At 32.6% G+C, this 72,089-nt stretch overlaps 4 protein-coding genes and 1 long non-coding RNA gene across 12 annotated transcripts; all 5 read right to left on the bottom strand.

Moving 5' to 3' along the window:
* Positions 1-24,080: 24,080 nt before the first annotated feature.
* LOC107912821 (uncharacterized) lies at positions 24,081-33,924 on the bottom strand. Of its 3 annotated transcripts, none has more exons than XR_005921231.1 (6): positions 33,743-33,924; positions 33,279-33,646; positions 32,826-32,908; positions 32,614-32,720; positions 32,341-32,457; positions 24,081-24,301 (listed from the first exon to the last, which is right to left on the bottom strand). It is a non-coding gene; the product is annotated as an uncharacterized lncRNA (long non-coding RNA). The 3 variants fall into 3 exon arrangements; XR_005921232.1 differs by having other exon boundaries at positions 32,352-32,457; positions 33,743-33,906; XR_001688299.2 differs by having other exon boundaries at positions 32,352-32,457; positions 32,614-32,908; positions 33,743-33,906.
* A 5,501-nt stretch (positions 33,925-39,425) lies between these two features.
* On the bottom strand, positions 39,426-41,007 carry LOC107912820 (thaumatin-like protein 1). Its single transcript, XM_016841160.2, has 3 exons — positions 40,613-41,007; positions 39,826-40,495; positions 39,426-39,731 (listed from the first exon to the last, which is right to left on the bottom strand). Exons 1-3 carry the CDS (start codon positions 40,683-40,685, stop codon positions 39,545-39,547), a joined length of 930 nt encoding a protein of 309 aa, XP_016696649.2. The 5' UTR covers positions 40,686-41,007; the 3' UTR covers positions 39,426-39,544.
* Positions 41,008-53,753: 12,746 nt separating this feature from the next.
* Positions 53,754-55,881, bottom strand: LOC121223817 (kinesin-like protein KIN-12E). 6 transcript variants are annotated; one of them, XR_005921235.1, is made up of 4 exons: positions 55,418-55,878; positions 54,962-55,025; positions 54,523-54,584; positions 53,754-54,156 (listed from the first exon to the last, which is right to left on the bottom strand). XR_005921235.1 is itself a non-coding variant. In XM_041106459.1 (4 exons), exons 1-4 carry the CDS (start codon positions 55,504-55,506, stop codon positions 54,125-54,127), a joined length of 291 nt encoding a protein of 96 aa, XP_040962393.1. In that variant the 5' UTR covers positions 55,507-55,878; the 3' UTR covers positions 53,754-54,124. The 6 variants fall into 6 exon arrangements, 2 of the variants coding, with proteins under 2 accessions (XP_040962393.1, XP_040962392.1); XR_005921236.1 differs by having other exon boundaries at positions 53,754-54,196; positions 55,418-55,847; XM_041106459.1 differs by having other exon boundaries at positions 53,754-54,196; positions 54,523-54,588.
* Positions 55,882-62,697: 6,816 nt separating this feature from the next.
* LOC107912819 (pathogenesis-related thaumatin-like protein 3.5) lies at positions 62,698-64,530 on the bottom strand. The gene is made up of 3 exons (XM_016841159.2): positions 64,351-64,530; positions 63,567-64,251; positions 62,698-63,239 (listed from the first exon to the last, which is right to left on the bottom strand). Exons 1-3 carry the CDS (start codon positions 64,517-64,519, stop codon positions 63,110-63,112), a joined length of 984 nt encoding a protein of 327 aa, XP_016696648.1. The 5' UTR covers positions 64,520-64,530; the 3' UTR covers positions 62,698-63,109.
* A 6,320-nt stretch (positions 64,531-70,850) lies between these two features.
* On the bottom strand, positions 70,851-71,982 carry LOC107911037 (protein MAINTENANCE OF MERISTEMS-like). The gene is made up of 4 exons (XM_016838933.2): positions 71,718-71,982; positions 71,334-71,655; positions 71,167-71,248; positions 70,851-71,069 (listed from the first exon to the last, which is right to left on the bottom strand). Exons 1-4 carry the CDS (start codon positions 71,980-71,982, stop codon positions 70,851-70,853), a joined length of 888 nt encoding a protein of 295 aa, XP_016694422.2.
* Between the last annotated feature and the right edge of the window lie 107 nt (positions 71,983-72,089).

The raw sequence follows: 72,089 nt of genomic DNA on the forward strand, positions 1-72,089 counted from the left end.
TACATGGCTACCAAGTGAGTAGTTTTTTTTATTTCAAAATGTCACGGAAACAAAATTAACAGTACTAGCAATTGACCTAAATTTTGAAATTTAAAAAGTGGAGGAACTAAATTTTTAGAAATACAAGTATAAGAACTAAATTCCTAATTTTCGAAAAGTATAGGAACTATAGACACATTTTAACTTAAAATGAATCAAATAATGGCGAATTGAAATAGAATTAACATTTACTATTTAACAGAGTTAAAATTTCTACCGTTTTTATGGTTATGTAAATAAAATCTTTTGTTTGAAATTTAGCTCTAATTGAAAATTTTTAAGACATTTTTATATAATTAATGTTAGATTTATTATAATTTGGACTTATTTGAATATTTTTAAATAGAGAAAGATTAAATTGATTCACTAGATAAAATAATTTGAGTTACTTGATGTACACGTGTAAGATGTTGTACAATATTATCGGCTAAGCCGACGGCTTATTGGCTCCAAACTCGTAATTCCAGCTGTAGAAGTGTAAAACCGTGGTCTATAACTATATCCAGTTTCTTTAATTTACAAGCCATAATGAAGATATAACAAAAAAGTCAAAACTACAAGTAGCAATGGCCAATGTCCGTTTCAATTGAACTCCTCATCCGTCTTTTTCTACATTATTATGGGCAAGCCGGATAAGGGGCCTTGCAAAATACATTCACCATGTATTTATATCTTAAATAAAAGGGTAAAGTATATAAATGTCACTACACTATTAAGTTTATTTTATTTTAGTCATTTAAATATTAATTTTTTTAATTTAATCATCAAATTTCTTGAAATTAAAGTTGTTGTTAGATTTTTTTACAGAAAGTTGACATGAAAATTCGAAAACTTCCACATAATTTTCCTAATTTTCCACATGGGTAAGTCAATTTTTTGAGGTTTTTATAAAAATAATTAAATACAAAAATGGTATAAGAAACAAATTAATTACGAAAATGGGATGTTTTCTATCGTGAATGTCGATGTTGTCTGACTGATTAGCAACACCACCTTATCTGTAACACCTCTAACTAGAAATCGTCGTTGAAACAGGGTTATGGAGTATTACCGGAATAAACAAATTAAATACAGATATTTCATATTATTATTTAACATTCATGTTGGATATTATTCATGAAGTCCCTTATAAGAGCCCTCGAGGCTCAAATTACACTTTAGAATCAAATTGGGACTAAACCGAAAACTCAGATAATTTTTCGCGAAATTTCAAAATTTTCCAAGGTGCAGGGGACATATGCCCTTTCTGGTCAGGCCGTGTGGCTCACACGGCCAAGTGACACACCCGTGTCTTAGGCCGTGTGGTATTTGAAGTAGGGCACACGGCCAAGCCACACGCCCGTGTGCCAGGCCGTGTGATCAATTATGAGCATTCTATTTTAAAATTTTAAAATGCAGGGGACACACGGCCAGAACTCACGCCCATGTGCTAGGTCGTGTGTCACATACGGCTAAAACACACGCCTGTGTCTCTGCCCGTGTGGACAAAATAAGACCATTTCTAAGCCTTATTCTTCACCCAATTTCACCTTCCACCTATATAAACATTTAAACACATTCAAGAGCCAATTCAAGACATTTAAACCTAGCCAAATTCAAGTCTTATGCATGACATATTAATACATTTGATCAAAAGTCCAACTTACTAAGATAGCCTAATACTTATAAACATGTTTTACTAAATACACTATCATAAACTAATATCCAATATACTTAATATGATTTTCCTCATACACCCCTTTAAGCATACTCATCAAGCATATTAAGACTATTTACATATCAAAACATATCATTTAATAGCCATTTCAATGGCTAATTTCAACCAACATAAATTTCCATCAATGGTAACATTTAACCTATACATGTCATTATTACCAAAATTAGTTTACTATTTATATATATATTAAAAATTCTGAGGGATAGTATGATGTAGCTCCGACCAGCTTCCAACCTTTACGAGCCTCCGAGTACTATAAAACAGAGGAAATAAGACAGAGTAAGCACTTAATGCTTAGTAAGTTCGTATAACAAGAAATTAACTTACCATTCATTTACTTATATAATAAACATGCATAATACATCTAAAGCAATTTGGCAATTAGCCTAACACATGTAACCTCAACAAACATGTTAGTCATGTATTTCATGTGAATAACAAGAACAAGGATGAGCTCATTAGGTATCGAGTTTCCAAGTATTTCATGCATATACAGATAATAGTTTCATTTTGATTTCACATGTTCTCATGTCAGAATTTCACCCGTTGAATCATTTGAAATCTCGATGGATACTTAGTTAGTACACCTGAAGTGTACAATACTATAAATCCACTAATTTATATCTGGGAGTGCTTTTATGAGCACTTAAACAAAAAGCTCTCTCTCAAGCACTATAACAGGAAGCTCGTTGAGCCTTGTAACGAGAAGCTTATCCGAGAAATGCAACGGGAAGCTCACAAAGAGCCTATAACAGGTAGCTCCGAAGAGCAATTAACGGGAAGCACCGAATAATAATATAACGGGAAGTTCAAGCGAGCACTAACGAGAAGCTCACAAAGAGCCTTTAATCGAGAAGCTCACGAAGATCCATATAACGAGACGCTTATAAGAGTTGCAGTGTGCCCACAACACATATAGGGTCACAACTGATCGGGATGCTCCGAAGAGTATTTAATGGGAAGCTCGCAAGAACACTATAACGGGAAGCTTGAGAGGGCTTGTAACAGGATGCTCTTTCGAGCTACGATACGTCCGCAACATATGCAAGAACACTACCATTTTGGGAAACAGATGCCTGTATCCATCGAATCTTATTATCCAAATGAGACTTATTTATTTATCAAGGATTTTCAATTATGAGATCAATTACATACACATATATGACATTTACACAACTTACATATTCAACACTCAATATAAGCATATAAATATACACAATTAAGTTACATGAACTTACCTCGACAATTGTTCGTGACTTGTAAACTACTAATCCGATACTTTTTCTTTTCCACGATTTAACTCCGTTTTTGATCTATCCAGATCTATACGAGTAAATTTAACATCAATTTAATACAATTTACATAATTTAACATAAATTTAATACAATTTACATTCAATTCAATCCAAGTCACATCTTAGGCAAAATTATCGTTTTGCCCTTATAATTTTAATTAATGATGATTTTGTCCCTAGGCTCGAAAAATGAAATTCATGCAATTTAATCCTTATTCCAAGCCTAGCCAAATTTTACATGTATCAATAGCAGCCCATGTATTTCACAAAAATTAGAAATTTTCCATGAATTTTTACATTTTTACAATTTAGTTTCTAAATCACATTTTCATCAAAATTCCTTTAACAAAAGTTGTTTATCTATCAACAACCTTTCATTTTCTACCATTAAACTTCATAATTCAACTATATTCATCCATGGAAAAATCTTAAAACTTTGATAGCTTTGCAAATTAATCCCCAAAATAGCTTAATTATGCTATTACAATTTCGGAAACATAAAAATTACTAAAAATGAGACAATAATTCATACCTAATTAAGCCAAGAAATCTTGCTTGAGCTCTTTTCTCTTAGCTAAGGTTTCCATAAAAAAATTTGGGAAAGATGATGATAAATGATGATATTTTCTTTATTTAATCATTTATCATCTTTTAATATCTTTTATTTCCAATTTCATCCTTTTCTTTAATTAAATTTTCATGGATGAATCATCATCCTTATCTTCTAACTTCTCTTAATGGTCTATTTGTCATACAAGAACCTCAAACTTTGAATTCTATAGCTATTTGATACTTATAGTTACTAGAACCCAACTTTTGCATTTCATGCAATTTGGTCCTTTTATCAATTAGACATGTAATCGGTAAAATTTTCTTAACAAAAATTTCATATGATTTTCCTATTATAATTCAGACCATGAAATAATATTAAAATAATTTTCTTTTCGGATTCGAATTTGTGGTCCCGAAACCACTATTACAATTTCATTAAAAACGGGTTGTTACATTATCTTTTCCCCAATCTTCATGCAATCATACGGTTTTTTTAATAATTTTTTTTAGTGGTGTCGCCTGATACAGTGGTAGCAACGGTATGTATTCTTTAAAAATACTTGTATTTTTAGCTGTATACACAGTGGTTTAAAATACAAAAAAAAATTATTTCTTTTTATGGGCGTCACTTGACATATTAGCAACACTGGTTTAATTTAAAAAACTAATTAAAAAACTGTTTTGGGTTGTACCGAGGCATGATTGATTGGTTATGTCGGCAGTAGGCGTCAGATTGATGATCAAAAGCGCCATTATTATCGAGTTCTTCTTTACTATCTGCATCGATACCAATCATCAACGAATGTATCTGTAAACGAATACACGGATTAAGGTTGTTATACACAAACGGAGCATTTTGTGGATTGTTGTACCATCTCGATATCGTTCCATAATCGCACAGTTCTATCCATCCAACATTCAGATCAAAGTCAAACTCGTCTACAGAAGATCACCTATCGACAGACGCTCTCGGAACCTCTATATACAGGTTTTGAACTCTGTATTATTGATTTGATGGAGTGACATTTTGATCGGGCTCAACATTCACTAATTCAGTGAATAAATCAACTAATTCAATGTTCCCAAGCGAGCAATACAGTGCGATTGTAACACCCCTTACCTGATTCGGTCGCCAAACCCGAGTTATAGGATGTTACCGCAGTCAATGGAATAGTTACATGCAAAACTAAATTCTTAAATCTCAAATACAGATGCTATTATTATATATATCATGCATCACAAATAAAACTGAGTCTAAATCGAGCTTATGAAAGCTCTAAAATTAACCTGTGAACAAACATGGATCAAACATTTTCAAAATATAAAGGCACTCATGAAAAACATGAGTCACACAGTCGTGTGTCCAGGTCATGTAACTCTCTGAAGCCGTGTGGACCAAAATATCAAAATTTTTCCATAAGTCACACGACTGTGTGGCTAGGCCATGTGAAAACTAAATGACCAAATCTACAGTACTCACACAGGCGTGTGGCCAACCCGTGTAACAATCGGGAACCATGTGGTACAAATACTTTCAAATTTCTAGTGAGCGCACGGTCGTGTCACTAGCCGGTGTATGACACACGGTCGTATATCAGCCCATGTGGTGCAAAAATAAGCCATTAAATGCTTGTAACAAAACCAACTCTTAAAAGTGACCTAAAATACATTTTGTCCAATACAAACTTGTTCAAAACATATCAATACCATGCCAAAACATAACATACAACATTTCCCTAAACATCTAACCAATATGCCAAAATTGGCACCAAATCACAACAATGAAACATGGTTCCATACCAACCATTCCACCTATTTATAATATTACATAACAGTTATCCAATTTATATGTATATAACCTATGATATTTTTCACCCATATTTGCACACCCATACACAAAATATGAACATAAGCAATTCATCTCATCCATAATTCACCATAGGACCTCAAAATTCAACAATACCACAATATGCCACAAAACATATTTAACACTACAACCACTTGACAATCCAATGTACATGCCACATATAACCGGTTTAAAATGATCAAAAGTCAACTAAATCGAAAGATGGATGGTGTGAGTTTCTCGTAGATCTGACCGACACATTCCAAATGTCCAAAATTATAAGGAAAGTGGTAAGAACGGAGTAAGTATTACAAATACTTAGTAAGCTCATACAATGTAAACAATTAACTTACCTCAATTAATAATTATATGTTAAACTAATGTGCAAGCTAAGTTTACCTATAGTACCAAAAAAATTCCATAATGTGAGATTATATACTTTATCAAACATAAAAATACCTCAAGCATAAAGCTTGACATTTCATAATGTTTAACTAACATTTAACTACATTTCTTCCATCTATGTTTACTCAAAATTTTATTATTCAAATATTTCATTCCACCTTATTTGAACATTAAGCTTATTTTGTAACTTATCGATTCTACATTTCACATCTTTTGTATTACTCGATGAAACATCGTAAAGGAACTCATTACACAAGTGTAAATCAAGTCTGATGCTTGTCCAAGCTAATCATATACATTGGTTTCAAGTTACCCATTCGATCTAAACCTTTTATCGACACATCAAATAGCTTGGCCAAAGCTGTAAATATACACATGTCAGGTTACCTGTTCGGACTAAACCTTTAAAACGACATCAGGTTACTCGTCTAAGCTAAACCTGTGTCACATGTATCTTCGAGTCCGTAACAAATGATGAATCTCGATAATTAACCATATCTATTGCCATCTGAGTTGAACATATATTCGTTTCAGGTTACCCGTCCGAGCTAAACCTTTAAAACAACATCAAACTACTCATCCGAGCTAAACCTTTGTCACATATATCTTCGAGTCCGCAACAGATGTTGGATCTCAAAACCATCAAAAATCAACCTGTAACCATGTGTACAATACATTTATGAAGTTTCATCGAGATAATTTCATCATGTAAGTTCATGTTATTCCATTTCAATTTAATCATTTTTCACCCTTTTGTACTTAATTGTAAACAATCCAAATTTCACTAAAACGTATATTATATATATAACATTCACAATATAATATATATGAGGAATAAGAATATAAATACACCATATGAACTTACCTGGAAAAAATAACAACTGATAAGATGTCAGGGACTAATCCAAAATTTTCCTTTTTTTGCAATTATCCTTCGATTGGTTTAAATCTCAATCTATATAATAATTTAATTAAATTATCAATACCAAACATGATTTAATAGCCTACTATAGACATTTATCAATTAAATTTCATTTATCGAATATTTCTTCAAGTTTTAAATTTTATTCATTTTAGTCCCTAAAATCGAAATTGCAATATCCTTCACATTTGAGCCTCAATTTCAAAACCGATATCAATTACATCCTTTTACAGCCCTCTATTATCAATAATTACAGAATTTTAACATTAATTTTGAAATATTTACACTTTAGTTCCTATGCTCAAAACTAACAAGTTTCATTTTACAAATTAGTCCTAATTAACATTTAAGCTTAATTTTCAACCTAATTTAAAAATTTTATTTCAACATAATTTCACATATGGAAAAGTGTATGAGAATGTCAATGTAGAGCTTTTTCAGAAATCAGTGCAAGCTTTTCAAAAACATTCCTACCCATTTTCGTTACACACCAATAAAGAGTTTTCCAGAACTCGTCTATCTAATAACACTCCATGTTGTGGCCAAGCCACTGCATATTGCAATCAAGCTACACGTTATGGTCAAACCACTAAATAACATTGTGGCCAAGCCACTCAATATTACAGACAAGCTGCACGTTCTGGTCAAGCCACTCAATATTGTAGTAAAACTGCCAAAGTCTTCCTCCTTTCATAATCATCTCAACCTCATGCATGTGATATGACATATGAACAACATTTTCAGTGGGCATGCTTAACATACGAATCAGATTTATAGTCAATACATTCAATATGCTTAACATGCGAATCAGATTTGATTAGTACAATAAATATGCTTAACATGCAAATCATATATCAATTATCATAACAGTGGCGTGATTTATATATATCACGCATAACCAATGTTGTCATAAAATCACATATCATGAGAATTGATATGTACACAAAAATTCAAAAAATTTATTAAATCACATAAATTATAACATACATTCACAAAATGACTAGTTTGAAGTACTTAGTTGAGTATTCCCCTTTTTACAGATTTAGCATCTCTTTTTGAATACATAATGTATTCTTAATATTTCATATTATGGAGATCTTTATCAAGTTTTCAATCTTAAATAAATATGTATACATTATTTGACGATAATTCCATATGTAAAATTTCTAATAAGTTAAATCCACACCTTGTTTGGTAGATCCAACAACACCAATTTCGATTTCGATTCCAATTCTAAAGGAAGAAAGTTGAATTTGAATATTTTTTATTAATAAATCAATACCATGTTTTAAAATGCTAAAACGTTCTATATAAGTCTCATATCGAAGATCAACTGAGGAGACTTACTTATCAATCGTCTAAAATGATACACTTTTCTTAAAATGGGAATACGATTTCGAGCGGTTTGAAAGAACATTTCACGAGTGTGTAAAAACCAATGTTAGTTTTAGCCTTAAGAAATAAAAAGGAAATATTGATATTAGAACCTTAAATATCAATTACGATTATTCTAAGGAATAGGTGAGTCCTTGATCCCACAGTGGTTCAATTATGGAAGAAGATTATCTAAAGAGAATTATCATCCAAAAAATATAAAAGAATAGATTAGGATAATAAACAATCTATGAAAATAGGAAATGAGGATTAGTAATTCAGCGTTAACTAAAAAAATAAAGAAAAAATAAAAATCAATGAAAAATGGTGACTAACGACAATAGTGGTACGACGGTGTTACGACAGCAATACGATAATGGCGAGGTGTGGAGGAGGAGTGGAAGAGATGGGATGTCTTTTTTGGTGTTGTGATGGTGATTTGGTGAAAATATGATGGCCAACGGTGGTGGTATGGTGGCAAAATGTCAAAGGAATGATGGTTGAAGGAGGAGGAAAAGAGAGAAGTTGAAAATGAAAACAAAATAGGAACTTAAGGTGTCTAGGTGCATAGGACGACAAGGTCAATGGTAAGGGAGGAAAAATATAGAAATGAGTGTTTAAAGGGGAAGTAAGGAAAGTGAGGGAACATGAGGAGTAAAAGGTGGGATATTCATGGTAGGTTGACTAATTAAAAGGGAAAGAAATCTTTACATATAAGGCAATTGTGGTGGACAACACAAGGGGGTTTGACCCCGATTTTAATGTGGCAAATATTTTTAAAAAATATAGATATGGGGATTTGAACATGGGATTGTAGAGAGATTAATTAAACTCTTTACCACTAGACTAATTACTTACTTGTTCATAAATTGAAAAAATTAATAATAAAAATATAGGGTGTGACATTGGTTGTAGATAGCGTTCCGACTATCCCATTAGTACCTGTGCTTGTTTACACAAGGTCGTTACTAAATGTGGAAAGAGTAATTTGACTTTATTTTTCATGACACAAAGCAGCATGCTCCGATAGATCCATGTCCCAACACAAATTCTTTCTTTCCATAATATGGCATACAACATCGTAGCTTGGAAAGTATCTATGTTAGACATATCCGAGGCTAGGTAAACTCAAGTACTAAGACATTTTAGCCATATTCTTGCCTTCAGAGATAACTGTTCTTGTGGGAATGAGGTCGGGAAATTCGTTCTGAGATGTAGTTTCCACTCACCTCATCTATTCTTTAGGATATTGATTATGTCATCCATATTTTCTCTTGTACAATACAATAGACCCATTCGTTGCACAAAATCATGGACAAATATAGGAGCAACATAATACTTTGATATTTTCAAATGTGATATCAAAGCTTCTTTGTATCGAACAATTACCCGGTGCCATGGTATATCCAATTCTCAAGTCGTCTCTATCTCCCTTAAGGCAGCATAAAATTCTTGGACGACTAACATATAGGCTTGTCCCGTTGGGATAGCACATAACTTCTCTTATTTATGGAACTAAATTTATCTCTCTCAATTTACTTATGGAACTGAATTTACCTCTTTCCTAAAAAGGAAATTTTCGTTGAGTGGCTCAAAGATGAATTTCGAGCTCCCTTTCACGAAGTTCTTTAAAGTTATCAACTCCCGATTCAACATCTAAAAGGTTGCTCCTCATCGTTCTAGGACAATGGAATAAGTGAAAGGCAAAGAATTCACGGAATCTTAAAGAATAGAGCAGTGAAGGGTGTACGGTTGCTTGTGGAGGCTTGATGGGTGTTGTTTCTGATAAGGACAATATATAAAGGCCATCTAGGGCTTAACTTTCCGTGCAAACTTGGGGAATATGTCTAAATATTGCATTGAACCAAGATGGAAAGTAGCCGAAAGTGGCCTGCATATCGTGCCATAGAGAAGGTATGGCACGACGCGAAGTGAATTTTTGCTCTTATGTTTGCTTCAAAGTGTGTATGTTATGCCATAGAATGTGTTTAGCGTGACACGACAATAGATTCTTATATTTTCAGGTTCAAGATGGATGTGTCGCATCATGGGATTGTTATGTGATGACATGGCTTCGATTTGGCCTTTTCGAGACTTGTCAAAGGCTTTAGTTGTTCATACTTGCCCCCACTAACATCTAGCTCATCTATTTCTCCTAAAACCCTATTTTTTTCTAATTCTAACATCAATTAAAAATTAAACCCTAAAATCTAAATAACAATAAAAATGAAAAATAAAATTTAAAATTAAACAAAATTTAAAAGATAAGTCATTTTTCTAAGCCGAGACGATTTGTGTCATCCTTAAGGAAGAACTTCCAACTAGTCATTGACACTTTGATCCGTTGTTTGTTCCATTGTCAATAAATTTGAACCAGAACCTTCGATCGATTCTAATAATATCGTATTATCTTCGATCGATGCAATATCCACATCACGAGCCATCTAGTGCCAAATTTGAGCCAACCTCAAATAATTTTTTAGGGTATTATTTTCTTAAGCTTCCTCCCCTCCATGTCGTGAGAAGCTTTCGTTGTCCAAGCTTTATCTTCATCATCGAAAAAGAACAAGATAAACTCATGGATTTCTTCGACTGACACCTCTTTTTGCTATGGCCAGAAAGTGTATCGACTTGTTTACACTTTCATTCCGTATCATTTTTAGCTCAAATTTAGTTGTTAATTCAACCTCTACATTTACTGCTACATCTATATTAATTGGACTAGAAGCTTCTACGATAATATTCAATTTCTTCTTGTCTTCGGTTCCTAACTCTTGTTGAATTTCAAGATTTAATTTTGAACGATTGTCGATAATACATTGATCCTTTGAATCGAAATTGGCGACATCATTTACGACCTCTTCCAATAGAGTACTTGCTTGGGACTTTTTCCGAAAGAATTCTTCTAACTGTTCTAACTGTTGTTGGATTTTCTTTAATTTAGCTTGGAATTCTCGCTCACGACTTTCCTACTCTGACAGATAGTCATATATATCACAACGAGTTTCAATTAGATATTCGGATGTTTCTAAGGGTCACTCATGTAGCTCTTCTATTGTTTCATTTCTTCATTGAAGTATTTCTATCATAAGTGATCTTTCGTTCTCCATGATCTCCCATTGATTGTATACTCCCTCATCGTATACTTCGTCTTCATCCCATGGGTTCGTCAAATCTCTGTCCCTCTTGGATGTATACTTGTTCGGCTTAGGTAAGAACTTGTTCGAACAATCAGGTTGCTCGTCTTTGCAATCATGATTCCATTGGTTTGTCAAAACTTTGTGTAACAACCTGTTTTACAGTAGTGTCGGAAACAATAGTTTCAGGACCACCAAATTCGACGATTAAGTTTGTAAATATTATTATTTAAAATTTACGAGTAAAACATGGTTTTAAAAAAGTTTTTGATATAGTGATTTTTGTTATATAAGCGAGTTATTAAGTTCAAGTAGTTTGACCATAAGGTCAAGTGGTTTTAGAAAATGATGTATCGAGACCTCGTTTCTATAAAATGAGTCATAAATATTTTTATAAATATTTACAGAGTGCCATTAAGGTGGTATTAAAGTTTCGTTGAAAACTTTTAACTTTTCGATAGTTAATTAATTAAAAAGGACTAAATTGTAAAAGATACAAAATTTAATCGCTATTTGATTTGAGTGATTAAATGGTTAATTGAATAAAGGAAAAGGGACTTAAATGGTAATTATACCATTCAAGGTGTTAGTGGACAATAATGGAAACGAATTTGATGTTTTGTTTAATTATTAACTAAAGTTAATATGGTAATTTGATAATTATATTAAAATAAATAAAACAAAAGTTTTATATCTTTTCTAAAGCCTGCTAACAGATTGTAATGGGGGAGGAAGCAATTTTTTTTAGCTTGGAGGTTTCGGCAACTTCACAAGAAAAATTGGAATGTGACTTTAGACCCATTTGTTGTAATTTTTATGTTTTTGAGATCGTTGCAAGTAGGTCCAGCTAGCCTGTACCTTCGATTTTAAAACTGTTAAAGATTTTAAAAGTTTCCATTGATGAACCATTTGATTTTAGATGTTAAATGGTGAATCTAAAATGTTGGTTGATATTTAAAAGTATTTTATTAAGTGATTTTTGATGAATTTTCTTATTAGGGACTAAATTGTTAAATTAATAATAGTACAAGGATTTAATGTGAAATTTTTGCATAAATTTATTTTTTGGTTAATTTAGGGTAAAAATGGTTAATTTACATGTTTTAGGCTCAAGGAAAAAATTAAATAAAAGTACAACTTTAGGGGTAATTTGTTAAAATGTCAAAAATGAATAAATTGCATAAAATGAATTTTTTATTGTCTAAATTAATATATTGAATGAAATTCTTAATTTAGATCAGGATTGGGTGGAAAATCAAGGAAAATGAAAAATTACCAAAATACCCCTAAACTTTGGTATTTCTGCAATTTAGCCAGGTAAGTTCGTATGAACTGTATTTTGTATAATTTTGATTAAATTGAATGTTAATATGTTATTTTATTATAATTAAATCAATATATTAGTATGCAATTTACCGTGTTATGAAACAACGTAAATCTAATGACGTACGATGATTACCGAACCCCGTTTGAACCTTAGGAATTTGTAGGATACAAATGACTTGTCATTAGAGTTTACATGGTTCGGGTGCTCGTCCTGAACATCCTACTGATGGTTGAGGTCCGGCATGTGTTGCGGATACTCCACAAATTGTGTGATGAGCACCGTGTAGCTACGTTCCAACCCATAGCTCATGTGAATAGGCCCATTTTCATAGCTTGTATGAGCAGACCCATTTTCACAGCTCGTGTGAGCATTTTGATTAACAGCTCGTGTGAGCATTCTGATTTACAGCTCGTGTGAGCGTGCATGCACAGGAATTGACCGATTGCAGATATATGAGCTAGCACACAATGTGTAAGCTATCCCGAGTATCTAATGGTATTTTAAATGGTTCAACGAGCATGATTTGAAAGAGAATGGTAATAGTTCGATACGAACTAAGTCATGAACACATGTGAATTACATTGAATTGATGATATATAAAAATTATGTAAGTTGAGATGAATAATAAACTCAAGTGTTACATGTTGAGAATAAATGGTCATCAATGTTGAATTTATATGAAATATGTTCAAGTATGCTAACATGTGTTGTTGTTTGATGCTTAGGCAAGTGCCAAGCTACTGGTTGAATGGTATTGTGTTTATTTATAAGTTGCATTGAAATGGTAAGTGCTCAAATGGAAATATGCTTGTGTTCATGAAAGAGTGGTAAGGTTTAAATTATGCAATTTCTTATGAAATAGTTTATCATGTGATAAATTCGAAAAGAACTATGTTTAAATGCACTAGTTTGTGGTAATGGTTGAATGATATGCTTATGTTTTGTGTGTTATGCATATGAAGCGGGTGTAGAAAGGTAATGAAATAGTAAGTTTATACTTGTAAAATGATGAAAAAGGGAATGATGTGTTGAATTGATGTTGTTATTTAAGTTAAAGAAAGTAAATGCAATGAAAAGTAATGAAATGCAAGTGAAAATAAGAAAATTTGAAAGGGTTTAAGTTTTATAAAATCCTACTATTCAAGGGATGATATGTATATGTGATGCTGTAGATTTATTCACTTTGTGAGTTGTTGAATATGGTTTCATAAATCTTGCGGTATCAGTATAGGATTTTTCTTGATATGTATAAATTTCATATTTGAAATAGATTGATATGACTAAAATTTATACGAGCTTACTAAGCATTCATTGCTTACGTAGTTGTTTTTCCTTACTTTTCAAATTATCAGAAGCTCGATCGAGTTAGAAGTTCATCGGAGATCTATCGCACTATCCAGTAATTATACTGGTAGATTTTGATGTTTTGGTTAAGGTTATACTGCCATGTATAGGTGAACTTGTGGTTGATGATTATTTGAAGGTTAGTTGTTGTGTTTGGCATGTATATGTCATTTTGGGTGATTTAGCCTTGGTACATTTGGTGCCTTGTTGATATGTGTTAAATTGATAATGTGTCAGAGTATGCTTGAATGGCGAAAGTGATATATGATGAATTGACCTCAACATGGTCAAGATATGGTATGTTTTGGAAAGGTTTTGAACTAGATATGGCATGAATCTAATATGGTATGTTGGTTATATATAAATTATGTTATATTTTGGCACGGAAACAAGTTAAGTGATAATTGGTTAAACATGCACATTTATAGGTATTTTTGGTTGATGATGTAGCCATTGTTTTGGCTTGTGTTTATGGCACTTTCTTATGAATGAGTTGTTATTAAATTGGCATGTATATATTTGGGCTTTATAATGGTTGTTATGTTGATATATATATGTGACCTTATGATGGTTGATTTTATATATCTTATGATGCTTAGGTGATGGAAGTTGAACATGGTCATTTTGGTATAATACATGTAGTTGGCATATATAGTTTATGATGCTAATGTTAATTGGTATATTTGGTACTTTTTGGTATGAATTTAATAGGTAAACAAAATGGTATGTTTTGGCAATAACTTAGCTAAAGGTTAGTTGAACATTTGGCCAAACTGTGCACGTAATTGTACATGTATAATTGTTGCGATTGAGGTGTATTTTAGGCATATTGGTTGTATAGTTATATACCTTAATTGGGTAACTTGATAATGCATGGTATTAGTGCAATTTGAAGGCTTGTTTATATGTGGAAATTTGGTTGTAGGTATGTTATTGAATGGGTGAGAAAAATGGCTTGGAAATGACCTATTTTTTGTCCACACGGGCATGTGTCTCAGCCGTGTGTCACACACGGCTAGGAGACACTACCGTGTGTCCCCTGTAGCTTTCAAAGGGTTGCAAGTCAGGTTGTTACGTGGCCTAGCACACTGCTTGGCACACGGGTGTGTTGTAACAACCCGATTTTGGGTCTAGTTGGAACAGTGGTTTCGGGACAACAAATTCGACGAGGAAAATTATTTTAATATTACTTTTGCTATTTAAAGCATGTGATTATATATGTGTAGAAGTTACGTAAAGAAATTTTACTAATTGAATGCTTAATTTGGTAAAAAGGACTAAATTGCGTAAAACGTAAAAATTGAGTTCTAATAGCTAAAGGTATTAAATAGAAATAGAACTTTAAAGTAGAGGTCCTTATATGGCACTTAGACCATTTATATGTTAGTGGATGATAATAGCTTGGCATTTGTGAAAATTTTAATGTTTTTAAAGGTTAAATTAATAAATAGGTAAATAATGATAAATTAAGTAAAATAAAAGATGGTTGTCGACTTTTTCCCTCATCCACCGCTGAAATTAGACCTAGGAAACTCCATGAAAGGAGCTTGAACATTCGGCCATCTCTCTCCCTTGCATGTAAGTGCAATTTTGCTCGATTTTTAATATTTTCTATGTTTTTGTGATCGTTGCAACTAGTACTAGCTAGCTCATGTCTTCGATTTCAAAACTGTTAAAGATTTTGATAGTTACCATTGATGAGCTTATGTGTTTTTTGATGTTTAATGGTGAAATATGAATATTGGATGTTAGACTTTCATATTTTATAAAGTAATTTTTTTGATGAAAATGTCAAATAGGGATTAAATTGTGAAATATGCAAATTGAGTGGCTGAAATGTAAAATAATGAAATTTTTGGACTGCTAGGGGCACTATAGTAATTCGTCTAAGCTTGGGTTATATTTAATTGTGTGAATTTTGTGTATTTGTGAAATAGGGACTAAATTGAATAAATGTGAAACTTTAGGGGCTAAAGTGAAAAAATGTCCAAACAGGTATTTTTGGATGAAATTGAATGAATAGGCATGAGTTAAATTTGAATTCATATAGATCAAGAAAGAAAGAAATCAGATTTAGATCGGGGGAAATCGAAAGTTGACGAGTAGTTGATCTGATCCGTTCGTTTCCATACGAGGTAAGTTCATAAGTAAATAAATGTTTTTAAATTTAAATGTATATGTTTTATACATTGCTAAATTTGATTCGTATATGGATATATATTTTCGAATTGATTTGAGCATTGGATGACTGGTTTCGTGCATGAATTGATTTAAATACGAAGTCGAAAACTCTGAATGAACCTTTGTAAATGTATCGGATATTGATGTCGTGACATTAGGACTTCCGAGGTGAGATTTCATGTAAGACCATAGCTGGCTATTGGCATCGATTTGGTATTTTTTGTAAGACCATAGCTAGGCTATTGGCATCGATTTGAGATTTCGTGTAAGACCATAGCTGAGCTATTGGCATCGATTTGAGATTTCGTGTAAGACAATAGTTGGGCTATTGGAATCGATACGAGATTTCCTTGTAAGACCATGTCTAAGACATGACATTGGTATGATACATTATGCACGAGTTTTCACAAGAACCCTTAGTGTTCCAAGTGGTTCAACGGGTAAGCCAAAGATTATGTCAAAGAAAAGACAAGGTATGATCATGTTGAAAGGATACAGGTATGTATGAAAAATTCATGAGTAATGAACTCGATGTATATTGGACATTTTGGTAAGAATGTAAATGAGTAAATCATACTTATGAGAATGATCTTGTGATGACCTTGTGATTATAGGTCTATACTTATGAGGTATAAATATGTGGTAAATTTGATTGATGAATGTGTGAGGCTTTTAGGCCAAATTAAATTGAGACATGATATGTTTAAGTCTTTGTTATTGATGTATAGGTGAAATTGGCCAATGAATGGCATGTGAATATATGATAATGATTAGCTATTGGAATGGCTAGTTATGGATATGCTTTGGTGTTATGTGTGTCGAAATAAATGTTAATACAAAGAAATCATGAAAGAGTAAAATTTGCAATAAAACAGTTTTGGACAGTAGCAGTTGTATAAATTTGAAAAATCACCAAAAATTTTGAAAATCACATTAGAGGTTGAATAAGACATGAAATTAAAGCTTATTGAGTCTAGTTTCACATAGAAGAAATGGTGTAAGCAAAAGAATCTCATATTATGAGATATTTGAATTTTTGTGAGATAAGGTCAGAATGATTTCGAAATCCCCTGTTCTGACTTTGGAAAATCATTAAAAATTTTATAAAAAGAATTATGAGTTAGAATTTATATTATTACAATTCTTAACAAGTCTATTTTAAATAGAAACAAAAAAAAACATCATCTGAATTCTGTACTAAGAGATAATTAATTTTTAGAGAAGAAAGGTTAGAACTGTTAGATAGAAGAATAGGGACAACTTTGAAGAATTAACTGTAATTATTGGCTAAACCAAAAATTCTAAAAATTTTATGGTAATAAGATATGTGAGTCTAGTTTTGGTAAAATCAAGGGGATCTTAATTTGGAGTTCCGTAGCGTAAGATATAAATAATTTAGTGACTATGACTTGAGTAGAAAGCTTGATGTGAACATGAGTAAATAGTGGAACTATGTGCAATTATGATGGTATTATCTTGAGAACATATTGTGAGGATTGGTAAAATCATGTTAATAGATTGCTTATTATTTACATACTAACTTACTAAGCTATATAGCTTACCCCTTTTCTTTCCTGTTCCTATAGCGTCACAGATACTAGCTCCGGTTGGAGATGGTCGGAAATTCTATCACACTATCAAGCTATTGATCGATATCAACGTATTCAAGCATTTTAATTTTATGGCATGTATAAGGACTCAGTCATTTTGCGTATGAGTTATTATGTTTTGGCCAAATATTTTGACTTGTAATGGTTAAAGGTTTGATTTATGTGTAGCCACGTAACTTGGCTTATATTGGCTAATTGGTTGTAAGCCTATATATATATTAATTACATGTCAAAGTATTGTGATGTGAGTTGTGTTTGCATATACATGATGAGTTGTGGGACCCTTATTTGTTGATGAAGTCATAAGCAGAGAGTTTTACGGGCTAAGGACACAGGCGTGTCCCGAGCCACATGGGTGTGTGACCCTCTAAAACATAAAAATTTTCTTAGTGTTCCAAAGTTTACAGTTTAGTTTCGAACCACTTCCAACGTATGTTTAGGGTCTCGTAGGCCCTTATAAAGGACAGTATGCATGTGTATAAATAGTTTTAAATTGAATGAAATTTTATGGCCCGATTTTGTATAGTTGCTTGTGTTTAAGACTGGTAATACCTCGTATCCTGTCCCGATGTCGGACACGGGTAAAGGATGTTACACGTGTGAGGTCATTTCGAATGGTACATGGCCTGGTATACGGGCGTGCGACTTGACTGTGTGATCCAAGTCAGTAAGTTACACGGGCACAGATACGAGCTGGGACACGACCGTGTGTCCCTACTTCGAATGTCCACATGGCTTGAGACACGGGCATGTGTCTCAGCCGTGTGACCCTTGTAGTTTGAAATTTTTTATCTTTTTCCTAAAAATTTCATATGTTCCCAATTTAGTCCTGATTCATTTCTAATGTGTTTTCAGGGCCTAGAGGGCTCATATAAAGGACAATATGTATATTATTGATTGATTTTTCTATGATTGATGTTGTGAATTACATGGTTTAAATTTTGATAGTTTGAAATGTAAACTCTGGTAATGCTCCGTAACTCTATTTTAGCGACAGATACGGGTTAAGGGTGTTACATTTAGTGGTATTAGAGCTAAAGTTTAGTCGATTTTCGGACTAAATGTAACATGTGTGAATTCTAGTAATACATGTCATTATATAACCTGTGATAGTGTGATATCTCCCGACTCAAATGTGATTTATTTCATTTTAGACAGAGATGTTTTCCAACCGAGCTAATTCTGATAATGCTGAATGCGATACTTAAGTATCTGAGTAAAAATATTACTTATGATGAGTCGGAACTCATAAAGGTATGAACAAAAGTTCATAATATTATGTTAATGATAAATGTTATGTTATATGTGTGTATATATGATAGTCAAATTTAGAGGCTTTACGACATTTATCCCCTCATTTGTACAATCTTATACAACTGATTTCACAATATTTATATTGATTAAGCTCACAAGTGTGAAACTGAAAAGTTCAGTGGCTGAATGATTAATAATGTGGTCAGAGCCGAGAACGAGTTACTAAGTAAAGACAACTCTAAAAGAGATATCAGATTTTTCTGAAGATTATTCGGATTACTTAATGTCGCTATTAAAGAAGAAGTTAATATTGTGTAATCAACTTATTCAGGTATGGTATCTAAAGAACGGGTTAACCAAAATTTATTCTGAATTGATTTCTTTAGTGAAATGGGATAATGTGGGATTATTGATGATTGTAGTAGTCATTGAAATAATGTTTAAATTGAAAAGATATTTGAATGCAGTGGTTATAGTTGAGTATCTTATGATGGTATCTTCGGGGTATTCTATATGTTCTTTTATCTTCAGAAATATATGCAATTGTTCGTCTTCAGATGTGATTCTTATCATATGAGAACGCTAGCTAATCATAATGTTAGACGGAAGTATTGTTAAGCTGGTTGATTTCTGATCGGCATTACTCTATCTTTCTTTAGTATTCTATTCCATTATGTTTGGTCCAAAATTCGACAATAAAACTCATATGATGTTATTATTCTGTTTCTACTGATTGTTGCTCTACCTTATATATATGCAAATTATGTTGTCTCTGTCACAATTGATTCCAGTGCGTATGAGCGATGTTCTTCTTTTGGATTTTCTCTGAGGGATCATCGATCTCTTTATCATTCAATATAAATTGTATTCTTAGAAATTAAGCAGAGCTTCAAATTTTGAATTTCATTATCTCAATTTTCTTATCATTCTTATGGTCTAATTTTATCTATTAAACATGGTTCATCTATAAATGATATTCATTGGCCGGAGGTAATTACATTTATTACAGTTATAAATCCTAGTTCGATCATGAGAGCTCGGTGATATAGATCTCCGATTATAGAGGTTGTGTTATTACATTAGTTGTTATTGGGATTACCTTCAGTTTTCCTCTTCTATTTGAAAGTGCACTATTGATGTTGAGGTATTGTTCTATCTATACGATTGAAACGTCAGTCTTATTATAGCACTATAGTTTTAATCTATCTAATGTTTGTGGCTCTGATATGGTTCAAAGCTTCGATGTTAATAATTGAAATAACTTTATTATATTCCCTTTCTAGCTTTCGTGAAGGAGTAGGCATCGACAAAAGTATAGACGATGGAAGATTGAGCTCAAACTTGTTTATTGGTTTTTATTCCTCAAGTAATCTCGATTTATGTTAACGAGTTAAAACAGGATGTTATGTTTCATTTGAGTTAATACAATTTGTAGAAATCTTTGATTGGTATTCTAAGTGAAGTATTCTAGATTACATGTCTGGGTTGTCTTGACAATAAGAAGAAGGGGTTGTTCTGAAATATTATTATCCGATAGATAAGATCGACTTAGTTGTTTCAATCAGATTGGATTATTCATTTGAAAATTTAATTGAGTTATATGCATTTGAGTTTATCCTCAGGTTCGGAAATAAATTTTGTGCATTCACGGGTAAATTGATGAATAGTTAGAATGAGGGATTCATACTCTAGAAGACATGATACAAAAATATATCTATCAAATCAGTTCTAATAGGGAAATGTCATTATAGGTTCAAATCATTTCAATAGTTGAAGCTGTCGCGCTTAAGTTAAATGATATTTTTTTACGCTTTCCAAAAAAAAGGAACAAATATCAATTGAAAGATACAGATACAAATAGGTCAGAAACATCAGTCAGAATTTGATAATCCGGGCTTCTCGGTTATGTTTCAACAGAAAATCACTGTGAATTTCTCGGTAGATATACTACTAAAGATAAAGTGATGACAGGAGAACATCAAAGCTACTCAGTTAAGTTCAGATATAGTATCAAGTTTTAAAATGAGTTTTGATACGAGTTCTGAATTGAGATGCAAGTTCTGATGTGATGACTTTTAACAGGTGAGAAATTTTGAGGACAAAATTTTCGTAAGGGGGAGAGTTGTAACATCTCGTTTTATAGTGGTGTCGGAAATAGTGGTTTTGGGGCCACCAAATTCAACGAGTAAGTTCATAAATATTATTATTTAATATTTACGTGTCAAACATGGTTTTAAAAAGGTTTTTGATATAGTAATTTTGTTACATATGCGAGTTATTAAGTTTGACTGTTTGATCCTAAAGTCAAATGGTTTTAGAAAATAAGATATCGGGACCTCGTTTCTATAAATCCACAGCTCGTGTGAGCAGACCCATTTTCATAGCTTGTGTAAGCATTTTGATTTAAAGCTCGTGCAAGCATTCTGATTTACAGCTCGTGTGAGCATACATGCACAGAAATTGACAGATTACAGTTATATGAGCTAGCACACTATGTGTAAGCTATCCAGGGTATCCAACGGTATTCTAAATGGTTCAACGGGCATGATTTGAAAGAGAATGGTAAGAATTCGATACGAACTAAGTCATGAACACATGTGAATTACATTGAATTGATGATATATGGAAATTATGTAAGTTGAGATGAGTAATAAACTCAAGTGTTACATGTTGAGAATAAATGGTCATCAATGTTGAATTTATATGAAATATGTTCAAGTATGCTAACATGTGTTGTTGTTTGATGCTTAGGCATGTGCCAAGCTACTGGTTGAATGGTATTGTGTTTACTTATAAGTTGCATTGAAATGATAACTGCTCAAATGAAAATATGCTTGTGTTCATGAAGGAGTGGTAATGTTTAAATTATGCAATTTCTTATGAAATAGTTTATCATGTGATAAATTCGAAAAGAGATATGTTTAAATGCACTAGCTTGTGGCAATGGTTGAATGATATGCTTATGTTTTGTTGTTATGCATATGAAACGGGTGTGGAAAGATAATGAAATAGTAAGTTTATACTTGAAGTGTAAAATGATGAAAAAGGGAATGATGTGTTGAATTTGATGTTGTTATTTAAATTAAAGAAAGTAAATGCAATGAAAAGTAATGAGATGCAAATGAAAATAAGAAAATTTGAAAGGGTTTAAGTTTTATAAAATCCTACTATTCAAGGGATGATATGTATATGTGATGCTGTAGATTTATTCACTTTGTGAGTTGTTGAATATGGTTTCATAAATCTTGCGGTATCAGTATAGGATTTTTCTTGATATGTATAAATTTCATATTTGAAATAGATTGATATGACTAAAATTTATACGAGCTTACTAAGCATTCATTGCTTACGTAGTTGTTTTTCCTTACTTTTCAAATTATCAGAAGCTCGATCGAGTTGGAAGTTCATCGAAGATCTACCGCATTATCCAACAATTATACCGGTAGATTTTGATGTTTTGGTTAAGGTTATACTGCCATGTATAGGTGAAATTGTGGTTGATGATTATTTGAAAGTTAATTGTTGTGTTTGGCATGTATATGTCATTTTGGGTGATGTAGCCTTGGTACATTTTGTGCCTTGTTGATATGTGTTAAATTGATAATGTGTCAAAGCATGTTTGAATGGCCAAAGTTATATATGATGAATTGACCTCAACATGGTCAAGATATGGTATGTTTTGGAAATGTTTTGAACTAGATATGGCTTGAATCTAATATGGTATGTTGGTTATATATAAATTATGTTATATTTTTGCACGGAAATAAGTTAAGTAATAATTTGTTAAATATGCACATGTATAGGTATTTTTGGTTGATGATGTAGCCATTATTTTGGCTTGTGTTTATGGCACTTTCTTATGAATGAGTTGTTATTAAATTGGAATGTATATATTTGGGCTTTGTAATGGTTGTTATGCTGATATATATGTGACCTTATGATGGTTGATTTTATAGATCTTATGATGTTTAGGTGATGGAAGTTGAACATGATCATTTTAGTATGAAACATGTAGTTGGCATATATGGTTTATGATGCTAATTTTAATTGGTATATTTGGTACTTTTTTGTATGAATTTGATAGGTAAACAAAATGGTATGTTTTGGCAATAACTTAGCTAAAGGTTAGTTGAACATTTGGCCAAATTGTGCATATAATTGTACATGTTTAATTGTTGCTATTGAGGTGCCTTTTAGGTATATTACTTGTATGTTTATATACCTTAATTGGGTAACTTAATGATGTATGGTATTTGTAACACCCTTAACCCGTATCTGTTGCCTGAATAGGGTTACAAAGTATTACCGAAATTTATAGATCAAATACAGATATTTCATAACATTTAACATTCATATCAGAAATCATTCATAATGAATCATATTGTCCCTTAAATTAGCCCCCGCGGCCCAAAATGTGCATCAAGAACAAGTCGGGACTCAACCGGGTACTTAGAGAATTTTTCGTAAAATTTTAATTTTTTTCCTAGGTGCAGGGGACACATGCCCGTGTGGTCAGGCCATGTGGGGATTTCAAATTGGGCATACGATCGTGTTCTAGCCCGTGTCCATACCCGTGTAACTCACTGACTTAGGTCACACGGTCAAGTCACACACCCGTGTGCTAGGCCGTGTATAGGTGTAGGGGTCACACGGCCAAGCTACACGCCTGTGTGCTGGGCTGTGTGAAAAATATTGAGTATTCTATTTTTTATTTTAATGATGCAAGGGACACACGACCAAAAAACATGCCCATCTGTTTGGCCGTGTGTCACACACGGCTGAGACACACGCCTTTGTCTATGCCCGTGTGGATGAAATAAGGTCATTTCTAAGCTATATTTCTCACCCAAATTTTCCTTCCACCTACATAAACACTTAAACATATTCTCAAGCCAATACAAGACATTCAAATTTATTCAAAATCAAGTCTTATGCATGATATAACACCTCTTATAACCAAGTATAAAAACTTACCTAACTTAACAAATTCACATAAAAGCATATTTTACCAAATATGTTAACTTAATTTAATCATTAATATACCAATGTGATTCTATAAACTAACCATTTCAAACACATATCAAACATGATATAGCCTCTTATATTCACATCAAAACTTGTCCACCACAAGCCATTCCAATGGCTAATTACAACCAAAACATTTTTATATTAACATTGGCTAAGTTAACTTATACATGCCATTATAACCAAAGTTGATTTATTAAATATACCGAGATGAACCGATAGATAGTGTGATGATATCTCCGCCAAGCTTCCAACCCAACGAGCTTCTGAATTACTAAAGAATAGAGGAAATAAAACAGAAGAAGCATATTATGCTTAGTAAGTTCGTATAACGGGAAATTAACTTACCATCTATTTATATTTAAAGTAAGCATGCAAAATTCATCCAAAGGAATTTGGCAATTTGCCTAAACACATATATCCTTAAGAAACATGTTAGTCATGTACTTCATGTGAATATCAAGAAACAAGGATGAGCTCATCATGTAACAATTTTCATATACATATGTTTTTTACATCATATATTCATATAACATGTACATTTGCAAAATAATTTATCTCAAGTTCAGATTATTCCATGTCGAAATTTTACCCGTTAAATTTATTTGAAATGTCAATAGATACACAGGTAGTACACTTGAAGTGTACAAAACTGTAATCCGTCAATTCATATTCAGGAATGCTCATACGAGCACATAAATGGGAAGCTCTCCCTCGAGCCATATAACAAGAAGCTCATTTGAGCTGTATAACGGGAAACTTATCTGGGCTGTATAACGGGAAGATCATAAGAGCCATATTCAGGAAGCTTCGGATAGCCATATATCGAGAAGCTCAAGCGAGCCATATCGAGAAGCTCCGGAGAGCTATTAATCAGGAAGCTTAAAAAGAGTCTTTAATCGGGAAGCTCCGAAAAGCCATATAACGGGATGCTCAAAAGAGCTATGATGTGCCCACAACACATACAGGATCACGACCAATCGGGATGCTCCGAAGAGCTATTAACAGGAAGCTTGCAAGAACCATATAACGAGAAGCTCGAGAGGGCCATATATCAGGATGCTAATGAGAGCTAATAACGGGACGCTCTTTCAAGCTGTGGTGTGTCTGCAATAAATATAGGACCACAACCAATTCGGAAACCCTATATCTATCGAATTTTATTTATTCAAATGGGACTTAATACTTGTCGGGCATTATCAGATATGTGATCAATTTCATATATATGGCATTTATACAATTCACATATACAACATTCAATTCAAACATTTAAATGTACACAATTTAGTTACACGAACTTACCTTGACAAGTGTTCGTGAAGTGTAATCTACTAATCCAATATTTTTTTCTTTTCTTCGATCAAATTCCGTATTCGATTTTTATCAGTTTGTATTGGTTTGCTTATTACCCTGTTTAATAGGGGTGGTTGGATTGTTGGACCTACTGATTCCCAGTTCAATCGATCAATTTGGTTCCAACAACATTGCAATACATTATATGTTGAGGTAGTTATGAGAGTAAGTACAACTATACTTGATGTTCCTCAAGTTTCATGACTTGCATTATTTGGAATTGTTAATCTTTTGAAAAGAAAAAATTGAGCAATGACTTTATTGATTTTGTAGACTTGTGTTGGCTATTTTTCAAGATTGATAATTTGAAGCAACAAATTGTTACGTAGTTGATCAAATTGGATCAAGTAAATCGGATCTCTCGAATTAAAGAGAATAGGTCAATTGATTTGAAGACTTATGTTGGATATCTTCATATTGTCTTAGACTTTATTAATATATTCTAAATGTTGATTTAATTGTGGGGATTATGATTATATTTTGATTTACATGTTAGCAAGTCAAAAAAATTTCTTATATATGTTCATTAGAAATTGTTATTGAGAATGCCTTTGTGTAAATAAAACGATTGAGTAGTGAGAAAGAGATCTAGATGTTAGGAGTAAAGGTAAAGTTGTTACACTAATGAGTGCTAGAACTTAATTCATTATTTGGACAAGGTTAAAGATAAGAATTTGTCTCTTTAGAGTAAATATAGGTAAAAACCGAAATACGTAGCTAATTTTTTTTTTAATTGTTGTTCTTCACTACTTACGCCTATTAGTTATAATTGCTGCTTACAACTGCTCATATTGTTATTGCTAAAATTCACTGTTTTCTACACAATATATGTGTATTGTATACTAAAATTACATATAAATTACGTACATAAATATATATTTTATCTATCTATAATCTAATAATGTATAAAACACAAGTTTGAAGAATCTTTTGAATTTGTGAAAATATCCTTTATATTTTTTATCATAAACTAAATTCATATTTAAAAATAATTATAATATTTAATTTAGAATTATTAGATAAAAAAGTTGAAATAAAATAGAATTTTTTATAATTATACATTTAAAAATAATTATTATTTAATAGAAGTTATAATAACTACACATTTAGAATTTAAATTACAATTATTAGCTAATTTTAAAATATAGTTATTATTTAAATACAACTATAAACATAAAATATAAGAAAAGATTTAATTTTATTGATGTAAAATAAAATTATTATTTTAAAAGAATTCTAAGCATATGAATTATCACTTAATTAATATTAAATTTAATTAGTTATTATTTTAATGTTACTTTTTCTTAATTACATAAAATAAAACTATATTGTATGTTGAATATGTTAAAAATGCTTTAATTATCATTTGAAAATCTTCTATTATAATATTTGAATTGATAAATTAATCTATTCTTTAATTTTATTCAACAATTCAAATTAAAAATATTATTTTAAGTGCCGATTGAGTTTTAGCTCGATTGGCATGAACATTGTTACAAATGCAGGAGAATGTGGGTTCGGGATGTGCTGAAGCATGCTATCCTTCTATTTATGGGTTGGAGAAAGGCTATAGGTAGTTCTAGGTATTGTGTTAAAAACAACATATATAATCAGAACTTATAATGAGATTATTCAAAAAAATATACGTTATTTTATGCTAATTGTTGGAATTAAAAGAAAATTTAAAAAACTAATTAAATATTAAACGTCTAAAACCAAAGTTAGTATATATAAAAGCATAATTTTGAAAACAACAATATGCTTTATTATTAATTATATTACAAAATTGATATTTAAATAAAAATTTATTAGTGTTATTAGATGATAATAATAAAAGTAATATTAATTAATATGATATTATATTAATTAAAAATTAATTAATTTCGTCATATTTTTAAAAGTTTTACTTTAAAAAACATAATATATTATTAGTTAATAAAATTATAAATCAATAAAATCACTGAATATAATTAGATAAATTAAAAATAATAAAAATAAAAAATTTTAATTAAATAAATATAATTTTATATATAAATATGATTTCTTTAAATATGATAATATTTAATAATGTTAAAACCAATAATTTATAATTAATAAAAATTAAATGTGTTAGATTAACATTATATATAAAAAGATAATATTAATATATTAGTAATCAAATTTATAATGTATAAACTAATTAATTTATATTAATAATAGTTATTACCACTTAATTAGACTTTAAATCCATATTAAAATACACTTATTATTTTAGATTAATTCACACTTAATTAGTGTTACAATTATAGGCCAATTAAAACTAATATTTAGCCCTATAAATACATGTATTAGCAAAACATTTTCATTCAAAATAACATATACAGAGTTACACAAGAAAAACCATATTTTAACATCATTTAATAGATTTTGTTTCAATCACCAAAAAATGTATAATTTTCATTATTGCTTGAAATGTTGAATTATTATTTGATATTCGATAGTTGATTTCAATAATATTTAACATAATTGTGAATATTGTTTATCATTGGGTTGTGAAATGTTATGTCAAAGACAATAAAGTATTAACGTAATGGTTCTTTGTAGGTGAAATTTTGACTCATATTCCAATGACATTATTTTATCTAATTACTTCTAATGTTATTTTATTCTTTCAATCATTTTTCAAAATTAATAGACTTTTATTAAAAATTAGAACAATTATCATTTAATTAAAATAAACATTTTTAAAAATGTTATAAAATATATTATTTAATAAATTTAAAATAAACATGTAAAACCATATGTAACTCATGTGACATTAAAACTAATAATATATAAAAAGCACCTTTAGAGAAGTTTTTGAACTAATGAAAATACTTTTTATAATAAAAAAGTAATATTAATTAATATGATACCATATTAACGTGAAATTATTTGATAATATTTTTAGAAGTTTTACATAAAAATAACATAAAATATTATTAATTAATAAAATTATAAATCTATAAAATAATTGAATAAATTTAAAAATAATAAAAATCCAATTTTTTTAATCAAATAAATATCAAAAAATCATATATATAATTTTATTTTAAATATGATACTAATTGAAGAATTAAGAACATCACGTAGTAAATCAACAAAGCCCAAAGTTATGTCCCTTTCTCCTTCAAGTTTACCTACTACTGTACCAGCGTGAATATGATCTCCACCAGACATACGTAAAGCTTTAGCTAGTACACGAAAGTGCATTTTTTTTATTTTTCATTAGTTTTAGAACATTATTTTATTTTTAATTATTTTTCAAATTTAGTTTTACTTCATTTAATCATTATTTAAAATAACAAATAATAAGAAAGAAAGAAAGAGTGCTGAATAACACGTTTTCTCTGTTGGCTGAATTGCTGCAAAATTGGAAGGAAAATGGATAAGCATTAAAACGATGGATGAAGAACTAACAAATTTGAATATATCAGATGGTGAAGACACTATAGAAGGACAACAAATCGCAGAAGAAGAGGATGGGGAATACGAATTATGTTTGGTTGGGAAGGTATTAACAGAGAGTGTGGTACACTTTCAGTCCATGAGACGAAAGCTAGCAGAAATATGGCATCCAGTGGGCAGAATTTCTATTACAGACGTGGTTTTTCAATAGGCACCTAGTTTTGCTTCATCGATTGGAGAAAGCGGAGCATTCGTTGCAAGTTCCATTATTTTTCGCAGAATTTTGGGTACAAATACATAATTTATCGGGAGGTTTTATGTCTAAAGGAATGGCACGTCAACTTGGTGATTTTATTGGAAAATTCATGGGAGTATGATGCAGTTTCAGTAACTAGGGGAATTAAAAATTTTATGAAGGTGAGAGTTAAGTTGGAAGTTCATAAACCCTTAAAAAGAAAGAAGGGGATAACCATTGGTCAAAACGAAACAACTTATGCTAAGTTCCAATTAGAAAAGCTTTCCTTATTTTGGTATCTATGTGGCAAATTGGGGTATGGAGAAGGTTTCTATCTAGTTAGATTAACATTCATAAAAAAGTTGCTTTTGGATGGGATCTATCAATAAGAGTGCCAACAAGAATAAAACAAATGGAAGATTGCAAGTGGTTGAGAGAGGATAGATCGAGATCCAAGTCGGTTGTAGGGGGACAATTGGTTGATATGGGGAAAGATCAGTTGGAGTTAATCCAAACCCTATTTCACATCAAGGAAGGAGAGGAAAAGATACCATTCAGCAAGAAGGGTTGAATTATAGAGGAGAGGAAGCTAGGTATATGGTGCTTGGCTCAGACACGGAGGAAATTCCTATTGGAATAACTGATACTAAGAAAAGACAGGTTCTCAGCGAGTTCTATTGTTTCCCATACCCATATAGAGGATTCAAAGGATTTTAAAAATCCTCATTATATCGACAACTGCTGAAAAGTAGACCGACCAATCACAGTAAAAATACTAAGCTAAAATGTTCGTAGATTGGAGCACCTACGGGAACTAGAGCGTCTCAAAAACAAAGTGAAAGATATGCAGCCCCAGATTTGGCTTCTCATGGAAACCCTAGTATGCACAAAAAAAGATTGAGCGAATTCGAAGAAAGTGTGGCTTGCAGAATGGCATTGATGTGGATGCCTTAAGTTCTAAAGGAAGACTATCGTTGGTTTGGAAGTAAGTGTATAACATTCAATTACGAAGTTTTTCATCCTCACACATTGATGTTGAAATTACAAAAGAAGATATAAAAGTTTAGAGATTTACAGGGTTTTATGGATCACTGGAGGATAGTTAAATAACGCTAAAAATCTACCCTAGCTAGTAGTTGGAGACTTTAATGAAATTCTTCTCTTTTGAAAAGTAGGAAGAGCGTCAACGAGAAGAGAACCAAATGTTGACAGTCCGTCAAGCATTAGACGATTGTAATCTCACAGATATAGGGTTTTCAGGTCAGTGGTTTACATGGGAGACAGGCAGACTTCCGAATAATAACATACGTGAATGGATTCATAGATGAATGGCGAACCTAGAATGGTGGGCAATGTTTTCAAATTTTCGGGTAAGGCATCTTACGTATTCTAAATCCGAACACTGTCCAATTCTTGTAAATGCATTAAATAACAGTTCAAAGCAGAAGGGACAATGACAACCAAAATTCTGATTAAATGAAAATTGGGTAATTGAAGGTCTTGAAAGCAAAATTCAAAAGTGGTAGGAAGAACTACTAAACTTGAAGCAATAGGAAATAAATTGAACAATTGGGCTAAAGGCGAATCAGTTGGGAAGGCAATGTCAAACGACTTTCTAGAATATGAGATTAGAAGAGTTAAATGCGAATACTGCAAATGAAGAAAATTTAGTAGAATTAACATAGACTAAGCTTGCACTAAATTTAAAAGTAGACAATGAGCTATTTTGGGAACAACGTGCACGAGCTAATTGGTAACGTTTTGGAGATAAGAACACGCTGTATTTCCATAGCATTGCGTCAACTAAAAAGAAAAGAAATACAATTTGGGAGCTAAAGAACGATAGTGGAGAATGGGTTCGAGATGAAAAGATTATGGCAAACATCGACACTGACTATTTCAAAGAATTGTTTACGACTTCCTTTACAGGAGATAGCACTCGAACTCTAATGGGAATTCAACCAACAATAATGAAGTTAATAACATGGAGCTAACAATGGAGTTTAAGAATAAGGAGGTTGAAAAGGCAATTAAAAGCATGCCGCCAATTAAAGCTTCTAGAGAAGACGATTTCCCAACTTTATTTTTTAAAAAGTACTGGAGTATCGCAAGTAAGGAGACTACGAAATATTGCATTCAAGTACTTAACAGTAAGCAAGGATTGGAAAATATCAACCATACAAATATCGTGCTTATCCCAAAAAAATGATTCACCAACAAGTATGACTCAATTCAGAACAATAAGCCTTTGTAATATGTTACATAAAATACTTTCCAAGGTCATTGTTAACGAGTTTATAAATATTGGACAAGTATACTGATGAAGCCCAAGGAGCGTTTGTGCCCGGAAGACAAATAAAAGATAATATTCTTGTTGCTTATGAGATTTTACATTCGTTCAAGAGGAAACATGGACATCAAGGTTCTTTTACGTTAAAACTAGATATAAGCAAAGCCTACAATAGGGTGGAGTGGTGCTTTCTACAAAAAGTATTGACTAAAATGGATTTTTGTAATGAATGGATTAAATTAGTAATGACGTGTGGCTACAGTGACATATTCGGTTATCTTTAATGGTGAACAAGGTGAAATTTTCAATCCTTCAAGAGGGCTATGGCAGGGGGATCCGTTGAGTCTGTATTTATTTCTAATATGTGTTGAAGGCTTCTCAAGTCTACTTAGGGAATCTAAGCGATAGGACTTGATAAAAGGGGCAAGAGTTGGTAAGAGTGGTGTTGGGCTCACACATTTGCTTTTCGATGACGACAATATTCTTTTTTGGAGACGCTTCAATGGATGGAGCAAACAGAATGAAAGCTATAGTAAAAAAATATGAAAGTGTCTCGAGTCAATTGGTCAATTTCAACAAGCCCCTCATCTATTTCAGTGCTAATGTGATGGATGAACAGAAGGAACAAATAAGAGGAATTCTGGGAGTTCGAATATCTAATAACTCGAAAAAGTACCTTGGGTTGCCAACAATGTTGGGCAAAAAAAAGAAAAATGCATTCACTAACCTAAAGGAAAGTTTCGTTAAGCGAATAGAGGGCTGGAGCACGAGGCAATTGCCAATGGAAAGAAAAAAGATTCATAAAATCAATTTTATAGTCAATTTCTATTTATGCAATGCAATGTTTCTTATTACCAGGTTCTTTATGCCACGAGTTAAATAGCTTGATTGCTTAGCTTGCGAAGCAAGGGTGGAGATTATGTCAAAGCCAGATTGTTTGTTCGCAAAAATTATGAAAACAAAATACCATTCAAACACAAATTTTATGAATGCAAGTATAGGCTCTTACCCATCATATACCTGGCGTAGCATATGGGCATCTAGAAGGCGATTGGAACAGGGTTGTGGTTGGCATGTGGAAAATGGTGCAAGCATTAATATATGAATGGCAATTGGTTGTTAGAGCCTGGACAAGGAAGAATTCAAGGACACGAAATTAATACAAGATATACAAGATACAGAAGGGTCGTTGATTTAATTGAAGTAGATTCGGCTTTATGGAAAGAAGAAATTATTGAAAACCTTTTTGATGAGGAAACTACACGAAGGATACTAACCATACCTTTATCAAGCTGTGATTTGGTCTGGAGGGGCGACAATTTCGAAATCTACTCGATCAAGAGCGGGTAAAGATGGCTCGAAGCAGCAAATACAACCACCAATGATAATCTAGATGAGTTACAAAATCCCTCTTTACAAAAATATACAAAAATATAGAGCCTAAGTCTAGCAAGTAAAATAAAAATTACATGCTGGAAAATTATTAAAAATTACATGCTCATTTTATCGAATTTACAGCAAAGAAATATTGGAGTACAAAGCACATCTTCCGTGAGTGTCGTTTTACCGAACAAGTCCTGCAAAGTATGGGAGTAACATATTCAACCAATATTGAGAACCAGAATTGGATAAATTGGTTAGCTACGGAGTTACCAACAGGAGTTATTTTAGGCCCTATGGTACAATCGTAATATGGTCTATCACAATGGAACGGGACAAAACGTTTTTGTAGTAGTTTCTTTCAGAAATGCCTACATATCAGAAATTGATAGCATGGGTATTATATCGAAAGGCATGCAAGAAAAACAGGAGACTGTTTGGCAACCAGCGGAAGGAGATAGTGTCAAAGTAAATTTTGATGCATGTTTTAACAATTACATAAACAGCTCTGTTTCAGGGATTATTGTTAGAAATAGCGAAAGCATTATAATGGCAGCAAGCACTTACCCAAATTTGCATGTGAGAGATGCGACAATTGCATAAGCACGAACATGTCTATAACGAAGAACTAGGTTTTCGGAGAATAGTGGTTGAAGGGGACTCATTTAGCATTATCAAAAAAGTGGTGGATGCAATAGAAGATGAATCGGTTAGTGCTGCTTTGATAAAAGAAAGTAAAGCAAGGATTAAGAATTTTGATTATATAAAGTTTAGATTCGTACCTCGTATGGCGAATCGAGCAGCACACGAAATGGCACAAAAAGGAAAATGGTTCGACTCTTCGATGTTCTGGATCAAGGAAGCACCAGAAAGAGTGGAAAGAATACCAGCTCTGGACAGAGGGAGAATGGGCAGAGAAGAAGTTTCGAGAATATCTAAGTAAAATTGTGAAAAATGTGAGTCTTGATGAGATTAAAACACAGAGAATAAGGAGGGAAAGGCCAGAGCAAGATTACAGGAAACAATCTTACCAGAAATGAGATAGATCCACTCCTGCTACAAACACTGATGAAGAGACGAAAGGTAAAAAAGAAGGCGGCTGACCGTTTGGTTTACACACCGGATTTCTTTGGTTTTGTTTGATTCTTTTGTTTGGTTTTCTTTAGGGGAAACGGGCCTTAATGGCAATTTATTTTGACAGCTTACAGCAGGTGGGATGTAATGTAACCCTTTTTTTTCTTCCATTTAATGCATCAGTAGATCTTCGTAATATCATTTGATTAGCAAATATATATTTTTTAAAAATAAACATATAAAATTACATGTAACACGTGATGTAAATCTGGTAGTATTAAATTGAAAAGTTATTAATAAAAGAAGTGAGGTGGAGTGAGTAGAGTAGAATGTAACGATTATGGATATAACTAATTGTCCATTCAAATGTGGGGTAAAAATGGATAAGGCAATCCTTACTCTTGTATCGTAACATTAGGGTTGTATTATAATGGAAATTAACCTCATCAACTTCATGCTATAGAGGAACTACATCGTTATATGAAATTGGTTATTATCCATGATTTAATTTAATAATTTTAATATGGTATGACTATCTATAATCTTTTTCATTGACTATAAAATCAGAGTGGTTATATTTGTAAATGAAACAAAACTCATAAAAATATATAATTAATATTAAAATAATAAATTATGATAGCAAAATGTACATAATATAATATTTAAAAAACATGGTGATTTTGGAAGAAAAAAAATCAATTCGCAATGATGATTATATATTACGGATCATCTGCAACATTTGCAGCCGCAACACTCCGACAGTATTGAATAACTGGAAGGATAAATAACTGTGGCTGCTCCCCCATTTGCAGCACTAATAACAAAGAGAAGTGTCGTAAAGATAAAAAATAAAAAAAAAACTGAAATGATAAGTAATTGTGACTAGCTCTAGAGTGTTCATTCGGTTAACCGACCGGTTAACCGACTCGAAATTACTATAACCGAATTAATTGATCTTTCAAAAATTTTAACCGTTAACCGAACTGATTTTTTTTAAAAAAAATAACCGAACCGAAATTTTTTCGGTTAATAAGGTCGGTTAACCGAATTAACCGAAAATTATGTATTTTTTATTTTTGGTTAAAAATTACCTGAATTACCCGAATTACCCGAATTAACCGAATTATTGAAAAATACCCGAATTACCCGATTTTTTTTATTTTTATTTTTAAAATTTAAAAAATTTATAAATTATTAAAGTAAATTGGGTTTTAGACTTTAGTAAATTGGATTGTCTTTTAGTTTTAGTTTTATTGGATTGGGTAATTGGGTAAACTTTAGTTTTAGTTTTATTGGGTTGGGTAATTGGGTTGGGTAATTGAGTTTGGGCTGGGTTGGATAATTTTATTTATTAATTTTTTCGGTTAACCGAAAATTAACCGACCGGTTTCGAACCGAATTAACCATTAACCGAAAAATCATAAAAAAATTAACCAACCCTCGACCGAAAAAATTCGGTTAAACGACCGATTAACCGAATTCGGTCGGTTAACCGAATTTTTTCGGTTTTACCCGAATTATGCACACCCCTAACTAGCTCCCCATTTGGCCGTAGATTAACGCAACATTAATTCCCTCTTTTTTCCTTTTAGCATTATCTTTCTGGAATTCGCCGGTAGTTTTATTTTGATTCCTTCACGGTTCATCATCACTTTAAACAACTGTAACATTTTCAAAATATTTATAATGTTCTAATAGTTATAACTACAAGTGGTCCAAAAATAATGTCACTTGATAATTAAGCAATAGTTATCACTATTTATAATAATCAGTTATGTCTCTTGTCATTAAAAGTTATATTACTTAATTAATAAAAAAGGGCAATAATTATTCAAGTTGATACCTATTGAATAATTATGTTTGTGGTTAAAAATATGACTATCTGTTTGGGTAGTTATGTTCCTATGAAGAGACATGAGACCTCCTATAAATATGAGAGGAATTTCATTTGTTGGATACACCTAGAAACATAGAAAAAAAAGTTTCTTTTTGATCTCCCACCATCTTTTGTATTCTTAGATTGTTCTATAAAGAATTATTACAGAAATTCTTTATAGAAATTAATATCCTTGTTATGCTCCGCTTAGTGCTCAGTGGACTGTTTTCATTAGTGCAAAATGTAAACAGTCATTAGGCTTCATTGTATCCTCAAGATTTATTTTCCAGTAACTCTTTTGCACACTATATATAGCTGGGAGTGAATAGAACATTAAAGAAAGTGGCATTCTCATAAGTTTATTTTTATCCCCACTTGCCAACACCAAATACCTCTCATTTAATCAATAATTTTCTAAATTTAAAAAAATTTAATTCATTTAACTTAGATTAGTTTTGAAGGATGATTATATATTGCCCTCATCTTTATCATCGTAAACAATTGCAGTAGAGAAACCCCGTTTTGAGTTTTTGAATTTTTTTCTTGTAAGAACAATTGCCTTTGTTTATTAAAGCCACTCTTATCAAGTGAGTTTGGTTGGATCTGAATTCATTTTGAAGCGATAAATAGGCATTCAAATTCATATAAAGTTTGATGGAGTGTAAAATACTTCATGAGCAATTTTGTATCTAACATCAACTCAAGTCAAATCATTATCTTCAAGGGCATTTTTTTCAAATGTTAGGGTTATAGAAAAGGCAACTCGACACCAAACTAAAAAGGAGGCTCTTTTATCATCTTTCTGCCATCTCCTTTATTTCTTTCACCGATTTTAATTTTCTAAGTTTCCTTTCTTATCTTAGTAGTTAGTGACTGTTAGTTTCTTTTTCATTTTTATTGTAGCTTTAGTTTTCTTGAATGTGGATACAAAACTTTCTCTTGTTATTTTGAGTTCTCTTTAAAGTATTCAATAAATTTTATTCTTGTTAGCTTTCAAAAGTGCAAAAATATCATTTTTGGTTGTGGTTTCATCATCTTTCTTGTTGCTGTCATTTTCGACAAAGACTCCTTCAAGAGTCACCAAGAACCTATAAACCTTGTCTTTTTTATGGTTATTTGATGAATTATCTAAGCATGAAATTTACTGATATTTGTATGTTAATGATGAGTAGGCACTAAATCTTATGATAGTTGGTTGATTGAAATATTGCATGGTTAGTTTTTGGTTAGAGACTAAATTGTAAAAATTGGATTAAATTGAATAGACTTCAAAACCTAAAATTGATGGCTTTAGGTGAACATTTGGATAGGCGAGACCGAGAGGAGAACCTATCGTCTAATTAGGTAAAATGGTGACCGAAAGATAAAATTAGACCAATTAGGAGTTTGAGCAATTTAGATACCTAATGTAAGAATTAGTTAGCAACATGAATGTCAACTAACCACTTTATCTCATTGCATTGATATTTGTGTACTTTTGACTATTATTCAATCTAGTCCTTCTAGGTGTAATTTAGTGTAATTAACCTTGAATGATAACTTGTCGAAATATAGTATTTAGTGATTAGCTAGCTAGACTTCTTAAGTGCATGCTTATCATCATTCACCTTATCACCCAATCTCTCTTGTGTTCGATCATTGGAATGCTCTAAGTGTTCCATTATAACACTTAAAAAATATTACAACTAACCTATCACACTTGCCGTCAAATTGCTTTAATTCTTAATATTTTGTGCTAATTCTCTACTTTGTGTAATTAATACACCTTGGCATGATAAATTAATTTACCAGTTTAACTAGCATGATAAATTGATTTGCCAGTTTAACTAGAGTACAAACCTCATATATATATATAAACATGTTCTAGGAGTGGAAAATGTATTTAGGCTTTTCTTTTTGAGATGAAAACCTAAAGTGGAATGCCATAAATCTATGGCATCTTTCTGCATTTCTAGTAATGTTTACTTGCTGGTGTAAGACCTTGCAATAGCTCCCCACTAACATTAAGCTTCAAGTGTCAACTTTTGGCTCTTACACTTGGCTACTCCTTTTGAGTTTGACCTTGACAAACTTGTGATTCACTCACTGATTCTAATCATAGAATCATAAAACCATGGTCTAACAATATCCAATTGTTTAGTTTTATCAATTGCAATTAGCATACCATAATTAGTGTAAAGCAAAAACTGTAAGTAGCAATGACCAGTGCATCAGTTTTAGTAAAACTCGTTATTTGTCATTTTCTACATTATTATCAATTATGTGTCCTTTTTCTTCAACGTCCTCTTCTACAAAATGACTAGGATTAGTCATTGCTATTTGTGGAAATAATTACACATTGGCTCATTGCTCTGATACATTAAAATTGTTAACACCTCTCACTCAGTTGCAATTCAAAAATTCTTTTTACCGAGTTAAAAATTCTACGATTATAATTAACTAGTTTGTATACTCGCTCATCGTGATGCACATGCTAATTGTATGTATTAATTAAAATGTAATTAATTATTTTTATGAATCTATTTAAATTTTATAATGCTTCATTAATAATTTGATTACGAAATTAAACTATGTTGATGTGTCAGCATATAATAGATAACAAATGTCTTAGAATTGGTTTAGAACTAATTGTTACTAAAATTATTTCAAAACTCTATTTTATTATATATATGTGATATATATGATATGATATGTGTATGTATGCTATCACATATATAATACATGTATATATATAATAAACAAAAAAAAAGATTACTTCTTTTTTCCCATTTCTTGGCTGATGAATTTGATAAACAATAAATTTTATATTTATATTTAATTCCTAAATCAATTTAAATTGAACTATTATATAATGTGATTAAATTAAATTAAATTAAATTAAATTAAATTAAATTAAAATGTTATATAATGTAGTTAAATTAAGTTAATAGTGAGTCTTATAATTATCCTAAAACTCAATGTTTCCATATACATTCTCACGTACCTTCTTTTTTATAATATACTAATTTTTTATCCCGTGCGATGCATGGGTTGATTTTATGTTTATAAATTAAAATATGTTTAGTAGTTTTGAATTTTTTAAAATGAAATTCTACATGAAATTTTTATTTCCTTAAATTAAAATAAAATATATTTAATTTGTTTACATGTTTAATTAACAAATCGTAATGTGTTTTAACATATTTTACACCCTTTTTAAACATTTATGTAAACATTTATAAAATTTGAAAATTTAAAAAATTTATTTTAAAATATGCATGTTAAAACGTTTTAAAATTTTTAATTTTTTAAAAATAATTACTCAATCTTATAAAAGCATGATATTAGAAATTAAAAATGAAAATTGCTTATTTAAAGTAATTTATTATTGAAAATATTATTATTAATGACATATTTAAAACTTAATTTAAAAATGAGATTACTTTAAATATAACTAAAAAATAAAATATTTTTGAAAACTCAAAATTTTCATTTTTGCTTCCATAATTTATCAAATTCTTTCAATTACAGTGATTGTCTTAAAGTAACTTTCACGAGAAATGATATTTTTCCTTTTGGTACATACGGCAAGGGGCATAACCATTGCGCCCTTATGATGTTGGCGCCAACAACCGATATGAAGACTCACTTTCACGTGTAAAATTAATACCCTTAAAGAAGAAGAAGAAGAAGAAGAAGAAGAAGAAGAAGAAGAAGAAGAAGAAGAAGAAGAAGAAGAAGAAGAAGAAGAAGAAGAAGAAGAAGAAGAAGAAGAAGAAAGGGGGTAATGGCAAAAAAATAATTATTTATATTTATGAAACAAAATGAATTACACATCAATACGTGTATTTCTAACCACATAAGCACGATTTGGAAGTGAGTGGTCACAGCAAAACTGGAAAGACTACAAGAACAAAAAGATGATCACAGAAAAACCAAATTGGGCAGGGGAATATAGTTGGGTTCTGGTCGAGTCTGCCGTGGCTAAATTCGCTAGCCATTGACTGGCCAGTGCAGCCGCCTGCACGGAGTCCGTATCCGGTCCTGATTCACCGGTTGATTCGGCAGCAGGATCCTTTGAAGATTTCAAACTGCATCAAAAATTAATGCCACATGAAATATAAGCAACTATCAATCTTTCAAGCACCCAAACAATGTTGAAATCTTTCAAGCTTAGGAATTTACCTTGGGGAATTGGGACAGAATGTGATGGTATAATCAGCCCCAGTGCATGTGAAAGTGCTAGTGGCATCATCAAAAGCATAGCTATACGATTTGGGGCAAGCTGATTTGAACACTTCTGAATAAATGGACGGTTTACAAGCTGTTGGACTGCTGTAGGCACCGCTACAGCAGTACTCTGGATTGCCGAAGGCATCGCACGCGCTCTTGCAGGCGTCGCCACCATCGAATTTCAGCTCCGACGGGCACTTTTTATTCAAATCCGTCATGCAACCGGTAGTGGCACACTCCCCTGACCCTCCATTTCCTTCCACAATCATAGGCAAATTATAACCATCAACCAGGCTCACGTCATAGAAGTCCTGCGACCCTGAACCAAGGGTAAACTCGGCTAAGGTAGCCGGAGGTGTGGCGCCAGCTCCATTGCATTCAATTTCACCAGAGTCGCAGTCTCCTGTAGTACATGATCCATGGCCAGAGTCATCGAAACTGCAGCCTGTTCTTCCCCAGAAACGACCGGCCCAGCCGGTAGGGGCTTGGAAGGAACGAGAGCCGCCATTCCTAAGTTCAAAGCCTGTACTTTCCAGGGTTGGACTTCCTGGATTAGCTAGAATTCCTGGCCATACTGTGTAATCGCATTTGTTGATGAATGTGAAGGTTGCAGCCGTAACCCCTGTAAAAAAAGGAAACAGAGGAACACAATTTCATATTGGTTTTATTTTTAAAAAAGATCAAAATTTGACGAAAATGCGAACAACCCAATTTCTTAAAAAGCATGCATTCTCTGTACCATGAAGAAAAACGACGAGAACGAAGCTCAAGAACGTGATTATAGAAAAGTGATAACAGGAGAACCGAGACATGGGCGTTTCCTCTGCTTTTTGCTGTTAAATCAATGATTCAATTCGCGCTTTTAATTGTTTATCTAAAATGAAATGATGATATTGAAAAAGAAAAAGAAGGGAATTTAATGTTAAAGGTGGTGCAATTCTGGGTATTCAAGGAAATAAGAAGAGAAACAAAGAAAGAGATGCAGTGTTTTTTTTTGTATATGTTGAAGCCTTTCACTCCTTTCCTTGATGGAGAAAAAGAGTGGAGGTAAGAAGGGAGAGTTGAGTGGTGGTAGTGGTGAGGGAATCTAATCATCTGCTCTTCAGCCTCTATTTATAAAGGAACATCCTTTGAATAAACAAAGCAAAGATGGTAGTATGTAGATAGGCTCAAATGACCAAGCACAGTGTCATTTGTTTGTTTCTTTGGCCCCTTCTACCTACCAACTAAAAAAATGTTACTAAAATGAGAGGATAACATCTGTTGTTAGTGCCGACAAGTTTTTCCTAATCAAAATTTGAAAAACTTTTACTTGATGCCAACTTTGAGATTTCAGAATGTGAAATAATCAATTCATTGATTATAATAATTAGTTTTAATGATAAATGTTGATATAAGTGCAAATTGTAATACCCTAAAAAATACTAATTTGATTTAAGGTCCAAATTCAATCATTTGCCGACCACTCCTCTCTAATATTATTATAATAATGCTATTATTATGGGCACTATTGAAGAATATCGCCAGGAATCTCATACCCTAATACGTCAAAGACATAGTGGAAACGATGCCATGGAATAGTTATAGAGTCATTAACAAAAAGAACCTATTCTACTATAGGTAAGGAAATTAAGATATCAATGTGACGACAACTTCTTTTAGGAGTATAAACCATGAAAAAAAAAGCACCTTTCCGAATAAATTCTTGTGTTGATTTGTTACTAGAAATATGAAGCTGAGGAACCATGGGCTACAAGGCCTTGTAATATTAACTTCAATTACTAGCCAAAATCTATTTAAAGCAGATCCTATCTCTTTTTTTTTCCTTGTAGTTTTACCTTATTTAATCATTATCGTCATCGTCATGGCGTGTGAGTATGATGATCTCACCAATTATTAGAAAGCTCCCAAACCACAACCGACCGACCAATGAGGCTCGGAGTTCGGACTTATCAGGAATATAACCCGGCATTCCAAGAAGTCGACGTTGCATTGGAAAGAGGAGGCGAATCACATGGTAATTGAGTGGCGGATGCTATGCCATGCTATGCACCTGGCTTCATCACTAATGGATCATCAAATAGTGTTATTTATTCTAGCCTCATCTTTGCATTTTTCATGGGTCCCTTTTAACAGTAAACCTGATCAGTATGATCTTCTAGTTTTATTTCAGTCAATTTAGATGAATTATTAAGATGGGTTTTTTTTAAGCATATCATATCTCAAGATTTGTCCTCTTTCACCTAACTTGGGAATGCAATTTCTTTCTTCACAGTTCTCATGCATGAAACTGGAAAATTAGTTAAGAAAAAGCAATGTCTATGTCTGGTCAATAACTTGCATTGTCAGAGTCCAACAAATCCACATGCACAACACAAAGTCTCACTGCCTACACCATCCTACCTATAACTCTCCCATTCATTCTTGCACATGCAGCTTTACAATTTAATATTTCTTGCTACCTGCAACTTTCAGTTTCTATTGCTCGCCTTGCTTTTATTTAAACCAGAACCGTAATGACGAAGATGACATTGCTGGATACAATTTTTATATTTTTAAAAGAATCGTAAAAAAAGTTTGGGTTAAAAAAAATAAAATAAAAAAATGGGATCCATAAACTTTTCAGTGGGGATTTCTTTGTCTCCAGCTTTTCAATAAACTACTGTTTCAGATAAGGGGCCTAACAGTTCGATTGGTGGGTGTTTTTCTTTTCAAAAAAAATCCTTTTTTGCCATTTATCTTTTTTATATATTTTTTTGGTGAATAAAAATATGGGATAACTATTTTAAATTAACCACCTTTCCCAACTGAAGATATTTTATTTAAATGATCGACGACTTGATTTCCTTCTCTAGGAACATGCTTAATCACCCAAATCCCTGCACTGAAACATCTGTTGAATTTGTCAAAGCAAAGTTGAGTTCAATTTCCTCAAATAGTTATCTTGAATAGCTTTAACCGCTTTTAAGTAATCTGTTTAAATTAAAGTTTTAACATATTCTTTTTTTTATAAAGAGAGTAAACCATCCCAAATGTTTCAAAGTTCAGCATCAAAGACCAAAACAATCACCCAAAATATGATTAAACTTGACAATCTGGTCTCTAAATTGATCTTGCACCACACCACCAGTGGAAGCGGACCCTGTGCTCACATTCATTGCCCCATCGGTATGTAAATAGACAAAATTACCGGACAAAGATTGAACTTGAACTCCAATGCACCTACTAAGCGTCCTATTCGTATGTACAATAAAAAATTGTCAAGCCCAACATAACAAAACTTTAATTATCTCTAGAACGTTCTAAGATAAACCCTGAAAAATGAATAAATTTATGTTATTTCAAAGGTGCCACGCAATTATACCAAATAGGTAGGGGATAAATCTTAAAATTATACATGAATTTTGATTTAATGTGCAATTATATACATGAACTTTAATTTAGTGCAATTATACACATGAAACTTTAATTGTGGTCCAAATGTGTACTTGAAACTTTAATTTTGATTGAATCATACACATTTAAAGAAATAAATACATCAATTTATTGGATAAATATAATTATTTTTGTATGCATTATGCAATATCTAAACATAAAATGATGTTATATCAATAATTATGCTAATAATTTACAAGAATTAGATCAAATTAAAATTTCATGTATATAATTACACATTAAACTATAATTTATGTACAACTTTAATATTTATCCCAATAAACAACACCCAACAACATCCACATATAGCATCCTCGAATGTGAAGATACGTTATGGGAATGGGGGGGCCTTAATGGTTTGAATTAATTATAAGTTGGGATTTAGATTTTCTATTAAATTTATCTCTAAAATCTAATTTAACAATTTGTCACAAAAAGTAGAGGTGGGTTTAAATAAATGGGTGCGTTTACCTGCAGTTAAATTAAATACTATAGTGTGAGACAAAAAGTAAACTAAACACCGAAAATGATGATATCAAAAACTTGAGAAATGACATATGCAGCAGTATTCGTATAATGATTTTCATGATTTAAAGAAGAAAAAAGAAATACATATGTTTAGAATTGGAATTTCAATTTTGAATTTAGCATTTCTTTTATGATTTTGACTTTCACCAACTATTAACCAAACAAAATTAAGCACTTATGGAGTGGGAGGTCTACTCTAATCTAATTAATCCCCCTTTGGAAGAAGGAATATCACTGCCAGTAATTCAATTCTTAACAATAGGACATAAATAGATACACTAAATTCAAGTAAAGATGGAAGATTATAAAGAGGGCGGCACAATAAGACTTTTTGTTGTTGTTAAGTTTCATTATTGAATAATCATGGCAATCTCTATTTTCTGAGCACAAATTCCTCTACTTATGGATCAGAAAAAGAATAAGGGTATGGTTCTGTGATAAAAACAAAATTGATGATGCAATTGCAGAAGATGATAAGCCGATAAAAAGCTTATCAAATAGTTATAAAAAAATGGAACAAGTGCGTATCAAAACTATAGGAGGATTACCTTTACTTTGATCAACAACATCATGTTGGGAGTGGGACCTCCATAGATGTGCGGGATGTGGTGTGTAGATAAGGCTTTTGTCCCTTTTTATTTTCTTCATAGGCATCGGCTCCGCCCCTTTCCCGGATTCTTCTTTCTGCAGCCAAACCACGGGCATGGTTCTTTTAATAAAGTCATGCTTTTCCACTACGATGACTTTGATAGTAGAAAAAAAAAAAACATTCCTTCTGATAAGGTTCCTTTCCTTCGAATCTTTGTTTCTTAAGCTTTCCCTTTCTTTTTCTTTTCAACCAGTAATTGCGGAAAGCGGATATCACATGCAAGTTTGTATAATGGATTAGGGCTCTAATTTTGTTATTACTCTTTAATCTTATCATTATTACTTTTAATTTTAAAAAGGGCTTCTATTAAATTAAATTATTTGGTACTCTTTTTATTTTAAAAATTGTGTAGAAGCATGTAAGTAAAAGTAAATAGCTGTTTATGAAACAATCTTGAAAGTTTTACAATCCCAATTCAAAATGTACAATCTCATATTTAACTTTTGTATTCAAAATAAGCTATGTGAGCAGAAGTTCAATTTAACAGAATTTGATTTCAATTGTTAAATGAAAGAATACTGGTATCGGAAGCATAATTAGACATTTTTTATGGCAAAAGATTGCATGGAAATCAGCATAAGTTGAACAGACATATTGTATGCAGAAGAAGAGTGAAATGATGAAGTTGCTTACAAAATGGATTGGCCAAGAAAAGGAAGTGTGAAGGTGATGGAACTTATTTAAGAAATTGAAGGACAAATACAGAGCAGTCATTCGGGGAGGGAAATGTACCCTTTAGTTTAGGGTTATCAAGATAGGTAAAAGACAATCCCTTATTCACAGGTGAGCATGGGTAATGAGCCAGTGGATAAGAAAATGAATATCTCAACTACACCTTACTCTTTGTCTTCCTCAAATTTGTTTTTCTAGAAAGCCTCAAGCTCGTTTTTAGCAATTCAACAAACATTGAAATGAAATTTGTTTTAATTTGGTAATTAATCTAAAAGAGGTATTAGATTGAATATATTTATAATATTGGAGTAAAAAATCATTTAATGCAGCTTATGGAAAATAGTTTAGTGACCATAATTGTATAGACAGCTTAGAGTTTTAGATTTTTATAAATCAATAAGTAAAAAGACTTTTTCAATCTTTCTCAATTTCGAAATTGAGTAAATTAATTCCTCTAAAAAAATTAGAGCAATTTAATCCCCGTCAACTTTTAAAATGAGCAACTAAGGACAATTAATCATGACATTAATGTCGTCAATTGTATAAAACTTTGATTGGTATAATAATAAATTTAGCCTTTGATGTTTACATATTTTGTCAATTTGGTCGTAATTCTAAAAAACCAACAAATTTAGCCTCGATATTTACACATTTGCATAAATGTTGCAGGCTAAATTTATTAAATCAAGACAAAATTGTTAGAATGTGTAAACTTTAAGTGTTAATATATATTTTTTATAATACAGATCAAAATTATTTACAATTGACGAAAAATATTAATGTTATGATTGATCTCCTTTTCAAAATTAAAAAAAATTAAATTGTCTTATATTTTTAAGATTTATTTAATATCTAAATTGAGAACCATCAGTATTTTTTAATTAGTATTGAGAATTAGAAAAAAAAAATGAAGCAGAATGGTCGAACGAATCAGTTGGAGCTTAGAAGCTGTGAGGATCAGAGTCAATTAGCTGTGGTTAAATAGAACAACAAAGGTGAGCTAGAAATCAGCTAGAAAAGCCCAATACAGGCAACCCATAGCCATAGGTTGCTAAATTGCTTTGTGCTACTCTATTTAACAACTGTATACAAAATTACCCACTAGTGTTTCAAATTTTATTATTAGTCCCTCTACCATGTGTAAAATATTAATTTATTCTATATTCTAATTTTTTCGTTTTTAGCCAATATACTTTTTGAACTTTGAAATTTTAGTCTTCAATCAAATAGTGATAGTTAAATTTGTTAAGTCAAATTCTACAATTCCTTTTGAACTATGCGTAGGTTAGATTTAATCTTTATTCTCTAGTTTGATCATTTTTAATCCCTATACATTTTAATTTTTTAAATTTTAGCCCCGGATTAAAATGATACTCGTTAAATCAATAACTAAAATAATATGACTTTTTTTGCGAATATTATGTAAAATCAATACTTAACATTACACATATAATAATAAGTTTATTCCAAAAGATTTTAAAAATAGTAAAATTGAATGATTTTAATGACCAAATTAAAATACGAAAATTAAATCCGTAATATAGTGATTGCATTTTTTGAGGGTTTAGGGGTACATAATACATATTCATAGTCGAAAAGGTTGTGATGCATAGTGCTCTATTCATGGTGGTTAGATTGTGATTTTGTTTAATTTAACAATATTTGAAGAGTTAACCACAATTCATTGGTTGATTTGTGTAAATGTAAAACCGATTTGAGTTTTTATATTGTGTGATTATTATTATTATTGTAAAAGTAGAACAAATATTTATATCAAACTAAATAAATAAATGTTAATCTGTTTATCATGAAGTGACAAGATTTAGATGATTGATTAAGTTTGAAATCATACATTATCAGCCTCACATTTCTTCGTAAAAGATCCAAAAAAAGTATTCAATTATGTTTCTTTTAAAAAAGAATCCTCTAATAAATCCAAAAAACTATGATATTACTTCCTGGATATTCCCTAAATGATTCCAAAAATGATTGGAATTACATTTCAAATTTGAATCCCCTCTAAACTATCATTAAATGACTTTTAAATAGATTAAATTTAGATGCAAGTGGAGACAACGGTTTCTCCTAAGATCAAAGAGCTGTATAGTATAGAGGGGAGGAGAAGGAAGAGGTGTTATTGATTTATTTAAATCCCAAATTGTTTAGAAAGATTCAAAATAAATACTATATAGTAAGTTATTCTTTATAAATAAACGAATAAGTGATATGTTTATGGTACTTGGTGAGACTTGCACAAGGCGAGGCAAACTTGTTTTCTTCTTTTCCCTGTAAGTGTAATAACTTTGTTGAATGAAAGAATTTTCTTTAGTTTGCATTGTATGCATTTAATTCATCTACTTCTTACCGTGGAAAAGTTTGGTTTAAGTTTTTAGTATTGCTATCAAAAAATACTTTTAAAAAGTAAAATGTCCATTTTAGACATGGTGTTACAAAGTAACAAATATGCATTTAAATAATGTTCAAATTAGTTAATATTAATATTTTAGTATATAAAATATAAATTTTAAATATTTTTAAGCAATTAATATTAATTATTTATAAAATTTAGTTCGAATATATAAACTATATTTTATATATTAAATTATAACAAATAAAAATTTAAATATATAATATTATATATTTAAAATAAATTTCAATAGGAAAGTAATTACATACCCAATAAAAATATTATATAAAATACTTATAAGGGTTAAAATTGTCATTTGTTCTTAAAAACGCTTTTGCCAAAAGCAGAAGCTAAAAAAAATTGCTTTTGCTTGTGGGTTCAAAAGCACTTTTCAAAATTCCTTCTGACTCTAAAAATTGTCTATTTAGTATTGCTTATGATTCCAAAAGCATTTTTGAGAAGTAATGTTAAATTAGCCCTTAGTAGGGGTGAGCAAAATTTGATTCGACTTGAAAAAAGTTCAAATTTCGAATTATTCTAATTGAATTAATTGAATCAACTCGATTTTTTTAATTTCGAGTTCGAATTGAGTTGAACTTTTGAATTCGAATAATTCGAATAAACCAAATATCAAACCCTTTTATTTTCCCCCAAAAATTGTACTTCCTCCCAAAACCCTAATTTTTTTACTTTTCCCCCAAAACTTTTACTTCCTCCCAAACCCCGAAAACTTTTTTTTTTGAATTTATGTCAATTATATATATTATTGAATTAAATTTCACATTCTGTACTATTTATATTATTGGATTGTTTAATCATGCTGAATATTTATCAATTTCTGTTAAAATTGAATTATTGATAATCCCATAAAATATTCGGGTTAAAATTTTTTATTGGTATCAATTTCACATTTTATTTTTAAAATAATTTTTATTAAATAATTACATTTTTTACATTTAATATATTCTTAATTTTAAAATACATGGTGACAAGAATTAGAAGATAATTGAAGCAACTAAGCAAACAAAGAAGTTAACCCGTATATCAAATATTAATAAATAAATTATGAGGGGATGAAAGTTAATAAAAAATTGATTAAGGTGGATGGCAGTGGCTACAAGGACCCAAATTTATTTTTTTTAATTTAACTCGAACAAATATATTCAATTCAATTCGAATTTTATCTCACTCGACTCGACTCGAGAAAATTTCAAATCGAGTTAGGATGATAAAATAAGATTCGTCAACTCGATTTAACTCAAAATTTTTTCATTCAATTCGATTTGATCAAATGCTCACCCATACCTCTTAGTTTATAAAATGACTACAAAGGCTACGTACCTTGCTTTGCATCTTTTGGGCATGTATTGAATAGAGTAAAGTAAACTTGATTAAGTTACATTGTTGCCTAAGAAGGCTTGCATTCTTGAAAATGTGAGACTTGCTTGATAAAACTTGAAAGCTAAATAGTATAACAAAACATACTTTCAAGGTTCAGTGTAGTGAAGGCTAAGCTTTTGAGAAGATAAAATATGCCTTGAAGGTTAAATAAAACAAAGCATGCCTTGAAGGCTATACACAACAAAGCGTGCCTTGAAGGACAAACTTCTCAAAATATGAAGTATGTCTTAAGGGCTAAGTGGAGTGAAGCATACCTTAAGAGGATGATTTAACAACATTGATAAACGATGTGCTTGAAAATGTTGGCAAAGCTTATTTGCTTCTACTAGAGAGAAGGCTACCTTTTTCCACCTTCGGATAATTAAGTTCGCCATTTTGTAGGGCCTTACTAGCATAATAAATAGGATTCTAGCAAGTTGCTTCTTTCTTGATCAAGATTGCCACCACTATCTCATATGATGTTTACTGAGTACATGTTTAAAAGGACCTTAAAGGATGGTGAAGTCAGTAAATTAAGGAGGGGAACTCAGATATATTTTCATTTGGTCGAAGGAATTTTATAGTATATTTCTATTTGAAAGGTGCTTTGAAGGCCTTGAAGAAAGGTAGACACTTTTCTACCATTTTTGACAAAAAATTATTTGATGCTACAAACTTGCCTGTTCGCTTTTGTATTTCTTTTGTGTTCTCAGGGGGAGTGAAATCTAGCATAGCCTAGATTTTCTCTAGGTTCGCCTCCTCTACTGGATATCATGAATCCAATGAACTTTCTAGCACTTACGCTGAAGGCACACTTAGAAGGATTCAATCTCATGTTGTAGGATCTAAGAATGGTAAATACCTTTTGTACACCCCTTACATGTTGCTCCATGGGTGCACTCTTCGCCAACATATCATCAACATATACTTTCATGTTATGCCCAACAGTAATTGACCACGCCCCAACATGCGTGCACCGGGGCTTATACTACGCAATTGAGTATATATATTAAGTGCGGTATCTGCAAGTGAATAGGTCAAATTGTAATATAGTTTAAGTTTACAACGAGACACTTTGGAAGTATTCTAAAGATCGTACCCTAGTGATTACTAGATTAGAGAGAATTATCACTAAATTAATTATCTGAAAATGATTTCTAGTCTAGTCGAGTCATGAATTAGTAATGTGAATTCCAAATTAAGATAGTAATAAAAATAATAAGATTAAACTAAACCTGAACCTAAGTTAAACTATCGAAACTTCCTATTCCTAATTTCAACAATACAATCTACCTAGCCTAGAATCAATTGAATTACTAATTATTAATTGAGCCTATAACTACCTTTAATTGAGTTATTTACCTCTTTTAACTAGGAATATCTTTTCAGTCTCATCTTCACTAAGAGTTATTACCTAAGATACCCTTTCTGTCTCACTTAAGCACACAGATACCCATTCGGTCTCACCGCTCAACACAAGTCTACTAAAGGCTTACCCAACATGATACCCTTTCGGTCTGACCTGTCAAGATGTTTTACTAGGGTTGTCAATCCTAGTATACTAATTTCTTTTGAAAACTTGAATAAATACTCAATTTTAGATAGTTATTCACTTAATCGATTAATTAGTTAACCAATTGATTCATGTGAGATATATATAAATGTAAAAGTTTATTCTAATATTTGCACAAACATTCAATTAAAAAAATTAATGAAAAAAGATATAAATAAAAGAATGACAAAGAGAATGCTTATTGATGAATCGATTTAACAGCACAAATTTGGAACATTCTCCGTTCGCAATTGTCTCAACTTTGGAATAGAAATCTCCTGACTAAGAAAACATTAAACCAAAACCCTAATTTACTGAAAGCTAAATTGAAATCTATGTAAAGAAATCTATAGAAAAAAGTCCTTAATCTATTGTTTTGAGTTGATATATATAGTAGTTGTGTAGCATGACCTAATTAGGTCAATTACAGGCTGATTAACAAGTCAAATATGATTGTGTGGATAAAAAACACCCTTGCATTATTTTTGGGCCTCGTCAAACCGATTTCGCAACATTGAACGCCTAATGCTCCCTCTTTTGGTTTGAACTTGGATGTTGCGACATGCCCTTGTGGTTGTCACAACATCAATGGCTATGTTTTCCCCCCTCTTGGTTCGAAGTTGGGTGTTGCGACATTCCCTTTGAATGTTGTGACATCCGGGGTAATCCATTGACTCATCGACTTACAATATCGTCATGCACACTAAATCAACATGCTAGTTCCTCCTTAGGTTTAGATCGGCCTAACAAGTCATAAAACAACACTAAAAGCTCAATTTATTAAACTTACATTAAAAAATAACTAAGTTTAAAAAAAATTAAAAGATATAAAATCACCTAAATACAAGCTCATTAAGTGGTGAAAAGAGCTTAATTTACCACAATGAATTGTGGTATATCAACAACATTGTATTTTTGTTTGGAAGCATTATGGATTTGAAACATGTGTGCTGATTGGCTTTTGTTTTAGCTAAGCCTCATAGGCGATGGAGGGTCCAAAATTCCTTGATTTTTATCTGGCTGAAAATATAAGTAGGTAAATCAACAAGGGGGCTATAAATCTCAAACTTATTGGAGGGTTTTCTTTTAGTTTTTCTTCCTTCTTGTTAGCGTTTTCCATCACCTCTTTTCATTCTCTAGTGATGTAACAAGCTACAAAGGTTAGAAAAATGTTGCCTCCCAAATGTATGCTTGTTGGAAAATCAGGTTTAAAAAACGAAGCGAAAAATAAATTTAGGGAAAAACTAAAGTTTTAAAAAGAAACTCCAAAACAAGAACTTGGTTGTGATATCTAAAGTACTAAACACTTAATCAAAATTGTACCTTTTCGATTCGTCTAGGCTGATGCTTCGACTGAGTAGTCTTCTCTGCTATCCTCAAGCTCACGTCTGCCAAGTGTGAGCTCGTTTTGAATTAGAAAAATTTTCACAAAAATTACCAGTGGGGTAATTTCACAAGTTCTCTAAACTTTTAGGTCAAGTTAAAAATAAGAAAAATATTTTTAGAAATTTTTTGAAATAATCTCTTTAGAGAATTTTCTCTCTACAACTCTCTTGAATTCAAGTGTATGAAATAATGACTCAAGGCTCTCTTTATATAGGGAGAGTTTAGAGAGTTCAACTCTGATTAAACTTAACCATTTTAATATTAAATTAATATAATACTTATCAAGATAAATATTAGATTAAATTTAATATTAAATCTTATTAAATTAATAGAATATTTATCTACAAGATAATCTGAAATTAAATTCTCTAATAGAATCCTAGTAGGAGTGTAATTCTTTTGCTGCTCAACCACCAAAGACTCAGGGCCAGTTCTTTATTGCTTTTGCGAAGTGCTTTTGAGAAGTGCTTTTGAAAAGTGCTTTTCAGAAGTGCTTTTGAGAAATTTGAGTGTTTGGCATTGCTGTCAAAAAGTACTTTTGAATAATAAAATGTCCATTTTAGACATGAGATTATAAAGTAACAAATATGTATTTAAATAATGTTCAAATTAGTTAATATTATGATATTTTAGCAAAAATATAAAAAAATAATTTATTATAACTTACTGTTAATATTTTAATATATAATATTAATTTTAAATATTTCTAAGTAATTAATAATAATTATTTATAAAATTTAATTAGAATATATAAACTATATTTAAATATTTAAATATAAAAATTAAATATTTTTAATTAGATATTGACAAGATTGTATTATTATAAAAATTATTTTTTATTTTTAATTAATGCTTTTAACACATTTGTATTATTTTATTTTAAAATGCATTTGAATATATAACTCATATTATATACTAACATAACATAGAAAACATAAACCTAACGAATTAAAATATTACATATATTTGGATTAAAATTTTAAAAAGGGATAATATTTATATACCAAATATAAATACTAAAAATTTGTCAATAGCATTTACAATTTAAAGTGAATTCATTAAACTAGATGATTTGGTTATATTCAATAAATGATTTGGTTAATACAATACTTATATTTGATAAGTATATGAAAATGAAAGTCGAGATTGTCTGACGAAGAACGCAAAAAAGAATATTTCATGGAAAGAAGATTGTTAGGATGAATTCTTTAATTCCAATCATTTAAATATACTACCCCTTTCTTTTATGGTGATCGTCATATTATATATTTTTAGCATATAATTGTGTTGTGTTCCAAGTTCTCAAATCTAATATTTCTTTTTAAGGAAAGATCGGATCCATGTTTTCAACATCTCTGCTTTGGAAACTGTAAGTGTGAAAACCTCTCTGCTTTGGAAAGACTTGATAAAACTCTGGCTGCAGTTTATCTTTACTGTGATAAAATATTCCACATGGTACTGCTTTCATGGTCACTATAATGAAAACATCACCATAAAGCAAAACTAGCTGTAACAATGCACTGTTGCTACACATTTATTTACCATTTGAAAAAAAAAATTGAAAGAGAAAGGGTGCTAAACCATCAGTGTCTGTTTTGCTACAGTCAAGTGCTTCACAGTGTGAATACTGATGCTTTTCTTGCACTGATGCTTTTTCATTTCTGATAAAGATCCACACCCGTTCTAAGTTGGACAATGTGTAAACAAAAAGCATGCAAGCATTGGTAATCAAGAGCATGCAAGCATTAAAAGAAATAAGAATATAACCAATAATTAAACAAGTCATCGTGCGAAAGTTGATACCTAGTGTAGCCTCTAGAACAATAAATACAATTGAACCTATAATCCAATTAAACTCAATGACAAAAACATTAATGAATATGTAGAAGATTTCATTAAATAATACTTATTATCAAAGTGATTACTCATTTGCAGTATCCTAGTCCATTTCATTTTGCTCATACAGTTTTAAAATTGAAAGAACATTCTATTATAACAATGTCCAGCTTTTAACATAAAGAGAGCACCAAATTCTGAGCATCAGAGTGTGCCTGCTGCAACTCTACCTTAACAGGCTCAGCTGCTTGCAGTTCTGCTTCCATCTTAGCTATTTTATCCGTAAGGCTCCTCATTTGTTGTTCTCTTTCAGATGTTACAGCTCCTATCTGAGCATGCAAGATCTGCAACTCATGCTGTGCAGCAGCAAGTTCCTATCTCATTATCCAGATTTTCACTTTTGCCATTAACAAAAGCTCGTAGACAAGATACTTCTTTCTAAAAAACAGAATTTTGGATAATAAGGATAACTAGAAACCTGAAAGAATATGAGAACCATGCAAATGAAATAAATAAAATGAATCATTTAAACTTTGGCATGACTTCAGCTCACAAAAACAGAAGATTCTGCTTGCTGCTTGAAATTTTGTAAATTAACATTTATTATTTCTACCTTTATTTTTCAGTTAAGATAAAGCAAAACATAATACAATTACTACTTGCTCAATAGAAAGGAGATTCAGCAGAGAAGTATAGTGAAACTCATATTGATAAATAGAAACTGAGCAAACCGCCTACTATTACAGTATTACAATAACTTTAAAGGTACTTTCAAATATGATCGTAAGTTTAACAATATTATACCTTCAGCTGTTGAATTTGCAGTCTCATAGCAACAACATCTCCAGATGCATCTTCATTTACCACTACCTACAATACATTAGTTCAAATCTTTCAATAAATATGACATCCAAAATTTAAAAACTATATACATTAACTAGAATTTGACTAACTGATTAAAAGGTTAAAAGAAATAAATTTTTTTAAACAAAAAGTTGTATTTTTAAATATATATATACATGAAAAAAACTTGGTATCACTCTACCTTTTTAACTAAATGGGTTCCACAACACAAAACTCTTATTATTAGTATACAATTATAGATTATGTAGTCTAAACAGGCTCAAAGGCTAGCATCGATTCCCGTTGGGAACAGAAAATGAAACAGAGGATTTCAGGAAATCACATGAATGACGAGTAAGCCATGCATTGAATTAAAAGTAGCTAAGCAATGATCTCATACATTGTTCTTAATAAATTTAGCCCGCTGTGCAAACTTCAATGTACTTAGTGTCTCCAATGAACAACTGCAGAAAATGCCCAAAAGTTCGAACTTGAACAGTTCCAATGAAACCAAATTAATTTTGAAAACAATTTATAACCATGAACAGTCTCTATATCCTTTGTTTTTCTTTTATCGGTTCTTCACCACATAGTAAATAGGCTCACTCTCATATAAGAATCAAACAAAAAATTTACACCACAGTTCCCAATCTCAATCAAATAGAGACTAAAGGAAGAATTAACTAAAAGAAACCACAAAACCAATATGAAGAGACTTTTTAACAGATGAAAGTGGAAGAGTAGCAAAACAAATCCAGAATATAGGTTTGATAAGATAATACAATTCGAAATTAATGAAAGACCCAGAAAATCTAATCAAATGGGAAGTAATAAGAGGAGTAAAAAAAAAAGAAACCTTTCGGCAGTGGCGAGATTGGTGGGCACATCGTCGGTGCAAGCGAATTGCAATGCTGAAACAACTACTTGCCTGTTTCCCTTCTCCATTTCTTTTATCTCGATTCTCAATCCCCAAACCACAGCCGCCGAGTAGAGTAAAGCAAAGCAGTAATCCAGAATTTTTCCTGAAAATTCTAATCGAAAGCAGTAAGCCAAAATTTTGAAAGTGAAAATGTGAAAAAATGGGTATAGAGCTCCTCTAAAGAACCAGAGAAAAGAAACTTTTTTGGGGGAGAAGGCAGGTTAAAATAGGAAATTATCAGCCAAACGGACTTTTGGCTGAAGAAATGGAGAAATTTTTAACTTCTCCATTAGCCAAAAAGCACTTCTCAGATGGTGAAAAAAATTTTGAAACGATGGCCGTTCTTTGCTTTTAAGAGAAAAGCACTTTTGATGCAAAAGCCCGTTTAAAAAGCAGAGGAGAACGTGGCCTCTGTCGCCGACCATTTTTTAGCCACTAGAATGCCGCCAACACCTAGAGCTGGTTCGGTTTGGGCCAGTGATAGCCTGACATATTCGGTCTAGCCACCTATTGGACTGTCAGCTCGGTTTCACATACCATGTAACACCCCATACCCGACCTAATCGTCAGACCCGAGTAATAACATGTAACACCCCATACCCGACCTAATCGTCAGACCCGAGTAATAAGATGCTATGACAAAATTTAACAATCGACAAATACCTTACTAAACAAAAACTCAGTAATTTATCATTAAACCATATATATATTTGAACATATTAGAAATTTTGAATTCTACAATGATCTAATTGTGAATTTGGGCATATAGTAGGATTGAATTGTAAAATTTTAAAGTTTAAATGTCAATATTGAAAATCCCCATTTGGTATTGATATCGAATCGATACCTTACTGAAAATCAATACCAAAATTCAATTCTGTTTTCTTTTCAAAACAAGGGTATCGATAATTATTTTATGGTATCGATATTTTATGAAAAAGTATCGATACTTAAATAAAAATCAATACCATTTTAACATTCTGTTTGTTTTAAAACTGTACATAAAAACAAGTATCGATATTAATGCCAAAAACATCGATACATGGGTTCAGGAATGGTAAAAACTATATTAAAAAGGTTCATTTCATGCTCAAATTCATATAAACTCAAATGGTAAGCTTAGATACATCTATAAATGCATAACTTAATTCAAAAACATTAATTTCATACTGAACACACCATTAAAATCAACAACCTAGATCTCTAAACAATGTATCACAATTCAAAACTAATTAATTACATATGCATATACAATTAAACCAATAAATCATTGATACACCTCAACCATTTTTATTATACCAAACAAAACTAGAAGAACATACAAAATGCCAATTCAATTCTCACTAAATAACATATTCACCTTCAACTACCCAAGCATCATATAGCCATACCATGGGGTTATCTCATCTATTTAGACATTAAGCATGGAAATCATTCAACCAAACATGTCATCATCAACAAGGCTACTACCATTACTTTCACACTCAAATATATAAACACATACTTTTATAAATTACCAACCAAAACACAAACTAACCGTTAAATTACAAAATGAGCTTTAAAACTCAAAAGACTTTCTAGGTGCATGCCAAACCAAAACAAGAGCACGGCCAACACTTGAGTTCAGAATTGTCGTTGGATGCTGAGTTTATGAGTGAACCGTATAGTACCTAACCTACGTACGAAGAATAAAATAGTACGCTGAGTAGCTTAGTGGTATTTCAATAATCCGAACATTAAAACCAAAATATAAATACATTTACATGCTTAAATTAAGACTAGATAATGCTGTGCTAATATCATTTCAAATGTGCAATTTCATATAAACATTATTTTACCTTAAACATTTTACTAATACTAATACATGTCAAATTCAACTCATACATATCCATTTCCCATTTCAATTTTCAGTACACATTTCATTTCATATCACTTGCTATTTTAATAGCAATTTCATTTCAATAAAACTTGTCATTTCAAAATCGATAACTCAAGTTTTCCATTTACTTTCCTTATTAACACGACTCAGATAGATACACGGATCCAACCAACACACTAGTTTGACACTCAGTGCCTCATTGGATAGATCCGAAGCAGATAATTGTGCCCCGACGCTCTTATAAGTTGACACCCAGTGCCTCATCGACTCATAGTCGAAGTAACCCTAAAATTTTCTTATCCTATAGCATGTCATCTATATCCGACTCGATCCGAACAGTTAATAGGGTTTTTATTTCATATTTCAATACCAACCAATATTTCAAATTCACATTTATTCTCAACATATATATACACTTATTCAACTTAATAACAAGCATAGTATCCTGACATATATATATTCAATTCATACATTTATAAAAATACATATATTTCTCAAATATGCACAATTAAGTTCACATAATCATCAATTGATTCAATTAAGCCCAATTGAACAAGAAATCTCACCTCAAATGTTTACCATGAACAAACAAATCAATATGCAACAAATTGTAAATTAGTTTGGATTATAGAAACATAAACCGTAAACTCCGAGCTATTCATCGATGAACTTGTATTTTCCCTTCTTTTTCAAGGAATCTAGGTCAACGTTAGCTACCTCAATAAATAAACCATACATATCATCAATACACAAACAATTTCACATTTAATTGCTAATTTATACAACTTTTACACTTTATTCAATTTAATCCCTAAAATCAGGACTAGCTTAACTTCCACATTTAACCCAAAATTTTAATATCAATTTCACCCTAAGCCAAATTTAATTCCTTAATTCTCATTTCTACCCCTAAATTTTAAAATTTTCACAATTTGGTCCATATTGCTCAAAATCAATAATTAACTTCAATTTAGTCCTTTTTCACTTCTAACCTAAAAATATTTCAAATTAGTCTCTAAAAATTTAACTAACTAGTGGTAACATCTTTAATATTAAGCAGTACCGGAAAATAGGACATAGCTCAGCTAATTCGAGATACCGAAATTCCGATAACATAAAAATTACAAAAAAAAACTAAATTAAACTAACCAATTGAAGTTTGGAATATTTGAGCCCTAAGGCCAAACGTTCTTCTCTTCTTCCCCTTAGGTTCACCCATTTACTACTTTAGTGATTTAATCCCTGTACGCGAAGTAAGCCCTAAATCGATAAAATTACCTAACTGAAATTCAATTCGCTTTTAAGATAACTCTGTAAATACTTAATAAAAATATTTACGAGTCCGGTTTACAAAAACAAGGTTTCAAAACCACACTTTCAAACATTGCTAAGTTTCGGATCGTTACATACTAGGTTCAACCAATTTTTGAGTCTTGGTCTCGATTTTGAGCTCCCAGACTCAATTTATGATATTAAGTCTAACTTTCAAGTTCAATTACACATTGGGCCAATTGTCTGACTTGAAAAATTAATTTTCAAAAATATCATATTAATTTTAATTAATTTGATTAATTTAATTTTACTTGATCAAAATTAATTTTCTCAAAATCACTTAGATTTTCCAAATTAAAATTTCAAGAAAATTCTTTAATCAAATTCTCTAGTTGAACAATTCTTACGACCGCCCAATTTAATTCCAAACCGAATAAATCGAGTTAATTAAATTATTTCCAAAGTCGTAGAATTTCTATTTGATTCAAATACAATCCGATCGGGCTTTTGTTGAGTTAGCGGAAGGACCAATCAGACATATACAATTAGGCTCTAGTAATTGAAATTATATCTAGAAGCATCGTTCCGATAATTCACAATTACTTAATCATGGAGTTAGTCCACAAAAAGTACCATGATTGAAAACTCCTTATTATATAATTTTTACGAAAGCAATTCATCCAACTATTTTATCCAATGACCTCGCCATGTGTATGTTACCTTAATATGATATCCTTGATTCCTTTGAGTTAAATCCATTCACTTAATACAATCATATTTTATTTCATTGTCACAATTGCGTCTTTTTAATAATTAATATGATCATTGTCAACAAATAGTTGTGATAAATTGCTCATTCGAGAACAACCAACCCGTGACCACGTTTCATATTTATCAATCTACACAATGTTAATGAGAGGATATCGTTAACTCTTTAACTGAGCTATAAATTCCACTATTGCTAGTAAAGCCATGCCATACACAAGTCATGTACCCAACATACCGGCTATCAATTCAATCATCTTTAATGCATAAGCCTCTACTTATATAAAAAAAATGAGTCACATATGTATGGTCAGTGACTAACTCGGGATTTAGGTAAATCACACCATGAACGTCACAAGTGAATTAATTCACAAATGGATTCAGAATTAACTCATCTTGGGTCTAGTCCAATGTATCATTCTGCCAATGAATACATCTATGTCTCTACCAATGAAGTCAACTGCTCGATAGCCAAGACTAGTCAACTCCCTAATTGGAATTGTAGACGGCATAATAATCCTTCTAAGTATTTGACTAAAATGATCACTTTGATTCTTTTACGAGATTACAGACTCGTTTAGATTATCTACTGAAGTAAGTTGTCTTTCTCGCAATGTAAACATTCTTACAATTTCACTTATCATCAGCTTGAACTTAGACAATCAATGAACTAATATTTGCTTGTCACAATTTCTCTATGCATGCAAAATATGAAAGACAGAAATACAAAAGACATATTAGTGAAATGTGAAATTTATTTATTCATTGTTCAAATACATAGAAAACATATACATGTTTACTACAATATTGACACATTTCCCAACAATGCCATCATTAAGATTTCACCTTTGGTCCTCTTGTAGGGGTGAGATGTTGGAGAAAGATTGATTTAAAAATAATGTTCTCTCAAAGCAAAGAATTAAAAAATTTTGAAAACTGAGCCGATATGTGATATTTATAACAATAATTTTTTTCCCAAAAAGTACCTGTGCTTTGTGCGAGATAGATCCTAGATGTTTTCAGCTTTCAACTGAACAACCTTCTCCTTTATCATCGTACAAAAAATTGCTTTGACTGTAAGTTCAAACAACCATGAATTAAACACCAAGCCAACAATAATTTTCTTACTTTCAGTAGGAAAGTAAATCTCTCTCTATAGAAACTGGTAGAATTGTTATTCCCCAAAAATTAAATTTATACTTAAAAAATAAATTCTAAATATTTTTGGGTAGAACAACAATATCTTAAAATTGTGTGTATTTAGCCCTATCAGTGTCATCTATTTATTTGGAGAGATTGAAGAATCCTCATTGAATTAGTATAATACAAATAATATTTATCTGATAGAAAAACAAATCCCCTAATTCTACTAGAAAAGAGGGGCATCTAATTTGTAACACGCTAGACCCGACCCTAAAATAGGATCCTAGTACGTCATGTCACTACTAAAAATCAAACTAAATTTAAAACATTTTGGTGAAAGCTTTATATAGTTCTTACAAAGTTATAAATATAATACATATATTACTTGTTACTTTACCAAGGTTGTAACACTCCCCTATTGGTGTTGCGACATTGAGCTTCTTTTTTTGTAGTCGCGATTCTCCCAAACTGAGGTTGCGACAATAAGCCCCCTATTTTCAAGGTCACGACGTTCCCCTACTGAAGTCGCGACGTCATGCTTCTACCCTTAGTGTCGCGACATGCCTCATCATGGTCACGACATTACCTCTGTATTTTGAAATTTTTATGTTTTAGTCCCTCATTTATCACGATATTTTAAAAGAGCTTTCGTAAGCTCGTTTATAACCCGTAATTTGATTAAATAATGTATTTAATTAAGTTTTGGAACCTAATGGCTTGTATGACATGTTTATTAGACATGTAAATAAAATTGTAGTTGCTTCGACAACAAATGTAGCATCTCACATTCGAATTTGGTGATCGAGTCGAGGTGGCGTGTTACAAGCTTACTGTTGAGGGTTTTTCATTTGTGGCTAATATGGTGGATTTACTGATGAATTTCTATCTGCCATTGGATTCCTTCACCTATTGGGAAAGGACTGGGCAAATTCTTGTTGTACCTTAAATTGGGGATTTTGTTTTTAAGGGTTTCTATTTGCTTTAAGCCCTTTGATGATATTTTTGTTTCACACGTTTACTTCTTGCTATTGCAACAAAGAGTCTTCTCTTAAGGAATTCTCATTTTTCTTACATTTTTTGTGAACCACTGCAAGCTAGAGTTTGGATTATGTGAAATTTTCTTATCGTGAGTGCTGTAAGGGTGGCTTTAAGGAGGTAGTGGGCGAGGGTGTTGATTTAGGTATTTGAGTTTAATATTTGGGTAATGAGGTCATATGGGTTTATGGGTCGTAATGGTGACTTGGTTGTCATTGTGGTTGAGGAAATGTTTGTCATGCATCAGTTTATGTTGGTCTTGGGTTGTTTAAGGTTGTGCTTGACCTATGTTCTTGTTCATTTCTATTTACGAGAGTGCTTGAGTCAGAGTGAGCTACGTTTGTCCATGCTTCGTACCAATATTTAAGGTAAAATGTGGATGATACTAGAGACGACAATTCACCCTAAAGGCAAAGAGCGGTGAAGGGAGAATGAGATGGTGGAGGTACTATAGGGAGTTAAAAAGAGAGTAGAGAAAGGAGAAGATTGGAGAATGAAGGAAAAAGATAAAGATCCTTTGCCATAGGCTAGAAGGGGTATCTAAGGTTAACTTTCCTATGCCACGTGTCCTCATTTGATAAGTGGACTTGTCACTCGATGGTTCCCTTGTTATGTCGGCAATGTGATATGATGTGGCTGGGTTACAAGCTATGTGGCTAACAAGTGACAATCATCTTATCAAAATGATTGGATTGTTAGAGTGGTTGAGTGATGTATCCATGATCCTAGACGAGACTTACAGTAGACAAGGTAGCTTCCTTGTTGGGGTAGACCTTTAGCGAGGTACCTTTGTTGCCATCTCTTCCTCTATTTACAATTCTAATGTGAAACCATCCACATTTTATCCTCCACAATCTTCCAATCAAATTGCCACAAAGGACTTAATATCAAATTGGACATTTCCTACCGCATTCCCATTAAAAAAAAAGTTTCTAATCATTCATGTATAAATTAACATACTCAGATCCACCTCTTAAGAAATTGATATTTGGACTACATCAAATGTAATCAATTATTTAACAATCATGATTGGTAAAATAATTAAGTTATGAGTTGTGATTGCCAAATCTTAAACAAAAATAATAATTATATAACTGTCATCTGGCATAGGAAACAGGGAAAAGAAAAAAAGAAAATGCACTTCATTATAAACAAATAGTGACAAATGAACTCGTCTCCGTTGGCATTAGGAAAGAAATAGGAGGCACTTGCTAAAAAAAAATTTTCGTAGCCAACTAATCATTGTCTCTTCCTACAAATTCATTACTAAATCAATCGAAGAATAAGCCCTCAATTTGCCAGCTCTTTTTCCTTCAATAGGTTCTGTCTGAAAAAGCAGCCGATGATGTATCATATATGAATATATTTCTATCTTTTGTTCCTATACTAAAGAGAGATATTTTCTTTCAAGTTGGAGATGGAAATTGCAGGTCCGTGATTAATATTATTGGATGTTTGGACAGTGGCCTGCAAATTGCTGGGACCCATCTTTGCGGAGTGGTCAAGATTACCGTATTAAAAATGGTTGTCATTTCTCAAAAGAGATGCCGCAACTGCCAAAATACCGCCAAAGTGGTGGTGATGGCACCACCAATGAAAGCTGATGAAGTAGGCTGGGAACCGGTTGATGAGATGTCAACCGCCATGGGATTGGAGGATTTCACACTGCAAAACAAACGCAAATCAAGTCAGCTGCCAAAATCCAACCAACAAATTTAAAGCCTGTGATGTGATGAAATGGTTGCGTGTAAATACAAATGGCGTTCAGCAGTTGCAGCATGGGACGGTGCTGATTTTTTAGACTTGAAGCATACACATGAAGATATAAATAAAGCATTTAAAATATGAACGTGGAAGCCATATCTGGGACCAATCAATTTGAGGTCCCCCATGTGACTCCCTTAACCGACTTGGAAACTGAAAAACCTTTTGGGAATAAAGAAATTTCAACTATAAGATTTAGGGTGTGACAAATGATTATTAGTTTATTACCTGGTGGAAGGGGAAGGGCAGAAAGTAATAACATAATCTGCACCAGCGCAAGTGAAGGTACTGGTTCCATCGTCATAGGCGTAGCTATAAGCTGTGGGACACGCTGTTTTGAAGAATTGCGAGTAAGTACTGGGCTTGCACGTATTTGGGGTAGCATAAGCTCCACTGCAGCAATATTGGGGGTCCCCAAAAACATCGCAGGCACTCTTACAAGCAACCCCTTCACTCCCATCGACAACCTTAAGCTCCATAGGACAATCACCGTTCAAATCCGCAGCACATCCAGCTGAGGTACAGTTAGCTCCAGTTCCCCCTTGTGGGGATATCATCATTGGTAGATTGTAACCATCAACAAGGCTGACATCAAAGAAATCCATTCCCCCAGCACCATTGAGTGTAAACTCCGCAAGGGTGGCAGGAGGGATTGCACCACCAGAACATTCAAGTGTCGATGAGCCGCAGTCTCCGGTGAGACAAGAGAACTTACCGGATGAATCTTCGGTGCAAAGGGTTCGACCCCATATCCGACCCGACCAAGATGTTGGAACAGGGATGGACGTCGATTGGCCTGGTTGAAGTGCGAAGCCTGTAGGTGAAATTTGTGGGGTTCCAGCACCTGATAGCACCCCTGGCCAAACGGTATAGCTGCATTTGTTTACGATAGAAAACGTCGATGAATGAGCACCTGTAAAACAAGAAAACCAATCTAAAATTAAAACCAACATCAACGAATAAGAAATTATAGTTGGCAAAATGGTAAGTGAAGTGTGAGTTCATGAATGACCTGATAACAGTTGAAGGAAGAACATGGCCAACGTAATGGAAAGCTGAAGAGTAGCCATTGAACGAGGAAGAAAGAACAAAGAAGAATACGAAAAAACTAGATTTGGTAGCTCTTGGTGTAAAATTTGATTTGGTATAAGATGGTGTTTATATATATAGTAGGAAAGCATAAAGGTTGAGTATCAAATTGGAAACATTGGAAGCTGGTTACGCTACCCACGTGTCACCGACTTTTTTTTTTTTTAGTTTTTCTTATTTTTCGATTATTATTCCGAGAAAAGAATATTAAAATGAATGGACGAAGTATGATGAAAGGGAGTAGAAAAGGGGTTTATTTTTATTTCATAATTTCTTTGGATTGATCGAATATTGTTTTCAGTCATTATATGATTGTATCTCATGTTCCTTTAATCCATAAATTTTACTATTAATCTTTAACTCGTGATTTGGGAATTTTTTTTTATTTTTTTATTTTAACTCGTGATCGTGATATTAATTAAATTGGTGAGGTCTTATTGATTTAGTTCGTGTTCTTCACTTTTATATTTTTAGTTTTTATACTTTTTAAATTATGAAATTTTAATTTTAAATTAATAATCATTAAATTTATTAATTAAAATAGCGTGTTTTTTCTATAAATATTTTGTAAAAATAGCAAGTTAAGATGATATCATGCATAATAATATATTTGCCACATAAAATTTTAAAAATAATTTAATAATTTTAATAGTTATATAGTTAGGATTAAAATTTAAAATTTTAAAATATAAAAATTAAATCTGCAACCCACATATAGTATAAGGATTAATAACATGATATGAATTGAGATATGTTGGATTGACTGGCTAACTGAAATTTTATGTTAAGTACTATAAAAACTTTTAACATTTATTTAAAGGTTGGATCCAACTTAATTTAGATAAAAGTTAAGGGGGACCGGAATCTCAAATAAAAAATTGTGTATTAAGATGTGGGTACCATGTGAAGTGATAGAGAAGAGAGGTGCAAGGCGCATATGTGTTGCTGAGGCAGTGGCAGTGTCACATGCTGAACCTGCAAATGGTTAAAGTCGGCCGCCATAAGCAAACACAAAATGATTATATTATAAGATAGAGTTTTGGAAGTATTTATGAAGCCACATAGAGATTCTGTTGCTGCTGTCCTCTGAATTGACTCTCCCCCTTAAGCCTACACAAAGGACGGCTCCAAACTTACATACAAATCAAACAACATGAACATGGAACGAGGAAACAAAGCACAAACCCCCCACCAGCCTTGCAGTTTCAGACCATGTACGGTTTATTTCAAAAATTTTGAACGAATCAAGGAATCTCGAGATGTGCAGTGCACTGAAACACAAGTTCACAACCAGGGGTCATCTGATGTGCAAGTTGTTAGTAGTGTCACCAAGCAAGTTATCCAGGGTTAGGCAGGGTAAGACAATTGCGCAACTTGTTTCTCGTCCTGACCTCACTCAACTCATCTCGTGATACATAATTTAAAATTGTTTCCTTTAAGTATTCACGTATACGTGATATGATATCAGTCTAAATGGGGCTCCAATATGTTGGAGTGAAAAGGGAGTATGTAGCTGATACTAATAGGAATGGGTCTACTTTGGGAATATTATCATTAAAGCGAATAAAGAGAAGGATAATATATATATATATGTGGTAAGCTTTAGATTTTCCTCCTCATACATATAAAGTGAGCATCAGGAAATGCGGCCTTTAAAGGAGGGGAAAAGGCTTCCATCAAATATTAAACCTTTGCAGACACTGCTAGTTTACTACTATTCTATTCGTCAAACTGCGATCAGATTGGGATTAATCATTAATCCATGAATATAAACAGTTGACAGAGGTCAATGTGTATTTTCAAACTCTCAACTAGTTTCAGCATTTTCAATGTGGTTTTGGGGTAGACGCTGGGGTGCCCCCTTCACACTATAAATTCTTAATTTTGAGTTTTTTACAAAAATATTATTAAAAAAATAAAAATTTATCAAAATATTACAACTTTTTTTTATTTATCAAAATATTACAACTTTTTTTTATTTACCAAAATATATAAATTTTTTTATTATTTACCAAAATATATAAAAAAACACAAAAAAAACAAAACCTGCAAAAAAAAATCAGACCGATGTGACAATTTACTGGTCACGCCAATAGTATTGGCGGCACCAAAGGTGCCAAAACCATTGGCGGCACCAAAGGTGCCAAAACCATTGGCGGCACCAATGGTGCCAATACCATTGGTGGCACCAATGGTGCCAATGCCATTGGCGGCACCACTCGTATTATAAATACGACCTCTACCCAGCTGAAGAGAGAAAAATCAAAAAAAAAAGCTGAAGAGAGAAAATTCAAAAAGCAAAAGAAGAGTTGGCGCAGAAAAGAAGAGAAAAAGGAGGTATTTTTTAAAAAAATAATTGATTATATTATTGTTATTATTTTGTATATTTTATAATATTTTTTGTTGTAGTTTACTTATTAAGATTAATAAAACTCAAAATAAAAGTATTATTATTATTATTATTGTTGTTGTTGTTGTTGCTGTTGTTGTTGTTGTTGTTGTTGTTAGTATGAAGATGTTATTAATGTATTAAGATGTAACTTAGTAATATTATTGTTAGCAGAAAACTAGTATTATTATTATGGCTACTTATTATTTTTATTTACGAAAATAAACTAGTTAGTAAAAAATTAGTATTATTATAGTTAGTTTTTTTAGTAAAATTAATAATTTTAGTGTGTATTATTTTGAGTATAAAATTATTAATATTATTCGTAGTATAAAATTAATAATTTTAGTTTGTATTATTTTGTGTATTATTGTGAGTATAAATTTTTTTTAAGTAATTCAATTACCGTTCGAGATTTTTTATGAGATTTTGTTTTTTTTTTTTACAGATTAAATATTGAAGATGGATGCTAAGTTTCTTGTATGCGTTTATTTCGATGGAGTCATATTAACAACAAGTGTTGGATGTGTATTTGAATGTCAGCAACAAATAGCAATGAGATTTAATAGAAATGTATCGTTCGATGAAATGAATGCAAGGATTAATGCAAAAATCCATAGACGTTATGAGAGAATGATATCAAAAATTTTCTACAAGTTTCCAGTTTCAACAAACCCGGTCAAATTCGTCGAAATGGAACTTGTAGACGACGAAGACGTGGAGACAATGGTCGATCTGTACTGTGGGAATGGGAGTGAGAAGAATGCACCGATTCACTTATTTGCTGAGTTAGTCGGTATGGAGCAAAATGCATCTGATGAAGAAGACGGGGCTGAAGAACCGCGGATGGTGGCTCCAATATCATACGTTGATAGTGAATCAACTATGGGTGGGATTGGTATCGACCTGAATTTTACACCCGATGTTGACATGGTTGGTGGTGAAGAAGAATGTGTTGGCAAAGAAGAAGGTGGTGGCGATCATTGGGATGAAGAGGTCAATAGTGACGCTGATCCCGATTTGGACGATGTACCTGATGATATTGACGCTGAAGATGAAGGCATTTCCGGTTGTTCGGTCGGGGAGCAGATGTGGCGTATTGTGATACACAATAATCTTGGGCCACACATGTCGCTCATAGATCCCGACGCAGCGTATGTATCTGAGTTTTCGGAGTACCCTGAAATATATCATGCTCACGGGTAGGCCGTAACATCTGATGATGATGAGTTATTCATAGGCCAGAGATTCAGTTGCAAAGAAGATTGCTTGTATGCCATTAAACGGTACATCATGAAGATATCGGTGGATTATAAAGTCTCCGTGTCTACTTCGATAACATATGTTGGGGACTGTTGGAAGGCAGCGGAAGGCTGCAATTTGCGGGTACGAGCTGCATTCATTAGAAGTTCTCAGATGTGGGAGATACGAAAATTTGTTGGTCCTCATACATGCACATCAACACGTATGACAGAAGATCATAGAAAACTTGATTCGAAAACTATTTGTACGTGTATCATGGCAATTGTGAAGGATATGCCGACCACTAGAGTTTCGGTACTCATTGCGAAAATACAAGCACGATTCCAGTATCGAGTCTCATATCGGAAGGCATGGGTAGCTAAACAGATGGCGATAGAGCAACTGTATGGGGATTACGATTCGTCGTATAACGAGCTTCAAGGTTGGATAGCTGCTATGCGGGAGTACGTATCGAGGACTGTGATTGAGTTACAGACCAGTCCATCTTACGGCCCAGATGAGCAGTTAAAGTTGACAAAAAGGATTTTCCATCGGATGTTCTGGACGTTCGATCCATGTGTGCGGGCATTTCCCCATTGCAAGCCACTTGTGCAGGTGGATGGGACCTGGCTGTATGGAAAATATACATAGATACTGCTTATTGCAGTTGCTCAAGACGGTAACAGAAACGTGCTCCCGATAGCATTTGCTATCGTAGATAAAGAGAACATAGAGTCTTGGGAATTCTTCCTGACAAATCTACGGAGGTATGTTATTAGGAACGATAACATTTGCATCATCTCCGATAGAGGGAAGGGTTTAATTGCAACTATTAGGCGTTCCGGTGTGCCGTGGAGATCCGTTTACTGCATTCGTCACATTGCGTCAAACTTCCATAAAGATTATAAGAACACAGACTGGAAGAGACAAGTCGTGGCAATGGGTAAATGATAACCTTATATTTTCAATATGAGCTGTAATGTTTGATTTTATCCACTCGTCAGCACTTATTTTTCGTTAATACGTATGCAGCGTACGAGTTAGAGCCACATATTTTCCGGCAAAGAATGGCCCGACTTGAGACTGACATGGAAGGGCAGACAAACACATTTTTTCGACAATGGTTGCCCACAATGGAGCCGTGGCAGTGGGCTCAAAGTGCTGACGAGGGCTTTCGTTATGGCCACATGACCACAAAGTGCTGACGAGGGCTTTCGTTAGTCGAGGGGATCAACGCAGTCTTGTTGAAAACACGTCATCTTCCGATTGCATCGGTATTTTCTGCTACTTTCTACAGGCTGGCCACTTTGATGCCAAGAATGGGTCAGCAGCAAGTCGACCAGATTCAGGCGGGACATGTGTTTGTTGAACATGTGAGGGATGCAATGGTCGTAAATCGTCGGTTGGCGAGGTCAATGAACGTGGAAATATATTCACGACGACTGGAAACGTTTCGAGTTACTGAGAACATCGGTCGTCGACCTAGGTCCTACAGAGTTGATCTCCGGAACAGACGGTGCGAATGCAGGAAGTTCGAAACACTTCATTACCCCTGTGCGCATGTCGTGGCAGCGTGTGCTAAAGTCAACATTGCTGCTGAACAATATGTCGATGATGTGTACACGCTGGAGCGCACATTGCGTGTCTCGGAGAATGAGTTCCCCGTCCTGTCGGACCTATCTACGTGGGAGGTGCCGCCGATCACTATCGAGCTTCTCCCAGAAGAGGGCTACGGAGGAATCCAAAGGGTCGTCCGCAGTCAAGCAGAATCCGTAATGAGATGGACATTAGGGAGAAATCTGACGGAAAGCGCTGTGGAATATGTAGTTTAAGCGGTCATAGCCGGAATAAATGCCCTAACCAAAACTTTCATGTTGGACAGTCGTCGGGATCAGGGGGAAATCGAGATCGGTAATTTTAATAATAATAATTTTTCTTATTCGGCTTATGCTTACGCTTAAATTGTATCCATATTGTTTCCAGATTAAGTTATAATATACCATGTGAGCGTTGTCGAACATCCGAGATTATAATGATTATAATGGAGGCATTCATAATTCTATTCAGCATTAATATAATGAAAAAATTGAATAATTGATATCTATAGATAAAATTCAGAACATCCGAGATATCTAAAATACAAATAATACGAGTTATAGAAAAAGTGCATTAAACCCCTACATTTGATGGTTCGATGGTGTTGTCCGGGGGGTATACCTACGCGGAGGTCGATGCTCACGGCCTGGGTGACGACCAACATCCTCATCGTCCGCAGGTGGGGGCGTGGAAAACATAGAGGGAATGTTCTGTCCCTCATTCGCCGCCGATGAACTTGAACCATCATGAGTCCTATAATGCGACGGATACGTGTCAGACGGGCCGGGCATGCCGTACTGCGGCCTGGGGGAGCTAAACAGTTCAAAATCAAACGCATATTCGCCCTCTGCGTAGCTCGGATAATATTCCCCGCCCAACAAATTCGGATGATAGCCATGTGATTCCTCATTTGATTCTGATTGTCCGGGCTCTGCCTGTTCTGTATGACAAAATGCCGTCGGATCCGGATCCATCGTGCTGTCTGCTTCCGATCCCCCAACTTGCTGAACGTACGGGGGGATTATCGTCGATTGCGCTCCAAGTAAATACGGCTTCCCGCGACTATGGTACCATTCTGTATACTCTCGAGATGGCTGCAGGTCGGTAGCCATAACCATCTGAGGAATTCGGCTCAATCGATCGTACCACAGTGCGACGTATTTCCGGTGATATATTCCCCAGTCCAATTTAACCCTTCATCTCTTTGTCAAGCCGTGATCTTCCCCCAACTGACACGGCGAATCCGGGATAGGTTGGATGCAGCCGAACTGCCGAAGCACCCTATCGCCGTGATACCACTCGACGATGTTGAAATTTATAATTGGTGTGTTTGTGCACCATGTGTGGGAATCAACGAGTGCGGACGGGGGTACAACATTTACAATTTTCGGCCTCCGATACGGCATCCATATAAACTGCATGAGTAATAACATTGTAACGAGTTAGACCGATAACATGTGAGTAACATATAGAAATACCATGTATGTCATGAATATTAGAATAGAAACTTACCCCTTCCCGGGCATGCTGTTCAATCCTCATGCGGTATATCGGGACATCATTCGACTTCCCGATTCCTGGACGGGTCGTCCACCTACCAAAAAAAGTACAGGTTTTAGGGTTGGTAACATTACTCAATATATTATGACTACAAATAATGACAATTTTTATTTTATCACCTGAGTGGCAGTGGATATAGATAGGGTTGGTGACTAACGCGTGCCAAAAATGGCATCTGATAAAGGGCCCATGACTGCAGGAGTATCAGGCATCCGCCGATGTCTTTAACTTGCGGCTCTGTCGCCCGACAAAGCTCCTTGTACAACGTTGCTAGAACGGCCAAACCCCAACTGTACGACCTAGCCGTGGACAAATCACCAAGCAGAGGCAAGTACGACAAATGGACACTGTCGCCGTTCGCATCAGGCATGAGTAGTGCCCCTATCATATGCATGATGTACGCTCGAGCAGCGCACATCAACTCACCTTCACTGGCGGTCGCTGATAGTCGACAAATTTTTTTCTTAGCCATGTAAATTTTATTGTGGAAAAATATTTATCACCGTCCTCTGGTGACTCTCCGAGGAGTTGATAGCAAACCGCAGCCGGATCGGTTAATGAAGATAGTCCCGTAACGGGACTCCCGTCAACTGGGAGCCCAAGCTGCACTGCAACGTCCTCTAACGTCACTGTGCACTCCCCGCACAGAAAATGGAAAGTATGGGTCTCCGAACGCCACCGCTCCACTAGCGCGGATAATAAATCAAATTGCAAGTCGGACGACCGAATCAATGCTACTGACCCAAATCCGGCTAACTCCAGGTACATCATAAATCGTGCATCTGGAGCTATCTTTAAAACACTCACGCGGCCCCTTAATACTCGGTACGATTCCTGATAGTGTTGAATAACAGAAACAATATTACGATTGCATA

Source organism: Gossypium hirsutum, chromosome D11, assembly GCF_007990345.1.
Source record: "Gossypium hirsutum isolate 1008001.06 chromosome D11, Gossypium_hirsutum_v2.1, whole genome shotgun sequence".
Taxonomy (NCBI): Eukaryota; Viridiplantae; Streptophyta; class Magnoliopsida; order Malvales; family Malvaceae; genus Gossypium; species Gossypium hirsutum.

Excerpts from the sequence above, each read along its gene's own strand:
- LOC107912820 (XM_016841160.2), bottom strand. The coding sequence starts at position 40,685 with ATGTCTCGGTTCTCCTGTTATCACTTTTCTATAATCACGTTCTTGAGC. Across the intron at positions 40,496-40,612 it reads TCTCGTCGTTTTTCTTCATG|GGGTTACGGCTGCAACCTTC; the intron begins GTACAGAGAATG and ends CTTTTTTTACAG. Across the intron at positions 39,732-39,825 it reads TTCTGTCCCAATTCCCCAAG|TTTGAAATCTTCAAAGGATC; the intron begins GTAAATTCCTAA and ends TTTTTGATGCAG.
- LOC121223817 (XM_041106458.1), bottom strand. The coding sequence starts at position 55,506 with ATGGAGAAGGGAAACAGGCAAGTAGTTGTTTCAGCATTGCAATTCGCT. Across the intron at positions 54,589-54,961 it reads CTAAATTTATTAAGAACAAT|GTAGTGGTAAATGAAGATGC; the intron begins GTATGAGATCAT and ends AATGTATTGTAG. Across the intron at positions 54,157-54,522 it reads TGCAAATTCAACAGCTGAAG|AAAGAAGTATCTTGTCTACG; the intron begins GTATAATATTGT and ends TCTGTTTTTTAG.
- LOC107912819 (XM_016841159.2), bottom strand. The coding sequence starts at position 64,519 with ATGCTTTCCTACTATATATATAAACACCATCTTATACCAAATCAAATT. Across the intron at positions 64,252-64,350 it reads CTTCCTTCAACTGTTATCAG|GTGCTCATTCATCGACGTTT; the intron begins GTCATTCATGAA and ends CTTGTTTTACAG. Across the intron at positions 63,240-63,566 it reads TGCCCTTCCCCTTCCACCAG|TGTGAAATCCTCCAATCCCA; the intron begins GTAATAAACTAA and ends TTTGTTTTGCAG.
- LOC107911037 (XM_016838933.2), bottom strand. The coding sequence starts at position 71,982 with ATGTACCTGGAGTTAGCCGGATTTGGGTCAGTAGCATTGATTCGGTCG. Across the intron at positions 71,656-71,717 it reads CGGAGAGTCACCAGAGGACG|CGACCGCCAGTGAAGGTGAG; the intron begins GTGATAAATATT and ends GTCGACTATCAG. Across the intron at positions 71,249-71,333 it reads CTATATCCACTGCCACTCAG|GTGGACGACCCGTCCAGGAA; the intron begins GTGATAAAATAA and ends TTTTTTTGGTAG.